Source organism: Phytophthora infestans, genomic scaffold, assembly GCF_000142945.1.
Source record: "Phytophthora infestans T30-4 supercont1.16 genomic scaffold, whole genome shotgun sequence".
In the NCBI taxonomy this organism is placed as follows: domain Eukaryota; phylum Oomycota; class Peronosporomycetes; order Peronosporales; family Peronosporaceae; genus Phytophthora; species Phytophthora infestans.
In genome coordinates, this window is record NW_003303743.1 from 1,619,446 (window position 1) to 1,670,820 (window position 51,375).

Here is a 51,375-nt window from a genome sequence, read left to right on the forward strand (position 1 = left end):
CTGGTTTCTTCAACCAACTCTAGAATGTGTCGTTGCTCATGTTCTTGTTTAAGCGTTTTCGCTGTTGTGATCCATATTTCTGAACGATTAGGTCGTAAATACACAACGCCAAACTGCTCTCTCCCAGCAGCAAAATGAATTGCATCGACTGTGCAACCCTCCGAGTGATTAAGACGACGCCATTAAACGACCTTTAGATGGCCATTACCTGCAGCATATTTCATGGCTCTGGTCGTTCAGCCCTCCTTGCGATTGGTGTGTAGCTCTTCTATAACCTCAAGATGCCCTTCATCAGCGGCCAAATCCATAACGTCCGTTGACCACTTAATACTATCTTGACAATGAAGCCATTGCAAAATTTCGAGATGGCTGTTGCGAGCTACCATGCTGGTAGTGACCAATGAGAAGCATGATTCCGTACAGTAAATCTGTAGCCACTTCACGATCTCAAGATGCCCCGTCGTGGCTGCCGACTCCAGAGCCCATTTTGGACTTGACGTCGAAGAACATATAGCATGCTTCCTGACCATCACTTCTCTCTTCATTCTTGGAAAAACTCTAGTACGCGCAAATGTCCGCGATTTGCTGCTCTGTCCATCGCTGTTCGTCTTGATGGTCGGACACCAGTAGTATAATGTGCCGGGAAAAGAACTCGTGAATCATTCTTCTCAAAAAGCCATTTAACTAGATGCAAGTGGCCATTTGAAACGACATCCATGATCATGGTCGAAGCTTCATCCACAATTCCAGCCACATAAAGGTATTAAACAATATCCACGTGACCTTGACGAATCGCGCAGCCTATTGCAAAATAAGGGTAATGGACGTCGCCACACCACAAAAGCCTCCGCACGATGCTCAAATGACCTTCACCACAAGCTGCTTGCACGGCCTCTCTAGCTATCTTTATGACCCCGTTCTTCGCAAGCCACTGTACCGTATCCAGTCGACCATTCTTCGCTGCCCCTTCGAGAGTGTTTTCAGAGCAGCAATCGTAACCTTGATCGTAATTCCATCTCTAGGTGGTGCCATTATTCAGCGACAGAGGCGGGAGCAATGGCTCTAAAACATACACAACATCAAAGCGCCACTGACCCAGCGATCTATCTCCATCCGGTACTGCATCGCATCACAGTATCCATGTTCCGTCGAGCACCAGGAGTATTTTCGTACACCCACTCTGCCACTTCTCCGCGCCATTCCGCTATAGCGTTAACCTTGTCGTTGCCACCCGAGATAAATAACATTCCAATTGCTCTCATCATGAGCTTCGCAACGACCATACTTTACCAGATACAGTAGTATCTTCGACCGACTATGACGATGCTGCTTCTTCCACCACCTTGTACACCTGCTGTACAGCATCGAAAATGGTAAAGAACCCGCTACACGATGCTCAAATCTCCGCGCCTCACCGCCACCAGGGGACATTTGCTGAACTGGAAATTATAGTAGGCCATGGAACTGACACAGCCACCAACTTGTGGCGCTTACCACATCTTGGTCACCGTTCTCCCAGATTCGCGGATCGACCCAATCGAACAACCTCGTCTTAGGGGATCATCATTGAGCCATCCAATTCGGAAGAAATTTAGCATTGTGACGTTCACTAGAGTTCCATCAGTAGGCAACGACTTCAAAGCGATGATGACAACTACGAACGGGGTAGACGGCATTGTGCATTGTTCACAATAATAAGCAAAGAGGAGTGTCGGTGTGAGTGTGTACGTGGAGTCCGAGAACAGCATGTGTTTATTCTACAATTTTTTGCTTTATGAGTCACGACTCAATGAGGCGGGCAACAGACTATATATTCAGACGGGAAAAAAAGTCGACACCATCAAACACCGTACTAATCGATAAAACACTTGAGGTTTTGGCGCATTAATTCATGTAACTGGATAAAGGCACCAAACAGGGCTAGGGTGTAAAATAGGGGTGATGCAGCCTCTATCTGTGATAGTGTTTTTAAGTGTAAGCGCTTCAGAGGCTGGCTTGAGCATGACCTAAGTAGCTATACTCAGAGCCGTGTTGGTGCTCCCTTGATCATGCAGAGCTCTACTTTGGTCACAATGTTGCCGCCGGTGCTGGTGGCTTTCAGAATTTGCGAGACATGACATCCATCCCTTGTCTCATTTTAAACACTGCGTATGGTAGTGGGTAATAAAAAAGTCTTTGTTTTGTGCCTTTAAGTTGTTTGGCGCCGTGCCTTTTAAGTCCCCAACATAGTTTACGAGTTATTATTTGGTGCATCTATTACTAATTCATTGAAATGGGTGGTATGTTTTTATAAAAAAGACTACATTGATAAGTATGGTCTTCTTATCCTACAATAGTACGGTACGCAATTTGGTGAGCATTTCTTGAATTAAGATGGCATTCAGGCAACGTTTATTGATCTGCTAGGGCGTGGGAAATCTCGTTACTGATTGTTTGGTATTTGTCGTAAAGATGTTTCTCCATCCATCGTGTAAACTTGAATGCTATGACAGTCATCCATACAAAACCGGCATGTTTTTTGTACTTGTACGAATATCGGCAGCTACAGCTTCGATTTCATTTAATGTGAAGCTCACCAAGTCAGCATCGCAGATATGTATTTAGCACAGGCCGCGCCTAGCTGTATGATATGGTAGGCGAGCTCGGCACGATCGGCTTCAGCTGGCGGTGCGTTGGCAGTTAAAAAAAAGCCGGCGAATCCATTATTTAAATTAAAACGGACGGATACAGCACACCACATAAGCCACCGATCGCACAAGAACTCTCGAATGCTCCAAAAGGTTGTCAAGTACCGCGAGCTACACCAGCACAGCACCGTGTTTAAAACGCTTCACTTTGATTTCTGCCTTGTAGCCTCCGGAACCGCAATGAAGAGCTTCCCGTTCCTGATAACAATTTTGCTGCTTTGCTACAGCGCTAAGGCCATGGAAGTGTGGCTGTACAGTCGAGGTAGCAACGCCAAGTTCACCATCGACACCGTTCAGCGATGCTATACGCTTGAAGATTTGTGGAACGACCGAGCTGTTCGAACGACGTGGAAGAAGCTACCCGAAGGAGCTCATCTCGTGTTTTACAAGCATGCTGGCTGTGTCGCTCCTAGTGTCAAGATGGACCGATATACATCAGGCAGCTTTTCATTTGAAAAGGAAGACAAATTCTACCTCACGGTGTCATCGTTCATGGTGCAAGAGTTGAGCGAATATCCAACCGAGAGACTTGTGGAGGTTGAGAGCGACGACCCTGGTTCGATCTTCGAGAATACCGCACCGAATATTTACACCGATAATATCTGGTACTGAAGCCCCATAGTAATCAGTCGTAAACCATAAGAACAACCACTTAGTTTAGTTGGCCGAACTTTATCCAAAACAAACAATTGATTTTGGCACCGCCACATGCACGCCTTAGCATACTGAACGCAAGCATTACGTATTATAATGATCGGGTTTTACATGAGCGTATCAATATTTTTGGGTATGCTAATGCCAATTAAACACATTGGCTGCGACTGCTGTTCTGCACCAAGGCATCTCCAAGGAACTGGCCGCTTCATTTGGTGTACACCGCACGACGCTGTGGCGCTGGGTGTGTGCCCAAAAAGCTATTTGGATGCGGCGAGTACTATACCTAGCAAAACGTTTGTTTCGCTTAGAGGAAAGCGGGGTGTTAAACCCCTATACCCGGAGATGGACAAATAGTAAATCACTCTATAATATAGAGTGATTTACTATTTGTTGAGACTGCGTCAAACAAAATGTTACTTACGAACCTTTGAGAGTTATCGAGATAATCGAGCTTAAAGTTGGCCATTGATTTTCGCACTTAATCGAAACAGTGACATTTATTGCAAACTTCCATCGAAAAAACTGTAAAACCACCCTTATTCAATTGCTTTTAACAAGAGCTTAAAAATAACACTTAAATCTCTAAAATTGAAAAACTATTGAGCTCACAACACTCCTAATTGTATCGTCATTTCGAGGGCCCATAAATGAAGATAATATTTTTGAGCGACCACAACTTCTTCAGTTTTAAGCATTCTGCAGCTTATAAGGGCTTAAAAGATATAGGACACGCCCCGCTTTCGTTTAGAGTGCTTAAATCGCGATTCGTACTTTGGTTCATAAGAAACATTTTGTTTGACGCAGTCTCATATTCGATCGGTATTTTCAAGCTACTTAAGTATCTCAATACTAGGCTGCTGAAATGGATACACGAGATGAGGAAAAACAAGTCGCGTTGTAAATGAATTACAATTTTATTATGTCTTACGCTTATGATTTTAACTGTTTGCTGTTGCAAAGAAGCCTGCCTTTTTATGGCAGGCAGCTTCGAACCGGAGTTTCAGTCCAGTAGGTCACGATTGGCTGCAGTGATGTATTTGCATCGGTTTAGGGGCCGTAATCGACTGTCCATGAGAAGGATCACTCACCGTGGGACCTAAAAACGTGGAGAAATGAAGATAAAATACCTTATAATACTTTTTACTTACAATTTTGGCATTATTTGTTTAGAAAATTGCTGATGAGTTTTCTAGAAGCATCCAGTATTACATCGAGGAAAGCGGTGCAGTCGCGCATATTAGGGCAGCAACAGGTTCTCATCCGTCTACAACATGGATCAGACAGCCATATATATTGACATGAATCCTACGATTAAATTTTTTGGTGGTTGACATGTCGATGTGGTGCAAGGTATGTCTTATTGTAATAGCTGTTGATTAAAAATACTAACATGTAAGTTTATTATTTTTATTCAACATATGTAGGTATGAGTGAAAACTCTTTCAGGGCTCCGGTTTTTCTGTGTGCCTCGGCAACCTACCTCGGATGATTGTATTCGCCGGTGTTGGAGGTGGCACGGTAGAAGCGGAGTTGCAAGCGCATTCTATTTTTTCAATATGGGCCGTTTTTGACAGTGCAGAAGAAGGCTTACTGCGACAGGTCCGCATGCTGCAGTGGATTGAAGAGGTAATATTATGGCTTAAAATATTTTAATATAGTACGCTACGCTTTATTTTGTATTTTTAGGTCTGGAGGCCTTCTATATCTGGAAGCAAGCTTCTTATTTTAGATAGCTTGAAGACTCACAAGATTGAGTTCGTCCGTGAAAAGCTGGAAAATGGATGCTGCACTGAGGTAGAATTTATTCCACTGGTAACAACAGGGATTACTCAACCCTTGGACGTGTCTGTTATGCGGGAATTTAAAAGGATTTGTCGGGACCTCTACCACAAAGATCACGACTTTGCTCCTTCGCCCGAGGCTTGTCGAGATCTCATCACACGTGTGGTAGTGCGTGTCTGGCAGCTGAACGACGCCGACGTCATCGTAAGAGGTTTCATCAGAGCTGGAGTGGTGCCGTACGGGCCTAGAAACAAGGACGCTAGATTTCACATTGCTAAACCGAAAAACATTTTTCATTATTTCTTCACTTGGATGGATGTTAGTTGTTTATGGGGTGAATTGCTAATGGTTTGGTCGTACTATGGACATTTTACGCTCGGTTGCAAAAAAAGCCGTAAATATCGGTACTGTCGTATATCGCCTAAGTACACCCGTTCAAATGCTGTTGTTGTTGTTGTAAAAACGACTTGAGTTTCTTGGTCTGATGCAGCGTAAAATGAAAAGTGAGAATCAAACTAAACTAGCTCTCTACATCCTTCCTGCACTGCCTACTGCAACACTCGAATTCTAGAAGATTGGAATGACTCCGAATGTTCGATGACACAGCAAGTTGCCTTTTTTGTGCACCACACAATCCTGTGACGTGGTGCAGACTTCAACACTCCCCCTCAACTTGCTCTTCTTGCACTTGGTTGTTCACAACTCCGCTCGATCTCACGAGAGCAATAAACTGAGGAGTCGGTAGGGGCTTCGTCATGTAGTCGGCCAGCTCGAGCTTGGATGGCACGTGCTCGAACTTAATTGTTTGCTTTTGAACGTGATCACGGACGAAGTGTACACGAAGATCAATGCGTTTGGCACGAGGAGTGTACCCGCTGTTGGTAGCCATGCTTATAGCAGCCTTGTTGTCAACTAGCACCGTCGTAGCGCTATGGATCTTGACTGTCATCTCTGTCAGTAGCTGCCGCGCCCATAACACCTCTTTAACCGTGACGGCGACTGCCATATACTCAGCCCCAGCTGATGACAGCGCGACTGTAGCTTGTTTCTTGGCCTTGAACAAAACTGGTCCACCACAAATTTGAACTAGCACTCCAGAAGTTGAACGGCGCGTAGCAAAATCACTGCCCCAGTCAGCATCGCTAAATGCGACCATTTTAAACTCAATAGCACGCATGTACTTGAATCCAGTATAAGAGGTCCCCTTGAGGTAACGCAGCACTTGCACCGCAGCTCTCCAGTGCATTTCGCACGGATTTTCAAGATGTTGAGAAAGAATACTGACAGCGATGCAAATATCGGGTCTAGTTGCATTTGCAACGTACAGTAACGACCCGACAAGCTCCCGATACGGGGTTTTTGAGTCCAAACAAGGGTGTTCGTCACTGGCACGTAAGTCTTGACCGACTACACTTGGGTTTCGAGCTGGGTATGCACTCGCTTGCCCAAAACGCTCAAGCATCCGCAAAATATAGTGCGACTGGCCCACGAACAGCTCCCCCTTCTTTAGGTCATAGTGAAGCTCCATCCCAAGGATGTATTTTGCATCTCCTAGTGACTTCAGCCGGAAATGCGTAATTAAATTCGCAGCAATACTTGACGCCTCCTCTGCTTTAGCACAACCAATAAGCAGATCGTCCACGAACAAAACGACAAACACCGGACCGTGTGAGCCAACACGAACAAAAAGACACGGCTCTGATCTGCACTACTTGAATTCCATTGCGAGAAACACTTGACGAATCGTCTTGTGCCAAACTGCTGCTGCCTGTTTTAAGCCGTAAAGGCTGCGACGTAAACGACATACCATGCCATCTTGAACTCGAATCCCTTCTGGTGGCACCATGTACACTACTTCTTCTAGATTGCCGTTTAAGAATGCTGTCTCCACATCGTATTGCTTATCCACGAAACCAAGCTGGCAACAAACGGCCAAAAATATGCGTACAGTGCTCAAACTCGCAACAGGCGAATAGGTCGACGTGTAATCCACACCAAACGTCTGAAAACAACCGAGAGCAACCAGTCTCGCCTTGTATCGGGTAATGTTGCCATGTTCATCTCTTTTGAGTGCAAACACCCACTTATGGCCAATGACTCGCGCACCTGGGGGGCGATACACCAAGTCCCAAGTGTGGTTTCTCGCATGAGCACGAATTTCAGCACGGCAAGCCTCCTTCCACTTGGCGGCATCAGGTGACTTCATCGCCTGCATAAACGAATTGGGAACTGACTTAACAGCAGAGAGGGCGATTTCGTATCCATCATCAATTCTTGGCCGTTTAGAGTCAGGTTCAGCAGTACTTTCATCCGACGAGTAGCCGTTTCCACGTTCATTGTCTCCATTTTCCAGTAGTAGCGACGCAGCATCATCTTGACTGTTCCGGGCTTGGCTCGGGGGTAACGCCGGATACCTGGACGGTGTTCTCGAGCTGGCTGACGGAGGTCCAGCCTCTAGAAGGCGGGGTTGGAACTGATTCGAAATACGAGCTTGGCGTGGTCTAGTCGGGCCAAATACCAGATTATCGCTCAACGAAGTATCCGGTCGACGCCATGCTTGAGATAGTGTTGGTACTACCGCCGTGGACTCTATCGATGACGGCTGCGCGAGTTGACGAGTAGAAACAACACTTGAACTTAAATGTGATGGTAGCATCGGTGCGTGTCTTTCATTTCCCCCTCTACGAGACAACTCGTGTCCGCCACGCTGCACTTGAAGTGACATATCCGGCGCGTCGTCAACCTCCATATCCACCGTAGCATTATTATTCTCCTCCATGTCAACATCAGTCTCACCATCAGTATTAGCAGGAGGTGAAGACTGTCGCTGCAACGCATTTGCATCATCGTCAATCACCATTGGAGCTTGTTGTGTCGTGTGAATCACAGTGTGATAGCTATCAACTGGGCGTTCATCCAGTGCAACCGTCCTCGTCGTCACTAGTCGCTCATCCTCACAGTCCCAGACTCGATACGCTTTTGATCCTGGCGCATATCCGAGGAAAATGCAGCGATGCGCTTTAGCGTCCCATTTGCTCCGACGTGACCTGTCAACGTGTACAAAACCTTTCGCTCCAAATACGCGGAGATGGCTGAGATCGGGCTTGACACCGGTGAAAACTTCAAGTGGAGTGCTCTGTGGCCGTGCGGTGTTAGGAACACGGTTCACAATGTATGCTTCCGTACATACCGCTTCGCCCCACCATCCTCGATCGAGACCGCGAAAATGAACCATTGACCGGGCCATTTCAACAAGAGTGCGATTCATTCTTTCTGCAAGTCCATTTTGCTGTGGGGTGTGCGGTGTCGATGTTTGATGGACGATACCGTAAGCCACAAAGAGTTCCTTAAAGCGCTTGTTCACGTATTCTCCACCATTATCGCTTCTCAGGCAGCGAATCTTGCAACCAGTCTGCGTCTCCACTAACTGCTTGTACTCTTGAAATCGCGAAAACACCTCCGACTTCGCCTTCATCAGGTAAATGTGCACGAACCTCGAATAGTCATCGACAAAAGTCACCACGTACTGGGCTCCCCCTTTCGAAAGAGGCTTCATGGGGCCCATGACATCCGAGTGAACAATGTCGAGTAAGCCTTGGGTCTTCACTGTGCTGCCAGATTGTCTTGAGAACGGATTCACAGTCATTTTTCCACACGAGCACCCAACGCATGGCTCTCCGCTAGTCACATCACTCACCGTAAAAGAAGGAATCCCGCTTGCAGCTCGCGACGCCAGAACGAGCTTCTTCTTGGATACATGGCCAAGTCGATCATGCCACAGTTCTTCAGTAGGCACCAACGCAGATGCAGCAATTTCCGCTGCTTCATCTTCGGGTTTAATCAATGTCACGCTCAACACAAATAACTTTCTACACTTTCTCACGTGTGCAACCACCTTGTCACCAAAACGAATGCTACAGCCATCTCCATCAAAACTAATCGCTGCTCCTTTTGCCACAAGAGATGGAATTGAGAGCAAGCGCCTGTCTAAATCAGGCACATAGAGAACTTCAGTCACCTTGATCACAGGTCCATTTCCAACAGTAAAACGAACCACTCCAGTCCCAACAGCACGCAATCGTTGGCCACTTGCGACCGCAATATCCGTCGGTTCTTGCAATGCATGGAACTCATCAATATCAGAACGATCATGCGTCATATGCGAACGAGCTCCACTATCCAAAATCCAGGCAGGTGAGGTTTCCGTCGACGCAGCAAATACAAATTCATCACGGTCATCATATTGGCGAGTCGCGGGCATTCACTACGCCTGTGTCCATACTGGTGACATTCAAAACACTGACCCGAGAAACCTGAGCCTCCGCGACCCCCACGTCCTCGTTGACTTCCGTCGCCACCACGACCACCAGCACGTCGACCACCGGCTCCCCCACTACCGGAGCCTCGACCACCGGAACCTCGACCACCGGAACCTCGACCACCGTAACCTCGACCACGACCCGGAATCCCTGACTGTGGCCACTTACTACGCCCATTGTTTCCTTGTCTGCCAACATGTGCATCTTGCGACACTGCATTAAACGCTTCCTCTTGCTTGTCACGCTTCCGCAGCGTCTCAAACTCGCGGCGCAACATCTCTTTCGCATCAATCAACGTTACCGACGAATGAGCCTCAATAATCTTCACCATCGCGTCATATTCACTCGACAAGCTCCCCAGGAGGATCACCAACTTCTCATCATCACTTAAATCGTCACCAACAGCAGATAGTCGTAAACAGAGGTCGTCAAACTTTAACAGGTGATCCAGCAAATCCGATCCTGGGGCCATTTGAAATTCATGCAGCAGCTTCCGAAGCATCACTCGGTTGTGCAAATTCTTCTTGACAAAAAATCACGTAGCGTCTTCCACGCTTCTTTAGCAGACGAACATTCTCGAATCATCGTCTGATAGACTGGGCTCAACAGCTTGGAGATCACAGCCAGCGCCTTAAAGTCGGCGGCTTTCCACTCAGCAGTCTCCCGCTTCGCTGCATCTGCTGGCTTCATCCCCGTAAGATCTTGTACATGCTCTAGCAGGTCCTTGCTCGCGAGCGTCATGCGGCAGTTGAATTCCCATAGGAAGTAGTTGTCCTCTCGCAAGATGTCGTTGGACTCCAACGGCGTTATTGGGCTCATAACCAAAAACGACTTGAGTTTCTTGTTACCGATGCAGCGTAAAATGAAAAGTAAGAATCAAACTAAACTAGCTCTCTACATCCTTCCTGCACTGCCTACTGCAACACTCGAATTCTAGAAGATTGGAATGACTCCGAATGTTCGATGACACAGCAAGTTGCCTTTTATGTGCACCACACAATCCTGTGACGTGGTGCAGACTTCAACAGTTGTCGGCCGCTGCAAACCAGACCCTAGGAATATATAAGCACTCTACGTGGCACCGTTCAATAGAGAATCACAAGCGCTACATCTTAACAGGTTTTTATAAGATTTCGTGTAGAATTGACATCCCGGGAAAAGATTTTCAAGTTGCACATCCCCACCACGAACCTTGCATTACGATAGCTTCGCGATCAGGTGGCAACTTTGGTGGTAATGTTGCCGCGGGTGCTGGTGAGCTCCAGCATTTGCGAGGCATGACATCCATCCCCAGTATCATTTTATACAGTGCGTAGTGGGTCATAAAAGTTCTTGGTTTAGTGCCTTTTAGTGTTTGGTGCCCCAATATTCTTGGTTTCGTGTCTTCTAGCCTCATCATAGAAAGTCTTACGAGTTCTCTTTTGGTGCATCATTTTAAATTGTCGTTTACTAATAACGACTCCTGTCGGAATAGATACGGATTTTTGGAATCGATTTGGACCGTATCAATTATTAAATTGATTTTTTCACGGTATTCTTCGAAGTATCTCAACCGTATTGCGGTGGAATTCGACCGAGAGTACCGGTATACATCTACCGGTACATGCCCGCGGCTAGGCCGACTATTACACAAATGTACACTAATCATTTTCCTCAAGACTCCAAACAATGCACACTTTCGTCTTGTTGCTCGCCGTGCTTGGTGTTCACTCGATAAGCTCAGCAGTCGCCGTCAATGCCACATGCGCTGGACCTAGCGCGCGCATCTCTCCTCCACCCGGTGCCATTGTTGTTGACGTGACGGGCGCGCATAAGGAAGCTTTCACACTCTAGCGGAGGGCGTGTCAAATCTTCCCAATACAACGGCAGAACAGACTATCTTTCTCTTTCCCGGCGTCTACCACGAGCAGGTTTTCATCACACCACTGGCGGGGCCTCTCGTGCTACAAGGTTACACTTGCAACACGGAGTCGTACGCTGACAACCAAGTGACAATCACCCAGGCGAAGGCGCAAAGAGACATCCCACTTAATACTACAGAAGTGATGAAAAGTTCTAGAGATGTCCGAAAAATAGTGTGCTTTCCGGTATTAATATCAGAAATCTTTTTTGTATGGTCCTGATCAGGTTAAGGAGGGGAGGAAATGAGGAGGTGAATTATCGTTTCTCAAGAGTCTCAAAAAGTGTACTTTTGACTCCTGTATTTTCAGGCCACCTCTACAGGCAGGTGTAATTAGGCTCAAGCCAAAGCCAGGCCAAAGCTTTCGTGACCTATCATGCATTCTTACGTGTAGTGGAGAATTTCGGGCACAGACTTCCCTGAGGCACTTGTAGTTTGTCGGCATGAAGGGAGGGCAGCACGTACTATATATACTACGTATTTTCGTTTTGATAATGCGTAATATTTATAAATATTGCTGTTGTTAATAGGGAGTCGAAAAAAATGGCCTTATAGTACATGTGCTCTGGCTCGAATCCCATCGTAAGTAAATCTAACTGATGGCTCGGTACTTGTATCGATCTACTATAAACGGCCATCCCATCGCATTAAGGCTTTTGGGGCTACCGATGACTCGGTACTTGTATCGACTTACTAGTAACGACCATCCCACTGTCAAGTTAGTGCTACTTATGGCTCGATATTTGTAGCGACTTACTAGCAGCGGCCACTGCAACAGCATTTGTACCAATACACCAGTGAGGGTGATATCACCGCTAATGGATCACGAATTAATTCTTGTTCTTGTTGGGCTGTCCCCTACAGCACTAAAGCGCTAGTATAATATCTAAAGGGGTCGTGTTTCTATTCTTCCTGCCAGTAAAAGTAGATGCGTGCGGGGACAAGATCGTTTTTCAGAAGAAGTTCGCTTTACGTTTCATTGGTACTTGGTGTCATGAAGATATTATATATGCTTATAGGCCGACCAACAACAGGTGGTCGCAAGACAAAGTGGGATGCATTTTGGGAATATTCTGTCCGGACATCGTGTGTTCTCTATGAGATTTCCTGCAGGAACATTTCTGGTATGCTCGCTGATAACGTGGAGATTGTCAACAGAACAAACAATCCAATGGAATCCTACAACCGAACACTCGCCGAAGCAATGGACAACAGTATGCTGCATTCTATTTAAGTTTTAAATGAAGAAGCAAGTCGATACCTTGCTCAACTTGCCGACGTCAGACACCGCCGCCAGAGCCCGCCTCCGCGTGCTACACCTCTCTTACCCCGATATACCTCGCCTTTAATATTATATAATTTCTTATTTTGCAAAAGTATCCACATATTTTATTACAAGTCGTGTCGAGGTTAACCTGATGTTTATCTAATGACACCTAACTTTTAGTAATCCGTGCATTAAATATTTTGGCCATGTTTGGGCACGCAATGGCCGACGTCTCAAAAAGCGTCTGCGCATCCTGGATTCACTTCGGCCTCTCAAAACGCGAGCAATAGCAGCTTCGTCTCCCAGCGAGCGGATGTCACATTAAGGGATGGAATATCATTCCGAGACCATGGGGAGAAACGTACCGTAGTTAGACGCGGAATAAAGCGCTACATTTTGATTTTTTTTTTCTGGGTGAATCATTTGGAGACAATCAGTACCTGCTGGCACTGAAGGACGATGCTAGTCATTTTTGTGAATTTGTAGTCTGTGAGCCACCAACCAGTGCCGTGGTCGCTGAGGCTATTCTACAGTGGCATTCTCGTTTCGGGGTGCCGCAACTATGGATAAGTGACTAAGGCACTTATCTCAAATGTGAAGTGGTTGACACCCTGAGGCCGGTTCCTAACGGGATCACGACGGAGCATGATCCAGTTAGGGTTAAGTGTACGTGCAGATCATGATTAATTCACTCTTAACGGGATCGTGACCCTTCGGGTCACGAAGCACAGACGTTTTGCTTCAGCAACACAAACCGGTGTGCTCGAGGTCTCTCGTTTAGCATGGAGTCCGCCGTCTCGACGGTCGCAGATGCCTCCACTAGTAGTGGAGCTTGTGTGAGCACACACTGGACTGCTGTACAGAAGGCAGGCAGCAAGCGCACAGTTCCTCCGCCCTCGTCGGACGACTACAGCACTTGGACGGTAGATCAACTAAAGTTAGAGTGTACCGCGCGTAAGCTTTCTGTGGCGAAGAATACTAACAAGGCCGATCGAGTTACTATCCTTCAGGGGTACGATGAGTCCCAGAATGCCATGGAGCTGCTACTGGACCGTCAGCGGCAGGCCAAACGTGGTAGGGGGCCTTCTGCAGAGACCACTCAACGCAGAAGCAAGCACTGTTTGTATCGCCTGCTCAACGTACTCTTCTCTGAAGATTTTTTCGAGAAATTTATCACATCTGGTGACGCACTTACACGGCGTGAGCTAGATGAGGGTGGTCGGGAGTTCTGGGAGCAGGTGGCCGAAGCTTTCAGTACATTCAACGATGACTTCGACCGTCTTGTGTCTCCAGACTCGTTGTTTGAGGGTATTGAACCGCAGTTAATTACGGCTCATTCCGGTGCAAAACTTAAGTCTATGTGGAAGGAATGTAATTCGCGTTTCGCCGCAGCCGAAGGAAGATGCAAATTATCAGGTTCACATGACGAATTTTGGCAATTTTGCCAAGGAGATAAAGTAGCCATGTACGTTCACCTGTGGTGTGAAGAACGCGGTTCAGGTCGGGAATTTTGTGCTACTTGTATTTACGAGGATAACGAAGATGACGAATCAAAAGAGCGGGGGCCAAGTGAAAAGAAGCAGAAAGTGAATAGGAAGCGGCAAAAACAAGATGATCAACGAAAGAGTCTCGATTCCGTTTCCATTCTCACTGAAGCAGTTAACAAACTCGTCGAGATTGAAGTATCGAGTGCAAAAGGAGCATTAATTGAGGAGAAAACCGCTGTTGCACGTCTTCAACGCGAGAAGATGGAGAGAGATGTATTGGTGGAGAAAATAGCCGCTGTGGATGGGAATTTTAGCTCGTCGCCGTCAAGCATTGCACGATCTCGACATACGCATCTATGAGAACGGACTTAAAGGGATGGACGTCGCTGATCTAGAGCGTGAACGTGAGTCTGTATTTAGGCGCGTTCAGACTGCGCAGGAGAAATCGGACGAGCTTCAAGATCACATAATGAGGGACTAACGGATCAATGAATATTTGTTTTTACCTTAATATCCCGATTGGTTTTTATTTACTTAAAGGCCTTGCTAAATTGTATCTCTGAATGTGCTCTAAAACCACTTTGCGAAAGATATGACCGTTTACAACCTGCATATTATCTTTACCCGTGTCGTCAGCTACTGTGGGCAAATAGCTGCAGTTTTCCATTGCGTTAAATTCTCTTGACGCGGCATTGCTTGGTCCTCCACTTTCCGGTTGAGAAATGCGCTCGTTAATGCAGTAGTTATGTAATTTCATACAAGTTTTGATAACGAGCCCTGCATGTACATAGTCCACTGCCAGTGGCCTCTTAAATATTTGCCACTTATTAACCAGGAGACCGAAGGACATTTCAATTCGAATGCGTAGTTGGGATACATAAAAATTGTAGTCGGAATAATCTCTGGTTTTGATCTCCGGTTTCGTAAAGGGCACCAGCACGGATGATGACAATGGGTACGCGTTGTCACCGATGACATAATACCCAAAGGGTAAATTGGAGATAGCAGTGTGCAATGGCCACTTTTTAAAAGCAACACTATCCGAAACCTTTCCTGGTGAGTTAAAACAATAACCGGTAAATCTGCACGCTGCGTCACACATGGCCTGCACATTTATACCGTAGCACAAGTAGTGACCCGAAAAGAAAGCTGATACGTCGGGGACTTCATTTGCACTTGGAGCTTTTATAGTGCACAACCACCCATCCACACAACCAACACAACCCGTAAGAATGTTGTATGTACTGATATCTGCAAATTGTGATGCTGCTCGAGTAATAGATTCCATGTCGTAAACAGGAGCCGTAATTTGATATCTAGGGTCATCACATATTGCATTCATCACTTCAATAACAGCAGAATAAAATTCAGAGGTGCTAACACCGGCCAGAGCTCGAATTGCATGATAAGAACCTCCAGCGAGCCATGATATAGTCATTTGTACCTTGTTTACTGGCGTTACAGGTCCGATACCAGTTCTGTTCCGTGACTTCAATTGATCGCGTTCTAAGACAGGCTTTAGAGATTCAACGAGCCGCTCGAATGCTATAACATTCATTCTATAGTAACGATCGAATTGTCCTTCTTGCACTAGTCGATCTCGATGCGGCTCCCACTCCAAACGTTTGCGTGAAACAACGTTCGATCTACGTCGACGACGTAATTCGCTCACAGCAACTACAACGGCGAGACAGACCACAACGCGAGATACTTTCATTGTCTTTCTCTTGAATGGTGCCCGTGACCCTGATCCCAAAGCGAGTGATGATCCCAATTTGGGATCATCGATTGTAACTAAAAATAAACATATGTATTTTTTAGCCAATCAGGTATCGAGTTTGTAGATCATGATCCGATGATGATCCCGTTAGGAACCGGCCTGAGGAGTAAGTTGAAGTGCGATCACGAGTTTTCGGTGGCATATTGTCCGTGGATAAAAATTACTGGATGTACAATTGAAGTAATGAAAAAAAAACGCTGTTTCTCAAATTCAGCGACTTTGTGCAGTACTTGACCAGGCAAAAACACACACGCTGTAATGATACCTTTAGAAAAAATCTCAGTTGAGCCAGCTTCTAAGTATCATTAAAAAATTGACAGCCAGCACAGTGCTCTTATCGATATCATATGCAAGTACACGATACCGGAACAGGTACCAGTATGTTTTTTCCTCCTCACGTCCTTACACGAAATTGGTGTCAACCCACCATTCGGATTCGTAGTTCTTGCCGAGAATGTCCGCAATTGCCACAGGCGCGTCCAGTTGCCCACTGAAGGGCGTACGTTTGCCGATAGCTGAACCGGGGCCGCTGTTGTTGAACTCCTTGAAGTAGACATTCGCAGTGCTGCTGGATTCGTCCCATGCCTCCCACCCCTCCGGGTTTACAATGTCCCCCAGCTCGCTGTTCTGCCACACAACACGAGCAAAGGGACGCCATGGCCGACCCAAGTAGGTCGATCCAGTGCCGAACAGACGGGCGTTGTTGAAGACATACTCGGATGCGATAGTCGCATTCTCGTTGCCGTTAGCAGTGATCCAGCCTTCACCGATGGACTCGATGTCGCAAGACTCGAACCACGCCATGGCTTTTTGACCAAAGACAAAGTCAACAGCACCGCTGATGTACGTCTTGGCGTAGAGCTCGCGGCCCTTGTGGGCGCACAACGTGTCTTGGTATCCAGTAAAGTTGCAAGCGTAGAATCCGTAGTCGGCTCCATCGGCATAAATAGCCACCGCCTGGCCATCTTTCTTGATTTTGCCGGCTGGATTTCCCACGTTGAAATTGTACACCTTCACGTTGCTTGCCTGCAGACCTAGCGTACTGGTGAGGTAGTTGCGGTTGTTCTTGATCTCAGGTGGGATGTCCTTCTGAGCCTTCGCGTGGGTAATGGTCACCTCGTTCGAAGCGTACGATGTCGTGTCACAGGTGTAACCCTGCATCACCAACGGACCAGCCAGCTTCGGAACGGACACTTGCTCGTTGTAGACACCCGGAAATACGAACAAAGTCTGCTCGGTGGTCGAGTTTGGCAGATTGGCAACACCCTCAGCGACGGTCTTGTAGCTCCCATCGAAGGCACCCGACGCATCGACGACGACAGCTTCTGCTGGAGGGTCGGTCCTCGCGTTAGGGCCATTACAGAGCCCTGAAAAGCCAATGGGGGAGCCGCCCTTCACCGGGGCTTCGATCCCAGTCTTCTGCTTACCAGAAAAGTCAGCAAACGTGGCCGTCACGATGCTGGCAAATACTACCAATGGTACGTGCATCCTCTGTAGTTCTGGTTTGAGTGGCGTGGAGAAAATTGCAAAGTGATATTTAATGTAAGTTGTTGCCTACCGGTGTTTTTAAAACCGTACATGTAGTTGTACATCCCCTAAGTCTTGGATTGGACCGTCAAATTGCTGTTCGATCGACCCACGGCCGGTGCCATGGGTCGATCGAACAGCAAACGTAGGCCAGGTACGTGCGTTACTAATGCGTAACCCAATACATGTAGCATGGCAGAAGATTAGCGTAGCCTCAAATTTGAAACCCTTTTATATCTGATCACTGAAATTGGCAGTACATTTGACAGATCTGTGTTGCCAAAATAACACCGGCAAAAGATGTTCTGCTTCGGGTTCTTACAGACAGCGATCTTGAGCTGACACGGGTTCGAATACCAGATGAATACAGAATTAGGTATGACAAAATTTGCAAAAATAGTTTTAACAAAGCTCATAAAAATAGTAAATAATACTTCGTATATAATACGCAATTAGGCAATGGTATCCTCCTTGCCATTAAATGAGCCGAAAGGGGCAGCATGCCTGTCGTAGCAGTGTAACTCAGCTTATTCGGGCTATTAATATTGAGTTCGGCGAAAACTGACGAGTAACTAGGGGTTTTCTTGAGGCTTTATCTATACTGCAGTTTAAAAACTACAATGTGAAACACGTGCTTTCACCATAAATTGAAGCCTGAGCACTTGTGCAGGTTAGATTCCTATTCTGCTATTTTATATTAACGAGAACTTCAGAATCGACATAAAGACGGAAGCTATGGCCTATACGTTGATTAAAAGATTTATTTTGTCCCCATCGGTAGAATATGTAGGATGGCGACCGTAGCCTACAGACATACCCTCCCAATTCTAATTACATCTAGTGAAAGAGGAGATATGATAGGCGTGGACACTGATTCTCGAGCTCGTTTACCCCTGCCTTATCTAGGAAGTGGCATGGTCAAGTTGACCGAGTAAGCAAAAACAACCTGCCGTTTGAAGGCCTCAGAACGGTATTAGATACAATAAGAATATCAAATCAATTATAAATCAGTGAAGAGCTTGTTCAAGCTAGTATATAGCAGTTTGAGTTTTGCCAAATTCGACGTGTACTCGACAAAACTTCTTCAAAGACTTCTTGGTCCTGTTTTTAAATACGCCTATGTCGCTTTTTACTAAATTCAATACTAGTTCTATAAAATCTAATCTTTGCACGCCTACAAGTAGAATAGCATCCATGCTTCTTGTAGGCTTTCAGCTTGGGGACAAAATATTAAGACCTATTTCAATCTTAAGCAGCGGTTCTTTTTCAGTTTTATTCTAAAAATGGTAATGGACGTAACCTATTTCGTTAACACTTGTTCGCGCTTACAGTACACTCGCTTTTATAAAGTTAGCGCATCTATATCACTAGACCATATCGTCCGTTGATAGTCTTCATGCTTTTAAGCACGTTACTACGCCACTAATAAATCAAATTGATATTTTCCCACATTAAAACAAATACACTTCAGATAGGAATGACCGTCGTTGTTAGTGATTACGACCATCACGCGCAGCAACATTTGACAAGCACACGACGATAACGTCTTATTTTCACGCAAACCTATGTTGCTGTTTAACTGCAATAGGTACCGGTACCGATACTGCAATCCGGAGTGAGCCAATAATAATTGATTTTGGTTTTTAAGCGTTAAATAATTTGAACCATTTACCCATCTTCAATACGTGTCGACCCACCACCACAATGATACATCATTATCTTGAGGTGTCCAAACGAATGTGAACATGTATCCACGGGGGCGTGGCTTCACCCACGCTGTCGTCGAAGGCTACGGCTATCGCGGTTATCTGAAATCCGAAGAGATTACACAATACAGTATGTAGCATATATGCGTTTCCGGGTTGTTCCATTGAACGCGCGCAAACTCTGATACTTCGTATATTCTTGCCTCGAGTGAGAGCCCACTTACGTACGCTATTGTGCGTCCTACTCAAAATTCCCGTGCGCGGCTCTTTGAATGAACGGGCACGGAATAGCGCAAATCTATTATTGATTGACTTGTCTTGAGGGAGAATCTACTTAAGTAGCTCCGATTGTGTTCGTAGACTGTGTCTATGGTGCCGAACGTGGACGATATGGTCAGATGACAATGTCCGGTACACACCAGAATGTAAAGGGTCCTTTAAGATAGTATCGTGTCGAGGGGCTGCGCAAATATTTACTGCTCGTTGCCTTGTACTACCGGTAATCAAATTTTTGCTATTATTCTGAGTAGGGCATATCAGCTTCGTTATCTACTTGTTGAGTCCATTAACGTGCTTTTTAATTTTTGTTAAGGTTGCCGCAGCGATAAAGCTTGACATTTTCTTTTTGGGAGTTAGCACTTTGTAAGACTTGACGATTTTGTAGCTGCACTCGATAATCCACCAAAGTGCACTTGAAAACCATTCCTACCCGTCAAGTTGACCTGCCTACTCGTATTGCGAAAATAATCCATCCGGTTTAGTGCTCTGTGTACTACAATCGAGCGAGCGGGCACTAATATCCAGTTTTATTTTAATTTTTTTATCAAAGAAGGGAAGAACCAACTCTGTACATGTATTACAAATTCGGTTCTGTAATCAAGACAGTAGCTTACACATACGGGCCGGTAATCAGCACGGTAGCTTCGGATGCGTAGAATGTCACTTTTCAATTTCCATCGCAACGTCCGGATAATGAACACGCCCATGTTGCTGTCCCTCCTTCTTTTTACGCTCGTCTCTCGCTCAGCAATCGCTGGTGGAAATCCGTGTAGTGGAGATAATGCTCGTACCACTCCTCCACCAGGTGCTATCGTAGTTGACTCAATGGGATCGCACAAGGGAAGTTTCCGGACGCTGGCTGAAGGGGTGGAACATTTAATCGACACGTCGAAGCAGCAGACCATCTTCCTGTTCCCGGGTGTTTATCACGAGCAGGTGTTCATCACACCACTCGCCGGACCCCTCGTGCTGCAGGGTTACACTTGTAACACGAAATCATATGCTGACAATCAAGTTACGATCACCCAGGCGAAAGCGCAAAGGGACGTCCCATTAAATGTGACCGGGGACCGCAATTGGGCAACGAGCACACTGGGTCTCGCAGCGAGCAGCATTAAAATCTTCAATCTCAACGTGGCCAATACAGCCGGTAAAATTGGGGGTAAGGTCGGCCAGGCGGTGGCGGTGTATGCCAATGGAACCGACTACGGCTTTTACGCCTGCAACTTCTCCAGCTACCGGGACACCTTGTGTGCGCACAACGGCCGTGAGCTCTATGCGCGAACGCTGATCCGGGGAGCTACCGACTTCATTTTCGGTATGAACGCTCAAGCGTGGTTCGAAAGCTGTGATATTGAGGTCGTTGGCAAAGGTTACGTCACAGCTAATGGACGTGACACTGAGTCGAATCCATCGTGGTACGTCTTTAATCACGCGCACGTGTACACGAACAACGCATCTTTAGTTGGAAAAACATATCTTGGTCGACCGTGGCGCCCCTATTCGCGAGTTGTTTTCCAGAACAGCCAACTTAGTGACGTCGTGCATCCGGAAGGCTGGAAGCGCTGGAACAACGACACCAACACAGATAGTATCTACTACAAAGAATTCAACAACAGCGGACCTGGCGCCGCTCTCGACCAACGTGTATCCTTCAGTGGACAGCTGAATAAAGCTGTGACCATATCGGACATCCTCGGCGAGAACTACGAGTCGGAGTGGTGGGTTGACACTAAGTATTTGTAAGGATACGACGTGCAAATTTCTCGAGGAAAGTTACCTCAACCAAGCGAAAAACTTCCCCAAATGACTTTCAACATGTATGCGTCAATACCGATAGTGTCTATCTTAGGTGTCATTCAGCTTCATCAGCGCTGAACACGATGATAAACCAGCAGGCTTCTTTGTTGATGTTCTCTGGAATTGGAAGCACGTTGGTGATGTGAGGGACACCCCAGAGCGGATTTACTTAGTGAGCGGTTATAGTGGAGTTCGCAGAAGTGCTAGTGCTTTCTATTGTGCACTAACTAACAGTTAGTGGTGTTTGCAAACAGGTTGAGAAGCGCTGGATTACAATACTGTACTGTGTGTAGAGCAGTTGCTTCACCATTGATTTTACATGGGTAAGGAGCTTACAGTAGTATACTCATAGTGCCAGAAAAAGGTACTTTTCAATTCGATCTGTACAAATTTTACAATAATACTACCTCCGTTCTGAAAATGATAACCATTTCAAATTATATTACAGCCTACCCAACAAAATACCCCCTCTATGCCGATCACTTTTTGGATTTCGAATCTCCCGCGCTTTCCCGACCGGACTCCCAGCTTTCATTTTGAAAGCTGGCACCTGGGGGATATCACAGACAGTGAGCGCGAGGCCGTCTGGGAGACCTTACTGCTTCGCAGCGTGGGAGGAGTGCTCAAACATGGAGAGATCGTTCGGGTTGCAGCGTACTTCCGTGTGGGCCGCCAAGTTGTCGAGCGAATTTGGAGGCGTGGAATCAATTCGATGGGAGATCGAGTAGCAGCCGTGGTCAAGTCAAGGAAGAGCGCGTGTGGTAGGAAAAAGGTGGATCGAGCTGAGCTGTGCGAGAGAATCGCTGTAGTTCCTGTCAATGAGCGCGAAACCCAGCGTCTGCTTCAGCGCGCGTCCAACATGAGCTGCTACCTGGTTCAGCAGCTGATCAAGGAAGGCTACATACGGCGTGCGCTCAGACAGACCCGTCCACCACCACGCACAAGCTGGCGCGCCTCCGGTTTGTGTGGACCACGTTCGACGGGGAAGTACGCGTTTGATCCAATGTTTGACGTCGTGCATATTGACGAGAAGTGGTTCTACATTTAGAAGATTGGGCAGAGTATTTACTTACTGAATGGGAAAGATGAAGTCCCGCTCGAGGATCCTCCTGTTCAGTTCGTGCAGAGCAAACGCTATATCATGAAGGTGATGTTTTTGTGTGCTGTTGCGCGACCCCAAAGAAAGTGGGATGGCAAAGTGGGTCTCTGGCCTGTTGTAGAGCGCTACATCACTTAAAAGGCAAGTGTGAATCGCCCTGCTGGCGTGGAAGAACTGCGACCTGTCTCAATAACAAGGGATATTTCACGTCAGATGCTGGTGAACGACGTAATCCCTGCTATCAAAGCAAAGTGGCCGCAAGAGCAGAAGGGTGTTGCCCTTCGCATCCAACAAGATAACGCGCGCCCCACGTCCTAGAGGATGATGACTACGTTAACGCGGCAGGGTCCTCGGATGGCTGGAACATCGCGCTGCGGAACCAGCCTGCACAAAGGCCTGATTTCTACTGCCTAGACCTGGGCTTTTTTGCCAGCATTCAATCGCTGCAGTCGCAGACAATACCACGAACAATCCAAGACCTCATCAGGGAAGTGGAGAAAGCTTTTGGAGAAACTACAGACACGCTTACCAAAACGTTCTTGACTCTGCAACACGTCATGGAGCAGGTTATAAATTGCAAAGGTGGTAATCATTACCGTCTCGGACACTTGCTCAAGGACAAGCAAGTACGAGCTGGCACTCTCCCTACGTCACTGCCTTGTGACGCTTTCTCACTTGCCAATGCTAACGCGTACATGCTGCTTCTTGCAGCGAGCAGCCCCCCACTGCCTACCGCTGAAGTTCCAGAAGCCCCACTGAGCGCCCCTTCAGAATGTGGCGATGTAGTTGCCGTCTTAGATCCGTTTTTGTATCTGTAGTTGCACGGCGGAGCATGAACGCCTGTGCCTTGCTTAGTTTCTCACTGTCAGCTCTCGGTCATAAAGCTAGCTAGCCAGCCTCTCACAAATTAATAAACGCTCAAATGAACGAGGCGAAGCGCTGCCCCAAAAAAAAACAAATGGTTATCTTTTTCCGAACGGAGGTAGTATTAGTTCCTTATTGCCGTACCCTACAGCGTAGAAAAATACTAGAGAAATTGTATAAATATTACGGGGAGAAATGTATATTGTACCGAAACCTTTCTTTTCCAATAATTCGTTATTCCGTCAATAGTATGCAACAATTATTATTTTATATTGATTTTTATGATCCCTGCTGTAAAGTACGGCAAAAAAGGAACGGATGGAAACTAATATTATTGTAAAATTTGTACAGATCGAATTGAAAAGTACCTTTTTCTGGCACTATGAGTATACTACTGTAAGCTCCTTACCCATGTAAAATCAATGGTGAAGCAACTGCTCTACACACAGTACAGTATTGTAATCCAGAGCTTCTCAACCTGTTTGCAAACACCACTAACTGTTAGTTAGTGCACAATAGAAAGCACTAGCACTTCTGCGAACTCCACTATAACCGCTCACTAAGTAAATCCGCTCTGGGGTGTCCCTCACATCACCAACGTGCAGAGAACATCAACAAAGAAGCCTGCTGGTTTATCATCGTGTTCAGCGCTAATGAAGCTGAATGACACCTAAGATAGACACTATCGGTATTGACACATACATGTTGAAAGTCATTTAGGGAAGTTTTTCGCTTGGTTGAGGTAACTTTCCTCGAGAAATTTGCGCGTCGTATCCTTACAAATACTTAGTGTCAACCCACCACTCCGACTCGTAGCTCTCGCCGAGGATGTCCGATATGGTCACAGCTTTATTCAGCTGTCCACTGAAGGATACACGTTGGTCGAGAGCGGCGCCAGGTCCGCTGTTGTTGAATTCTTTGTAGTAGATACTATCTGTGTTGGTGTCGTTGTTCCAGCGCTTCCAGCCTTCCGGATGCACGACGTCACTAAGTTGGCTGTTCTGGAAAACAACTCGCGAATAGGGGCGCCACGGTCGACCAAGATATGTTTTTCCAACTAAAGACGCGTTGTTCGTGTACACGTGCGCGTGATTAAAGACGTACCACGATGGATTCGACTCAGTGTCACGTCCATTAGCTGTGACGTAACCTTTGCCAACGACCTCAATATCACAGCTTTCGAACCACGCTTGAGCGTTCATACCGAAAATGAAGTCGGTAGCTCCCCGGATCAGCGTTCGCGCATAGAGCTCACGGCCGTTGTGCGCACACAAGGTGTCCCGGTAGCTGGAGAAGTTGCAGGCGTAAAAGCCGTAGTCGGTTTCATTGGCATACACCGCCACCGCCTGGCCGACCTTACCCCCAATTTTACCGGCTGTATTGGCCACGTTGAGATTGAAGATTTTTATGCTGCTCGCTGCAAGACCCAGTGTGCTCGTTGCCCAATTGCGGTCCCCGGTCACATTTAATGGGACGTCCCTTTGCGCTTTCGCCTGGGTGATCGTAACATGATTGTCAGCATATGATTTCGTGTTACAAGTGTAACCCTGCAGCACGAGGGGTCCGGCGAGTGGTGTGATGAACACCTGCTCGTGATAAACACCCGGGAACAGGAAGATGGTCTGCTGCTTCGACGTGTCGATTAAATGTTCCACCCCTTCAGCCAGCGTCCGGAAACTTCCCTTGTGCGATCCCATTGAGTCAACTACGATAGCACCTGGTGGAGGAGTGGTACGAGCATTATCTCCACTACACGGATTTCCACCAGCGATTGCTGAGCAAGAGACGAGCGTAAAAAGAAGGAGGGACAGCAACATGGGCGTGTTCATTATCCGGACGTTGCGATGGAAATTGAAAAGTGACATTCTACGCATTCGAAGCTACCGTGCTGATTACCGGCCCGTATGTGTAAGCTACTGTCTTGATTACAGAACCGAATTTGTAATACATGTACAGAGTTGGTTCTTCCCTTCTTTGATAAAAAAAATTAAAATAAAACTGGATATTAGTGCCCGCTCGCTCGATTGTAGTACACAGAGCACTAAACCGGATGGATTATTTTCGCAATACGAGTAGGCTGGTCAACTTGACGGGTAGGAATGGTTTTCAAGTGCACTTTGGTGGATTATCGAGTGCAGCTACAAAATCGTCAAGTCTTACAAAGTGCTAACTCCCAAAAAGAAAATGTCAAGCTTTATCGCTGCGGCAACCTTAACAAAAATTAAAAAGCACGTTAATGGACTCAACAAGTAGATAACGAAGCTGATATGCCCTACTCAGAATAATAGCAAAAATTTGATTACCGGTAGTACAAGGCAACGAGCAGTAAATATTTGCGCAGCCCCTCGACACGATACTATCTTAAAGGACCCTTTACATTCTGGTGTGTACCGGACATTGTCATCTGACCATATCGTCCACGTTCGGCACCATAGACACAGTCTACGAACACAATCGGAGCTACTTAAGTAGATTCTCCCTCAAGACAAGTCAATCAATAATAGATTTGCGCTATTCCGTGCCCGTTCATTCAAAGAGCCGCGCACGGGAATTTTGAGTAGGACGCACAATAGCGTACGTAAGTGGGCTCTCACTCGAGGCAAGAATATACGAAGTATCAGAGTTTGCGCGCGTTCAATGGAACAACCGGAAACGCATATATGCTACATACTGTATTGTGTAATCTCTTCGGATTTCAGATAACCGCGATAGCCGTAGCCTTCGACGACAGCGTGGGTGAAGCCACGCCCCCGTGGATACATGTTCACATTCGTTTGGACACCTCAAGATAATGATGTATCATTGTGGTGGTGGGTCGACACGTATTGAAGATGGGTAAATGGTTCAAATTATTTAACGCTTAAAAACCAAAATCAATTATTATTGGCTCACTCCGGATTGCAGTATCGGTACCGGTACCTATTGCAGTTAAGTGAAGACTACAATGACCGTCCTTTGTACTTCACTTACACTCCATGTGTTTGCGTACTGGTGTGAAATATCTTCTGATCAGCCACAGCGTGTTCTACCACAGCGTGCTATTACCCCGCTGTTATACATGAAGTGTTTCTTCTTGCAGTGTCGAGCTCGAAGTCGAAACAGCAACATAGGTTTGCGTGAAAATAAGACGTTATCGTCGTGTGCTTGTCAAATGTTGCTGCGCGTGATGGTCGTAATCACTAACAACGACGGCCTTTCCTGTATTTGTTTAAATGTGGGAAAATATCAATTTGATTTATCAGTATCGTAGTAACATGCTTAAAAGCATGAAAACTATCAACGGACGATATGGTCTAGTGATATAGATCCGCTAACTTTACAAAAGTCGAGTGTACTGTAAGCGCGAACAAGTGTTAACGAAATAGGTTACGTCCATTACCATTTTTAGAATAAAACTGAAAAAGAACCATTGCTTAAGATTGAAATAGGTCTTAATATTTTGTCCCCCAGCTGAAAGCCTACAAGTAGCATGGATACAATTCTACTTGTAGGCGTGCAAAGATTAGATTTTATAGAACTAGTATTGAATTTAGTAAAAAGCGACATAGGAGTATTTAAAAACAGGACCAAGAAGTCTTTGAAGAAGTTTTGTCGAGTACACGTCGAATTTGGCAAAACTCAAACTGCTATATACTAGCTTGAACAAGCTCTTCACTGATTTATAATTGATTTGATATTCTTATTGTATCTAATACCGTTCTGAGGCCTTCAAACGGCAGGTTGTTTTTGCTTACTCGGTCAACTTGACCATGCCACTTCCTAGATAAGACAGGGGTAAACGAGCTCGAGAATTAGTCTCCACACCTCTCATATCTCCTCTTTCACTAGATGTAATTAGAATTGGGAGGGTATGTCTGTAGGCTACGGTCGCCATCCTACATATTCTACCGATGGGGACAAAAGAAATCTTTTAATCAACGTATAGGCCATAGCTTCCGTCTTTATGTCGATTCTGAAGTTCTCGTTAATATAAAATAGCAGAATAGGAATCAAACCTCACAAGTGCTCAGGCTTCAATTTATGGTGAGGCACGTGTTTCACATTGTAGTTTTTAAACTGCAGTATAGATAAAGCCTCAAGAAAACCCCTAGTTACTCGTCAGTTTTCGCCGAACTCAATATTAATAGCCCGAATAAGCTGAGTTACACTGCTACGACAGGCATGCTGCCCCTTTCGGCTCATTTAATGGCAAGGAGGATGCCATTGCCTAATTGCGTATTATATACGAAGTATTATTTACTATTTTTATGAGCTTTGTTAAAACTATTTTTGCAAATTTTGTCATACCTAATTCTGTATTCATCTGGTATTCGAACCCGTGTCAGCTCAAGATCGCTGTCTGTAAGAACCCGAAGCAGAACATCTTTTGCCAGTGTTATTTTGGCAACACGTGAGGAGGAGAAAACATACTGGTACCTGTTCCGGTATAGTGTACTTGCATATGATACCGATAAGAGCACTGTTGTAGGCAAAGGGGACTGTTTCATTTTTAAATGATACTTAGAAGCTGGCTCAATGATATTTTATCTGAAAAAAAAAAGATATCATTACAGCGTGTGTGTTTTTGCCTGCTTAACTACTGAACAAAGTCGCTGAATTTAAGAAACAGCATTTTTTTCATTACTTCTATTGAACATCCAGTAATTTTTATCCACGGACAATATGCCACCGAAAATTCGTGATCGCACTTCAACTTATTGTCAACCACTTCACATTTGAAATAAGTGCCTTAGTCACTTATCAATATTTGCGGCACCCCGAAACGAGAATGCCACTGTAGAATAGCCTTAGCGACCACGGCACTGGTCGGTGGCTCACAGACTACAAATTCACAAAACTGACTAGCATCGTCCTTCAGTGCCAGCACGTACTGGCTGTCTCCAAATGATTCACCCAGAAAAAAAATCAAAATGTAGCGCTTTATTCCGCGTCTAACTACGGTACGTTTCTCCCCATGGTCTCGGAATGATTTTCCATCCCTCAATGTGACAACCGCTCGCTGGGAGACGAAGCTGCTATTGCTCGCGTTTTGAGAGCCCGAAGTGAATCCAGGATGCGCAGACGCTTTTTGAGACGTCGGCCATTGCGTGCCCAAACATGGCCAAAATATTTAATGCACGGATTACTAAAAGTTAGGTGTCATTAGATAAACATCAGGTTAACCTCGACACGACTTGTAGTAAAATATGTGGATACTTTTGCAAAATAAGAAATTATATAATGTTAAAGGCGAGGTATATCGGGGTAAGAGAGGTGTAGCACGCGGAGGCGGGCTCTGGCGGCGGTGTCTGACGTCGGCAAGTTGAGCAAGGTATCGACTTGCTTCTTCATTTAAAACTTAAATAGAATGCAGCATACTGTTGTCCATTGCTGTTCGGTTGTAGTTCCTGCGAAATCTCATAGAGAACACACGATGTCCGGACAGAATATTCCCAAAATGCATCCCACTTTGTCTTGCGACCACCTGTTGTTGGTCGGCCTATAAGCATATATAATATCTTCATGACACCAAGTACCAATGAAACGTAAAGCGAACTTCTTCTGAAAAACGATCTTGTCCCCGCACGCATCTACTTTTACTGGCAGGAAGAATAGAAACACGACCCCTTTAGATATTATACTAGCGCTTTAGTGCTGTAGGGGACAGCCCAACAAGAACAAGAATTAATTCGTGATCCATTAGCGGTGATATCACCCTCACTGGTGTATTGGTACAAATGCTGTTGCAGTGGCCGCTGCTAGTAAGTCGCTACAAATATCGAGCCATAAGTAGCACTAACTTGACAGTGGGATGGTCGTTACTAGTAAGTCGATACAAGTACCGAGTCATCGGTAGCCCCAAAAGCCTTAATGCGATGGGATGGCCGTTTATAGTAGATCGATACAAGTACCGAGCCATCAGTTAGATTTACTTGCGATGGGATTCGAGCCAGAGCACATGTACTATAAGGCCATTTTTTTTCGACTCCCTATTAACAGCAGCAATATTTATAAATATTACGCATTATCAAAACGAAAATACGTAGTATATATAGTACGTGCTGCCCTCCCTTCATCTACAAGTGCCTCAGGGAAGTCTGTGCCCGGAATTCTCCACTACACGTAAGAATGCATGATAGGTCACGAAAGCTTTGGCCTGGCTTTGGCTTGAGCCTAATTACACCTGCCTGTAGAGGTGGCCTGAAAATACAGGAGTCAAAAGTACACTTTTGAGGAACGATAATTCACCTCCTTATTTCCTCCCCTCCTTAACCTGATCAGGACCATACAAAAAATGATTTCTGATATAAATACCGGAAAGCACGGTAAGAGCCTATTTTTCGGACATCTCTACTCCAAGACCAAAATCACATCTAGTTACGTAGTAATTGTCATTTTCCCTTCGCCCTTACAGATATTTATTGTCAACCCACCACTCAGACGTGTAGTTCTCGCCGAAGATGTCGGAAATGGCCACAGCTTCATTCAGCTGGCCACTAAAGGGGACTCGCTGTTCGATTGCAGAGCCAGGCCCACTATTGTTAAACTCTTTGTAGTAGATATTATCAGTGTTGGTGTCATTGTTCCAACGCTTCCAGCCTTGCGGGTGGATAACGTCACCAAGTTCGCTGTTCTGGAAGACGACACGAGAGTATGGACGCCACGGACGACCGAGGTAGGTGGACCCATTCAAGGAAGCATTGGCGGTGAACACATGTGCGTGGTTAAAGACGTACCAGGACGGGTTGGTCTCGTTGTCGCGGCCATTAGCCGTGACGTAGCCTTTTCCAACGACCTCGATGTCACATTTCTCGAACCAGGCTTGAGCGAGTTTGCCGAAGATGAAGTCGGTTGCACCACGAATCAGCGTCCGGGCATAGAGCTCACGGCCGCTTTGAGCACACAACGTGTCCTGGTAGCCTGAGAAGTTACAGGCGTAGAAACCGTAGTCCGTTCCATTGGCATACACCGCCACCGCTTGACCGACCTTGCCGCCAATCTTACCGGCCGTGTTGGCCACGTTGAGGTTGTACATCTTGATGTTGCTCGCTGCCAGACCCAATGTGCTGGTGGCATAATTGCGGTCGCCTGTAGTATTAAGTGGGATATCTCTTTGCGCCTTCGCCTGGGTGATTGTCACTTGGTTGTCAGCGTACGACTCCGTGTTGCAAGTGTAGCCTTGTAGAACGAGAGGCCCCGCCAGTGGTGTGATGAAAACCTGCTCGTGGTAGACGCCGGGAAAGAGAAAGACAGTCTGTTCTGCCGTTGTATTGGGAAGATTTGACACGCCCTCCGCTAAAGTGTGAAAGCTTCCCTTATGCGCGCCCGTCGCGTCAACAACAATGGCGCCGGGTGGAGGAGAGGTGCGTGCGTTTGGCCCAGCGCATGTGGCATTGACGACGACTGCTGAGCTTATCGAGTGAACACTAAGCGCGGCAAGCAACAAGGCAAACGTGTTCATTGCTCGGGGTCTAGAGGAAAATGGAAAGTGAGGAATTTGTTTTCGGTGCTGGCACGGTGAACATCCGCCACATTGAATCATCGACAGTTGATTACCGACGCAGACATGTGTATGCTACGACCAAACTACATGTACACCGTATCTATTTGATATAATTCCAGTATTTGTTTTACTCGATTATGTAAAAATGATAAAGTCGCGTAAATCTTGTAAAATAATGATATAGAAATGACTAGCTATGCATAAACAGATCTGCTATTGTTTTGCGCGGGAATTGAGTTTCTCCCAAAATCAGTACCTATTGTACCACACGGACTACTGTTTGAGTCGGCGTAAATTTTTATATCGCCTATTGAGTTTGGAAGCGATCTTTAAGCATTTTTGGGCAAAGCAAAAACCTAGCACCATTAGCTGTCGAACCAGAAGGACAGCATTATATTTCTCAACATAGGACTGTAGACTGAAGAAACTTCAGAATAGCTTAATTCAGTACCTCCGTTTTTTTTTACAAGAACCATATTTTAAAGTGGCTTGCGTTTGCCTTGATCGCTTGGGAATGGCGAATACTTTCCTGCTAAAAAGAAGCAGCAGCATGGAGCTCAGGGCCAATCGTGTGCGATATATAATATGTTGCCTTTTTACTGTGTATGTATGTCACCATTCTTTGCTATTTCGCTTGTGATGTTAGTATACTAATCACCTGTTCCAGATCATTAACTAGGTTTGTAGAGACGTCACTTATGATAGTACATGTAGTGGCTTTTACGGTTGGCAGATAAGCAGGTTGTAGGTTTCACTACCCAATCAGATTCACGGAACGTTGAAATAATGCTAGCATACAATTACAGCTAGAAAACAAGCAGGTTGCAGGGTCAGTGCAGGTTTATTGGTAAAAAAAGATACAGGAATCTTATTGAATGGTGAAACATGCAAAAATTCAAATCGCGAGAGCCACTAGTATAACATCTTACAGGCTGCTGTACTAGTAAATGCTTTAACCTGGTTTAAATATAGAGATTGCAGGCTGATACTACAATGTGGACCTAAAGAAGCGAATGTAAGCTGTAGGTACGTGTTAGGTACAGCAACGCTAGCACTTTACTTTATCATACGGTGTGTCGTATCTGGACGTTCTTGCGCTTCCCCTTCTTCTTCATCATCTTGATGAGGTCGGAGGCTTTTGAAATAGCGCACTTCACGGTCAGTGGTACCCCACACTATACCGGTAGTTACAATCAACGTTTTGTAGCTAGCGATGACTGAAAATCAAAAACAATCATAGGTCGACCATTCTGCCCCCACAACGAAGGCGGAGCTCAGCATAACACGACAGCAAATGCGTTTTTTTATTATCAAAAATAGTACTTATTAGATTTTTTTTATTTTACTTTCATCATCGTTGGGCGTTTGTCATGAGGTCGTCAAGTTCGCGTGCCGCAAAACTAGCATTCCACTTGTAATAATAGGTCGTTCGGTTTTAATAAATTCACTTGTAGTTAAAAATGAAATGTATAACAATTACCAATGTGTTTACGCTACGTATTGCAGCGATTGCAATCCCATTGTTGTCATTAAGGAAATCATCATCGGCAACAACACGAACACACGAAGAACACGACTGGAAAAGGGTTTTCACGTAAGCTTGGATTGCGGTCCGCATGTTGCGAATCTGGAATAGATAGTCTCGGGAAGTCTCGTCTACTCGACATTATACTAGGTACTGATTGTCGGAGTACTTTCATAAACAAAGCGATGAAGATTGCGAACAAAGAGAGCTAGACTAGGTAAAAAGGAGGGCTTAGTACATGTGATTTTCACTTATTCAGTACCGAAATGATGGTTGTAGAAATGAGGATCTTTTATTAATTGACTAATTTTCACTCCCGATATCAGAAAAACATGTTAAGATAAAAGGTGGCAGAAGTACGTTCATGTCGACTCGGCCACCTAAATCCGTGACTAATACTTTGAAATATATGTAATCACGAAGGGTTTTGTCAAATTGAAAGCAGCATGTTGTACTGTACTGTACATCTACAGTCCTTTCCTCTAAAGGTTTTCCAAACGTGCATTTGTAATCCGCATCTTTGGGATACACGACCCAACCAGATGTGTACATGTCCCTTCAAGGAACTCCAATGTAGGTCATTTTGGTTTTTCCTTCTTGCTACTCAAGCAACACTAACATGCACTCTTTTGTGTTGCCACTCCTGGCGGTCGCCGGACTCGCATCAGCCACACTTGCTACGGCCGATACTACCTGCAATGGACCTAACGCTCGCACCATCCCTCCACCAGGAGCTATCGTCGTCGACGTCACTGGCACTTTCAATGGAAGCTACCAGACCATGGCGGAGGGTATGGCGTACCTGCCCAACACGACGGAGGAGCACACCATTTTCATTTTCCCCGGCCTCTACCAAGAACAAGTGCTGGTCCCAAACCTGGCTGGTCCATTGGTGCTCCAGGGATACACGTGCGACACGACGTCCTATGCGGAAAACAAGGTCACAATCACGCACACTATGGCGCAGCGAGATCTTCCTCCCGAGATCAAGAATAGCCGCAACGATTTGATCAGCACGATGCGCCTCAAATCGGGGAAAGGAGTAAGAATGTACAACCTCAACGTCGCCAACCCATCGGGTAAGATTGAAAAACTCGGCCAGGCAGTGGCTGTCTACGTCGACAACACAGACTACGGGTTCTACGGCTGCAACTTCACCGGGTACCAAGATACTTTGTGTGCACACAAGGGCCGTGAGCTCTACGCCCACTCGTACATTAGCGGAGCTGTCGACTTTGTGTTTGGCATGCAAGCAAAGGCCTGGTTCGAGTCATGCGATTTTGAGACCGTTGGAAAGGGCTGGATTACAGCCAATGGCAACACTAACAGCTCCAATCTCTCTGAGTACGTCTTCAACAACGCTCGTGTGTTCAACACCAACGCTTCCATGAACGGAACGACCTACCTTGGTCGCCCGTGGTACCCCTACGCTCGCGTCGTCTGGCAGAACAGTGAGCTTGGTGACGTTGTCAACCCGCTAGGATGGTCGACTTGGAACAAAAATAACAACAACACGGAAAACGTCTACTTCAAGGAGTTCAACAACAGTGGACCTGGCGCGGCTATCGACCAGCGGGTTGCGTTTAGCGGTCAGCTTAACGCTTCTGTAAAGATCACGGACCTTTTGGGAGAGGACTTTAAAACCGAGTGGTGGGTTGACACCAACTTTTTGTAAACTGTTGCTACTTAATCATGCTGCAGTCGGTCGAACCATTTAACGTTATCGGCTAATGTTACAAATTGGATCTGGTCTTGTTCGATCTTAAAATACTTGTGCATGTAATTACTCACTCAATCCGTGACCTAAGTCGTCAGAAATCTAACTTTATAGATAATGCTACGTCATAGGAGTGAACCATTTTTAGCAAGTTTGAGTTTTCAGGTCCCCTCTAAAGGAGATTGTAATTATGGCAAAATAACAGTTTCACACATGTTCGCGACGGTCTTCAGCGAATTATCCTAGTTCAGTAGTATTATAATCTCGAGAACCTGGTTCTTGTGCTTAAATTGCATCTGTAGTCCAATCGAGAGTAATCAGGACGGGCATTTGAGTTACTACATGAAGGGTCAAAAGCAGAGCTACTACATGTATTAGTTAGTATTTAAGTCCTGGTACAGTACTGCACCCCGTTTTCGCGGGGGTGGACCATATAGGATTTGCAAATAAATCAGATTTTAGCTGACAAACAGTACAGTCGTGCACCTCCAATTCGGCAGGCCAGGGCATAAGTGCACAACGTAAAGCAAAAAACAGACGCAAATCCAGTGCACTGATATTTGTTTTGTTAATTCAGTACTAAATTTACGTTTTTTTTTGAGACGATGCCTGTGTGGCACCAACAGTTTGTAATAGTCTTTGCAGATATGTTGTTCCAGCCTTCAGACAACCACTTCATGGCGGAATAAACGTCGACCGGCGTGTAAGGAACACCCTTATAGAACAGCTCCGCGGCTTGCTTCTTGTTCTGGTACTCATTCTTCAGGCACTTAATGATGCCCTGGTCCATGGGCTGCAGTTCGGCAGTTGTATTAGGCGGGAGCTTGCGAAAACCACAGCCATGTGCGCTGCTGGAAGTGGTACAGCCACCCTCGACTAGGTGCATTGCCTCCGGGTAGCTGTACTCCTTCACGCTGAGCAATCATTAGTACCGTAGAGCCCTGAATAGTTGCGTTTCCGTGCCAAGTCTTGAACTCGTCAATCTTCTTCATAATCTTGGCGTCAGACGCGCGAATCGCGGGCGCGCAACAGCGCTTCCGGTCGCGATAGGCATCCGGCTAGGCGGCAACGTCCGCCGACCGCTTAAGAATACTCTGGACGGTAGTGCGCTTTACAGCTTAAGGGGTCTTAACCCCTCTAATCCGAAGATTATTCCGGAGTATCCGTAATTCCTAATATATGAGTTAACGTATGCCGGAAAATCAGTACAATTTACCATGTTGTGAGCCGTTTCGCGTGACACGTGTCCAGATTATGGCATGTGATTGGCTAATTGTGAATGATGTGCAGAACAGAACCTGTCCATAAAACTTTCAATTGCGATCTCCCTGCAAAACCGTTACACCGTACAGCAACAACGAGACAACACTAGAAGGCCAGCACTCACACAACTGCTCATTCACTTACTCCTCGTCGACCTCGCTCTCAACTTCGGGCCTACGCTTCCTAACAAACCTGATATTGTGCTGCATCTCTGGGGGAAGGCCATGCCGTTCTTCCAGCTCTGGTGCCACACCTCATTGCATGTTAGAGCGCTGCCGTGCCCCAATCTGCGCGCCTTGTTACACAAGGTGACTCTCCCCTGCTTGACCGTTGAGCACGAAGCACAGAAGGAGCTGGTCTCGTAGCTCCGTACGCCGGGCCCAGCGTACGCTGAGCACACCTTGCACAACCACTGACGACGCTTCACGCCGTTCATTTCCTCGGTCTTCTCGAGTGTGTGAGGTTGACATGGGAGAGGCTCTGTAACTAGATCTGCTAAGTCGTCACCAGCAGCAAAATCCTCACTTGCATGATTCAGCAGATCGGTATGCAGTCGCTGCATGAATGCCGCATGGGTCGGCACCGGTTTCCCGCGGCTGCGCATCGCAATCTTGTGGACGATGAACGCGTTCACCATTGCAATATCAACGAGACCGAGAAATATCGTCTTGTAGTACTTCCGCATGCGAATCAAGCGTTTGACGGAGTATCGCTGCAGGCGTAGCTGGTCGTGAACGTCTACTCCCCCCATCGCCTCGTGGTAGTCGCGCCCAAGCTGGAGGCATGGCACGGCAGAAATGGAGCCATCGCGCTCTCTACGGGAGACTGGAGTGGTATGTGTTGAGCACCCCGTCGCCAGAAATCTAACAGGCTTATTATCTATCCACGTAAGCGCAACGAAGTCACGGCGCCTCTTCCACACAGCCAACTTGCACGTTCCGCGCGGCATACGCTTCGGTCGTCTCTTTTGCTTGAACTCAATGGCCGCACACCAGCCCTTGCGATCTTTCCTGATAGTTCCCACGTGGCGATGGCCCATGCTCAGCAGTTTGTCTGATAGCGGGATTGACGTGTAGAAGCTGTCAGTGCAAATGAGGCGTTGTGAAGGCTGCCCACGAAGGGCTTTGGTAATATTCTTGACCACAGATTGCTGCGCGACAGCCTCTTCGTCTTGATTTGCCTTGCCGCAATAGATATCCAATCTACACAGTACAACACAGTTCGGTTAGCGAGATATTACGGCTCATACAGAATACATTACGGACCAGACAGATTACAATTACTACGGATATCCGTCTTGTTAGACAGATATCCGTAGCAATCGTACTTCGTACCTGGAGCAGTAGGCGGTGTCTGCACAGCACGTCAGGTAAAATTTGGTGCCCCACTTGTTTGGCTTTGCCGGCATGTACTGGCGCATTGGGTTGCGGCGATGACGCATCGGCACCATCCCTTCATCCGTGCACCCATTCGGTATCCTCTGAAGAACGTCTTCTGCGACGCTTGAACCACGGGCCGAATTTTGAAGGCCCGATCCCCACTGTCGGACTGTCGTTCGTTATCGTTGAAGTGGAGATACCGCGCAATGTCTTGGAACCGGTCCCGACTCAAGAACTGGCCAAACATGCCGCGCGCCAGTGTACCCTCGACCTTCGTGACCCAGTGCCGACTTAGACTCTCTTGGCGTGGCTCCAGTGCTCGTGCGATAAGCAAACCGATGAACCGAATGATCTCGTGGAGCCAGATGGATGGCTTGCGCGCTAGTTCTGCCTTGTACTCATCAATGGTCAGCACTATTGTTGAGGGGACGAGTTCGCGCCGCTGACGTGCCCGTGCACGCATTTGCTGCGAAGTACTGTCGATGCTGTCCGTACGGTACTTGTTCGTCTCGGCTGCAATCTTTCGCCACAGCTCCTTCGGCAGGAAAAAGTAAAATATCGCGATAGGATTCTCCGCGTATGCCAGCGCAGCTCGGGTTGGACCAGATGGGCCGTCGTAGAGGGGTAATGCATCGTGTTGCACTTGGCCCGCGTGGCGTTCATCGAACACCTCCCACCCCTCTGCTTGAAGTCTGTCAAGCTCTGGACCAGTCACGTCAAACTCCACTGGCACTTCGTCACGCTCAGTTGCCACGTCGTCATCAACTTGGTCATCAAGAGCAACAGCAACTGCCTTGTCCTCTTCATCGTTTTCGTCCGCCAAAATGGACTCTTCGTCACCTTCCGCTTCGGAATCTAGAGGGAGCAACCAGTCGCCACCTCCAATGTTTATATCATCAGCATCAGTTGGCCCAAACAGCCGGTCCCGTCGCAGTGCTCCAAGAAGCTAATCGAATCGAAGTCATCTAGAGAAATTCCAGATTGCTCCGCGCTTGGAACTGCTGTCGGAGTGGGTACCGCCGTAATAGACGATTCAGGAGTTTCCTCAACCTCGACAGGGGTATTCGGAACAGGTTGCGGGGTATTATCCGTGGTACGTGAGGTCGTTTTCTGAACACCAGGAACTGCACAATCCGTAACAAGAAATTTAGTATATATTTCGCAACAGTCAACATCAGAAACTCAAACGTACCAGTACGGGGTCGTTTCGTAGACGTTTATGTACTCGATGCCTTGCGCTTGCCTTTCGGTCGAGGTTGCGGATCCGTTTCAATGTCGTGTGCCGAGCTAGTTGCCTTGCTTGCGGGTCGTGGTCTGCTAGAACCTCTGGCCTTGCCAGGTGCAGGTGGTACGCTTGAGATAGTCGACGCTCTCGCTGGGGCAGTGGCTTTGGCAGCAGCCCTCGGCCAAGGAATCGCAGTGTTCTTCGCAGCAGCTTCCTTCGGTGCGGCAACGGGTGCAGCTAATCCAGGCTCGGACGGCGCAGGCACCGCTTCGGAATCTCCTTCTGACCGCGCGGGTTTCTCTTCAGACAGTGCTGACGTAGTCTCGGACGGGCCAGGAGCATTTTTGGGTTGCTCGGGCTCGGCGATGGTCGGCGTCGAAGCTGGTGGAGTTGTCTCGAAGGCAAGCCATCCTTTACGGCGGCAGTAGCGAAGCAGACTCATCTCGCCTGACAAACGTACACGGTTAGTTGCAGATATAGCACATTCGCATCGGTAGTATTACCTTCAAAGTAGTCCACGCCTTCCGATCCCGCGAGGTTGCCACCGGGGGGAGGTAGCGGGGGGCGTTGCTGAGGCCAGAGGATTTTCGATACAGCCAGCCTTTCTTCTTCAATTCGCGCCATATCTGGTTGAACGATTTCTCGAAGGTGAACATCTTCAGGAGTGATGGTCTCTTCTCCGGCGCTGATTTCCAAATGGAGGGCTGGGAGAGTCTCTTGACTCCTTATATATGTAAACCTAACCGCTTTCTGACAATCCCGTGTCGCATGTGGTGTGCAGCTTACACTTAACCCGTTTAAATTTATCGCATACAAAATTCAATATGCCGAATTGTCGTTCCTCGAATGTTGTTGCGGACATCTCGGAACAATTTCACCTCTATAATTTAGATTCCGAATTATCCTTAATGTCGTAGTAGAAGGGTTAAAGTGCTCCGTTGCCCAACGAGCAAGTTCGGAGTGAGAGCATGTAGTTCATTTGGATTCAAGAGCATCACACCCGGAGGTTTATCAAAGGTCCAAGGGCGCGAAAACGGGGTGCAGTACATGTACTGTACTGTAGTCCTACGAGCACATAGTACGGACAGCCCATCAAGAAATTATTCGGGCCCACTTTGGTGTGTGCTCTATACTTTTTGTGCATACAAATTTCAAATGAATGGGTTTATAAAATCACCACTTCTTTCGAGCGTCGCCGTGCCTCAAGGCTGCCAGAGGGAGCCAAGAACCAAAATAAAAAATGGTGTCGATAGCAAAACTGCGAAATTCATTTCTACTAGTACGCTTAGCACCATTTGATTGACAAAAAAAATAAGAAAATTCTTTTTTTCTTGAATTTATTTTTATACAGCGAAAAACATTACGCGTTTAAAACAAATTCGCACACAATACGTTTTTTAGGAAACGCAACTACCAATCGATTTTGACCACCGAAGTAACACCTCTAGTTCCGTCTGGATCGCACTTTTAATATATGACCTGTCGAAAAAACAACAATCTTTAGTATAATATACAAATAAGTAATTGCGGTAGTGATATTTTTTATCGGAGGCCTAGTGCACGAACGCGGTTTTTTTTCAATCTGTGCTTTCAGTTTGGAATATGCTCTTCCTCAGTAAGGGCATACAGTAACTTACTGTACGTAAACTTTCGTTTTTTTGTTGGTGTTACTCCAGCAATAGTGCTGACATGGCGCCGGTGCATGCTTGCTGGGCATGTCACACATCAACGATCACCGAAGAGCATCGAAGAACAATATTGGTGGCTTTAGTGATGTCAAGGTATGAAGAAGCAATATGATTGGTCAATATAAATCTATGTCGGAAGCTATATCTGTCAATAGTGGAGATCAGAAGCTCTGCCGATGAAACCAAGTCAAAAACAAGCTGCCTCCCAACTCAATGTTTAGATACAAAGTGGGGGGGCAAGAGAACGGTGAAAGTTAGGCAGATCAGATTGACGGACTCAAATTGACTCACTTCGGCATTTGCCTTCTATTCCTCAAACCAAGTCCTACAGGCTAACAGCGGCACAAACCTCGCAAGCTCTACGCCTACCACAACAATGGCTGTCAAGAAAGCCGAAGTCAGCCTGGGAGGCGACAGCTACTTCCACTGGGAATTTGCCATGCGAGCGACACCGGCAAGGAAGGTTTTGATGTCACACGTGCAGGCGATCAAGCCTTAGGCGGAGATGACAGAGGAATGGGCGGTGAGCGACATGAAGGAGCTGGGTCTGCTTGCTCAAGGTGTTCCTCTCGAGCATCGGACGAAGATACGGTCTGCGACGACGGTCATTGAGACCTGAGGAGCCGCGCCGGAGTGTTACAACTGGACAACCCTTCATAGCCGGATGCCGATGACTCGACGCTTACACTAGTTCAAGATGGATCACGGCGCGACCATGGCGAAGCACTTGAACCGCTTCGACGAGCTGTGCTGGGGTTGCAGACGCTGGGTGAACCGCTTGACGATGCTCACCAGTTAGTAATTTTGCGGAGCAGCTTACCGGCGGAATACGAGTGGATCGCATCGATCATAGCGAACTCGAAGGACATCACCCTCATTGATGTAAATGAGAAACTGCGAAAGAAGTACGAGCGGTAGTACAAGAAGGACGGCACGGAGCGCGTTGAGGGCAACCTCGGATGGAGGTAGGAACAAGAGCGGAAGGTTCCAGGAGGGGGGGCGTAATCAATGGTCGTAGAAAAAGCGGCGCCAGGAAGAGCAGTGCCTTTTGAGGAAATTGCTTAAGGCGGGATCAGTTCTAACACATGAAGAGGGACCGCTCGAACAAGGATTACTGTTGGAGTAAGTCGGTCAGCAGGATGGCTGATCGACAGCGGTGTCATGTCGCACATGACACCTCACCGTGCGTATATCGCCGCGTACACGGTCATGTACACAAAGATCGATGTTACCATCGCAGATGGTAAAACGCTACCCGTGGCAGGAGCTGGGACGGTGCATCTGATGCACATTTAAAGTTAGCATATTCGGATGGTGGAAGTACTCCACATCCCAGAACCCGATCGACGGCTGTTGTCGGTGGGAAAGGTTAGCTGATGTGGACTCAATGTTGAGTTCCAACACACATCGTGCACAATCTGGGGCAAGACAAGTACTATTGCTTCAGGAAAGAAGATCAGCAAGGCCTACGCGCTGGACTACAAGCAGGAAATGGCTCTTTTCGTCGAGTACTCGAGGAAGTTGGAGCTGTGGTATACTCGAATGAATCATCCCAACGAAGATGCTATGGTGAGAACACAGCGAGTGACGATGAAGATGCCGGTGGCCAAGCAGGAAGTCAAGTTGTTTTGCGGTGGATGTCTGAAGGGCAAGCAGACGGCTGCACGGTTTCCGTCCCGATCGTTGAGCAAGACATCGCATGTACTAGAACTGGTGTATGCCGACGTGATGGTTCCAATGAGAACGAAGTCGAAGGGAGGGGCCACACGTTCGCGGACGACTACACAAAATACGTGGTTGCATACTTCTTGAAGAAGAAGCGCGAGATGGTGACTATGTTCAAGGCGTACAAGCTCTGTACGAGAGCCAGTGGGGGAAGTGCATTGAGTGCTTGGGCTTAGACAATGGCACTTAGTTTGTGAAGAAGATATTGAATGTGATCTGGCAGCTCAATGGGATCGTCCTTCACAAGCCAGTGCCGTATAGCTCGCAGCAGAACGGCGTGGTCAAAAAATTGAATCGCACCATCATGGAGAAGCCCATGAGCAAGTTGCACTACAAGGGCGTACCAGATGAGTGGTGGGCTGCCAGCTTCACTCGTATGGCAAATTCCCAGTGGAAGTAGCTGTCGCTTCCCAGGCTGACTTCGGCTTTCTTGACAGCCATTGTTGTGGTAGGCGTAGAGCTTGCGAGGTTTGTGCCGCTGTTAGCCTGTAGGACTTGGTTTGAGGAATAGAAGGCAAATGCCGAAGTGAGTCAATTTGAGTCCGTCAATCTGATCTGCCTAACTTTCACCGTTCTCCTGCCCCCCCCCTCTTTGTATCTAAACATTGAGTTGGGAGGCAGCTTGGTTTTGACTTGGTCTCATCATTGGCAGAGCTTCTGATCTCCACTATTGACAGATATAGCATCCGAGATAGATTTATATTGACCAATCATATTTCTTCTCCATATCTTGACTTCACTATAGCCATCAATACTCTTCTTCGATGTTCTTTGGTGATCGTTGATATGTGACATGTCCACTAAGCATGTACCGGCGTCATATTAACACTCCCACTCGCAGCTAATACTTTGCTGGCTTGGTACGTATGACACTGCCGTCGAGCAGGTACTGGAGGCTCGTGGTTCCTAGTGCCTGGGTCAACATGGCCTCATGCTGATCCACCGTCGACACGTAATCCACCACGATAATGGCTTGAGCCACGTTCTTCCGGATAAAATGGTGTCGGATGTCAACGTGCTTGGTTCAAGCTGTAGCCCGCATTTTTTGCTAGCGCAATAGCTTCCTGGATATCCTCGCACACTTGATTCGCTCTCACTTGCTCTTGTCTGAGCTCCTTGAGCATTGCGCGAGCCCAAAGCACTTCTTGAGTACAGGGACTCAGCGCCATGCACTCTGCCTCTACAGAACTAAGGTCTACCGTGCGTTAATACGTCGACTTAAAAACCGCCGGTGCACCGCCGATCATCACCATGATCTCTGACACCGAGCATCGATCGTCAATGTTGCGTCCCCAGTCGGAACGCCTTCACCTGCATCTTACCCGTGCTGCCGTTGTAGATGCCATCGTGCCCTCGTGCCGATTTAAGGTACCGCAGCAATCGGACGGAAGATACAAGTGTTGTTTTTCAGGGGGTTTCGAGGAATCGTGACAGTTGCGTCACAAAGTACGCGACGTCTGGGCGGGTACACGTTGGGATGTACCGTAGATATCCGATGCGTGATCGGTGCGGCTTAGCTGGCATGTCCTTTCGCTCCATCTCCGTAGTCGGTGACTGCATCTTCGACAACTTCAGACCTGACTCACACGAGTTCACCACTGTCTTTGCGTTCCGCTGATAAAACCTGATCACGACATCGCCAGAATAACGAATCTGCTTGATCATTGACGTACTGTTTTTGCGGTCATGGTCGATCTCCAGGATGAACGTGGCCTCGCCCAGCTGCTTCATCTTAATAAAAGGTTCTTGAGAGCCGTCTCTCCCTCTTGGATCTCATCGCTTGTCCTGGCCGAGATGATCATGTCGTCCGCGTAGAGACATACGTAGATGTACCTTCCTTTTGTTCCCTTGACATAGATGATTTGGTCTGCTCCGCAGCTCCTGAAGCCAATTCCTAAAAAAACGGCATGAATTGTCTTGTTCCATGCGCTTCTTGCCTGCTTGAGGCCGTAGATCACACTGCTCAATATATATTGCATGTTTGCTGCGCTCCTGGTTCTGTACGGCACTTCTATGTACACGCGCCTTCCAGTTTCTGCTTAGAAATGCCGTGTCGGCGTCCAACTGCTCTGTCACGTAAACCTTAGCTATCACAACTGACAGTACAACACGAATTCCGACTTCATGTTGACCACGGGTGAGCATGTCGCGAAGAAATCAACTCCAAACTTCTCCTCGAAATTCCGCGCAACCAGTCGGGCCTTGTAGCGCCCAACTTGCCCGTGACGTTGTGCTTCTTAAACCCCATCGGCAACCAATTGGACGGTCCGTCTTTTTTCCGTCGTACTAGCGTTCACGAACCATTCTCATGATGAGCCTTTAAGTCCGTGTTCATCGCCTTCACCCATTCCGAAGCTTTATCACGGATCATGGCCTGCTGATAGGTGGTTTAAGCGTCTTTCGCATCGCCCATATCAGCCGCATAAGCCGTAACCGCTTCTGCGACAAGCCCATCTTCGTCGCCTCAGGGCCGCTTGGGCGACGGAGGCCAGAAGGGATCATCGTTCTAAGGATCATCGTCGTCGTCCACTCGATATTCCTCGGCATCAGCTGATCCATCTCAAAGAAGTAGGACGGGTTCTCGTTCACGTTGTACACGTTCTGGCTCGAGGTGAAACACCATTGTTGGCTTTCCATCTGGACGGTTTGTTGCCAACTCATATCCCATTGACGTCGGCGACTCGCCTCCTGCATCCCAACGTCCTCGGTTGGATCCGCCTCCGTCTCCATCGGCTCCTCGACAGCAAGTTGAGGTTGGAGCTCCTGTGTTTGTATATCTCCTCGTTGTACCTCGTCGTCGACATTTTCCGTCACGTGAACAATCGGCGGCTGATACAACATCGCCATGTCGTAGATGCCATTTACTCCACGTCCATCTAGTCGCTGCGACCGCACCACCTTTACCTTGTTTGACTCCAAGTCATATATCCTGTAACCCTTGGTGTTCTCGGCGTAGCCAAGGAACATGCACTTAAAGCTCTTCGCTTCCAGCTTCGTACGCTTGACGTCGTTCATATGAGCGTATCCCTTGGGACCAAAAATGCGCAAGTGATCCACATGTGGCTTCGTCCTGACGCTCAGCTCGTATGGTTTCATGTCCGGGTGTGCACTACTCGTGGTTCTGTTGATCACGTACACTGGCGTGTTCAAAGCTTCTAGGAATCGTTTGCTGTCACCCGTTCAGGCGATCAAGCTTTAGGCAGAGATGACAGAATAATGGGTGGTGAACGACATGAAGGACCTGGTTCTGCTTGCTCAAGGTGTTCCTCTCGAGCATCGAACGGAGATACGGTCTGCGACGACGGTCATTGAGGCCTGGGGAGCCGCGCCGGAGTGTTACAACCGGACAACCCCTCAGCCGGATGCCGATGACTCGACGCTTACACGAGTTCAAGATGGATCCCGGCGCGACCATGGCGATGCACTTGGACGACTTCGACGAGCTGGTCGTGGGGTTGCAGACGCTGGGTGAACCGCTTGACGATGCTCACCAGTTAGTAATTTTGCGGAGCAGCTTACCGGCGGAACACGAGTGGATCGCATCGATCATAGCGAACTCGAAGGACATCACCCTCATTGAGGTATTAGGTCGTAAATACACAACGCCAAACTGCTCTCTCCCAGCAGCAAATCCATTGCATCGACTGTGCAACCCTCCGAGTGTAAGGTGACGCCATTGAACGACCTTTAGATGGCCATTACCTGCAGCATAGTTCATGGCTCTGGTCGTTCAGCCTTCCTTGCGATTGGTGTGTAGCCCTTTTATAACTTCAAGATGCCCTTTATTAGCTGCCAAATCCATGACCACTTGATACTATATTGACAATAAAGCCATTGCAGAATTTCGAGATGGCTGTTGCGAGCTACCATGCTGGTAGTGACCAATGAGACTCATGATTCCGTACAGTAAATCTGTAGCCGCTTCACGATCTCAAGATGCGTCGTGGCCGCCGATTCCAGAACCCATTTTGGACTTGACGTCGAAGAACATATAGCATGATTCCTGACCATCACTTTTCTCTCCATTCTTGGAGAAACGCTAGCACGTGCAAATGTCCGTGATTTGCTGCTCTGCCCATCGCTGTACGTGTTGATGGTCTGACGCTAGTAGCATGATGAGCCGGAAAAAGAACTCGCGCGTCATTCTTCTCAAAAAGCCATTTAACTAGATGCAGGTGGCCATTTGAAGCGGCGTCCATGATCATGTCGAAGCTTCATCCATAATTCCAGCCGCATGAAGGTATTAAACAATACCCACGTGACTTTGACGAATTGCGCAGCTCATTGCAAAATAAAGATAATGGACGTCGCCACACTCAAAAGCCAATGCATGATGCTCAAATGACCTACCCCACAAGCTGCTTGCCTTCAAGAGTGTTTCCAGAGCAGCCATCGTAACCTTGATCGTAATTCCATCTCCAGGTGGTGGCATCATTCAGCGACGAAGGCGGGACCAACGGCTCCAAAACATACACAACATCAAGAAGCCACTGACCCAGCGATCTACCTCCATGCGGTACTGCATATTGCATCACAGTATCCATGTTCCATCGAGCACCAGGAGTATTCGCGTACACGCACTCTGCCACTTCTCCGCGCCCTTCCACTATAGCGTTATCGTTGTCGCTGCCACCCGAATTAATAACATTCCGGTTGCCCTCACCATGAGCTTCGCAACGATCATACTTTACCAGATACAGTAGTATCTTCGACCGACCATGACCTGCTGCTTCCTCCACCACCTTCTACACCTGCTGTACAACATCAAAAATGGTAGAGAACCCACTGCACGATGCTCAAACCTCCACGCCTCACCACCAGGGGAATTTTGCTGAACTGGAACTTATAGTAGGGATGTTCGTCCGGTGGAACTGACACAACCACCCACTGGTGGCGTTTTTTTCATCTTGGTCAGCGTTCTCCCAAATTCGATCCAGCAGATGGATCGACCCGATCGAACAGGCCTCGTCTAAGAGGGTCATTATTGAGCCATCCATATCGGAAGAAATACCCATTGTGACGTGCTCTAGCGTATCAACAGTAGGGAACGACTTCAAAGCGATGATGACAACTACGAACGGGGTAGACGGCATTGTGCATTGTTCACAATAATAAGCAAAGAGGAGTGTCGGTGTGAGTGTGTGCGTGGGGTCCGAGAACAGCAAGTGTTTATTCTACATTTATGCTTAATGAGTCACGACTCAATGAGGCGGGCAACAGACTATATATTCAGACGGGATTAAGGCTCCAAAACAAAAAAGTCGACACTTTTTGGCATCATCAAACACCGTACTAATCGATAAACACTTGGAGTTTTGGCGCATAAATTCATGTAACTGGATAAAGGCACCAAACAGGGGTGATGCAGCCTCTCTCAGTTCATCCGAAACGTAGTATAATTAATCTGTCATAGTGTTTTTAAGTGTAAGCGCTTCAGAGGTTGGCTTAAGCATGACCTAACTAGCTATACTCAGAGCCGTGTTGGTGCCCCCTTGATCATGCAGAGCGCTACTTTGGTCATAATGTTGCCGCCGGTGCTGGTGGCTTTCAGGGTTTGCTATACATGACATCCATCCCTTGTTTCATTTTATACACTGTGTAATGGTAGTGGGTAATACAAAATTCTTTGTTTTGTGCCTTTAAGTTGTTTGGCGCCGTGTATTTTAAGCTGTCAGCATATAAAGTTTTACGAGTTATTGCTTGGTACATCTATTACCGTAATTCATTGAAATGGGTGTTATGTTTTTATAAAAAAAGGCTACATCGGTATTCTAGTAACGATTAGTATAGTCTTCTAATCCTATAATAGCAATTTGGTGAGCACTACTTGAATTAAGATGGCATTCTAACTTGGTCAGGCACCGTTTATTGATCTGCAAGGGCGTGGGAAATCTCGTTACTGATTGCTTGGTATTCGTAGTAAAGATGTTTCTCCATCCATCGTGTATACTTGAATGCTATGACAGTCAGCCATACAAAACCGGCATGTTTTTAGTACTTGTACGAATATCGGCAGCTACAGCTTCGATTTCATTTAATTTTTTTGCTCACCAAGTCAGCATCGCAGATATGTACTTAGCACAGGCCGCGCCAAGCCGTATGGTATGGTAGGCGAGCTCGGCACGATCGGCTTCAGCTGGCGGTGTAGTACAGCGTTGGCAGCTAAAAAAAAGCCGGCGAATCCATTATTAAAATTAAATTTAAGAGAAATCGGACGGATGCAGCACACCACATAAGCCACCGATCGCACAGGAACTCTCGAATGCTCCAAAACGTTGTCAAGTACCGCGAGCTACACCAGCACAGCACCGTGTTTAAAACGCTTCACTTCGACTTCTGCCTTGTAGCCTCCGGAACCGCAATGAAGAGCTTCCCGTTCCTGATAACAATCTTGCTGCTCTGCTACAGCGCTAAGGCCATGAAAGTGTGGCTGTACAGTCGAGGTAGCAACGCCAAGTTCACCGTCGACACCGTTCAGCGATGCTATACGGTCGAAGATTTGTGGAACGACCGAGGTGTTCGAACGACGTGGAAGAAGCTGCCCGAAGGAGCTCATCTCGTGTTTTACAAGCATGCTGGCTGCGTCGCTCCCAGTGTCAAGATGGACCGATATACTTCAGGCAGGTTTTCATTTGAAAAGGAAGACAAACTCTACCTCACGGTGCCATCGTTCATGGTGAAATAGTTGAGCGAATATCCAACCGAGGGACTTGTTGAGATTGAGAGCGACGACCCTGCAGCTTTCCTAAGAAGGAGGAAAGTAGTTTTCCGTCGAAGCCGACGGCACTTCATGCAAGATCTGCTTCAAATCGATCCTCGTATGAATTGCATAGGCAGGCCTGGACAAGCAACCACTGGTCACAACACATCGTAGGCGCTTTAGATAGAATAGTTAGGTGGTAGAGTTGCTCAGTTTTGTTTTACCCTCCACGCCACACCCCGCTGGAGGCGGTGACCACCTAATGAAATGCTCTGTCGTCCCCAAGTGTAGTAGGCGAAGGCGGAAATGGTTCGATCTTCGAGAATACCGCACCGAATATTTCCACCGATAATATCTGGTACTGAAGTCCCATAGTAATCAGTCGTAAGCCATAAGTACAACCTTAGTTTAGTTGGCCAAACTTTTTCCGATACAAATAATTGAATTTGGCACCGCCACATGCACGCCTTAGCATACTGAACGCAAGCATTTTGTATTATAATGATCGGGTTTTACATGAACGTATCAATATTTTTGGGTATGCTAATGTCAATTAAACACATAGGCTGCGACTGCTACTCTGCACCAAGGCATCTCCAAGGAACTGGCCGCTTCATTTGGTGTACACCGCACGACGCTGTGGCGCTGGGTGTGTGCCCAAAAAGCTATTTGGATGCGGCAAGTACTATACCTAGCAAAACGTTCGTTTCAAGAGGAAAGCGGGGTGTTAAACCCCGATACCCGGAGATGGACAAATGGTAAATCACTCTCTATTCGATCGTTATATGGGTATTTTCAAGCTGCTAAGTATCTTAATACTAGGCTGCTGGAATGGGTACACGAGATGAGAAAAACAAGTCGCGTTGTAAATGAATTACAATTTTATTGTGTTTTACGCTTATGATTTTAACTGTTTGCTGTTGCAAAGGAGCCTGCCTTATTATGGCAGGCAGCTTCGAACCGGAGTTTCTGTCCAGTAGGTCACGATTGGCTGCAGTGATGTATTTGCATCGGTTAAGGGGCCATAACCGACTGTCCATGAGAAGGATCACTCACCGTGGGACCTAAAAACGTGGAGAAATGAAGATAAAATATCTTATAATACTTTTTACTTACAATTTTGGCATTATTTGTTTAGAAAATTGCTGATGGGTTTTCTAAAAGCATCCAGTATTACATCGAGGAAAGCGGTGCAGTCGCGCATATTAGGGCAGCAACAAGTTCTCATCCGTCTACAACATGGATCAGACAGCCGTATATATTGACATGAATCCAAGCACCACGACTAAATTTTTTGGTGGTTGACATGTCGGTGGTGCAAGGTATGTCTTATTGTAATAGCTGTTGATTAAAAATACTAACATGTAAGTTTAATATTTTTATTCGACATATGTAGGTATGAGTGAAAACACTGTCAGGGCTCCGGTTTTTCTGTGTGCCTCGGCAACCTACCTCGGATGATTGTATTCGCCGGTGTTGGAGGTGGCACGGTAGAAGCGGAGTTGCAAGCGCATTCTATTTTTTCAATATGGGGCGTTTTTGACAGTGCAGAAGAAGGCTTACTGCGACGAGGTCCGCATGCTGCAGTGGATTGAAGAGGTAATATTATGGCTTAAAATATTTTAATATAGTACGTTACGCTTTATTTTGTATTTTTAGGTCTGGAGGCCTTCTATATCTGGAAGCAAGCTTCTTATGTTAGATAGCTTGAAGACTCACAAGATGGAGTTCGTCCGTGAAAAGCTGGAAAATGGATGCTGCACTGAGGTAGAATTTATTCCACCGGGAACAACAGGGATTGCTCAACCTATGGACGTGTCTGTTATGCAGGAATTTAAAAGGATTTGTCGGGACCTCTACGTCGGCTACCACAAAGATCACGACTTTGCTCCTTCACCCGAGGCTTGTCGAGATCTCATCACACGTGTGGTAGTGCGTGTCTGGCAGCTGAACGACGCCGACGTCATCGTAAGAGGTTTCATTAGAGCTGGAGTGGTGCCGTACGGGCCTAGAAACAAGGACGCTAGATTTCACATAAGTAAGTGCTACTGATGGCTCGGTACTTGTATCGATTTACTAGTAGCGATCCCACCGTTAAGTGCATGAGGGCTCGGTATTTGTAGTCTAGGTGTTCCATCCATCGTGTACACTTGGCGGTCATTCATACAAAACCGGTATGGTTTTAGTACTTGTATGAAAATCGGCAGCTACAGCTTCGATTTCATTTCATTTTTGATCACCAAATCAGCATCGCTGAGATGTATTCAGCACAGGCCGCGCCAAGCTGTATGGCACGGTAGGCAAGCTCGGGGTTAATTCTCTGGATTTTTAATCCAAACTGGCGGTACTCGACCTAAACATTTTTTTTTACTTAATATGTGATTCATTAACAAGAATTCGTTCTGGATAAAAATATTACTTGAGCCGTAGACCTGTTATTTCTAGTTTCGTTTCGTAAATCACATAAACATGGGGTGGTACTCTCTCTTTAAACATGTTCGTTTGTACTCGGTGGACATCAGAAAATCACAGAATAATGCTGCCTGTGGGCCACGCATTGGTCCCGAAAAGCTCTTAACGGAATTGGGTGAAATACATCTATAAAATAACGCAGTGGGTGAAGTAAAAATGGATGGGCGGAGCAAAAATGAATAGGCACTATAGTTACTTAACAAAGCTCAAAACAGTAATCCAGAATCCTCGATTCATTCTTCAATTTCTTATCCGACACCAACGCCTCTGTCTTCACCACGCTTAAGATGCCTTTCACGGCTTCTAACAAAGACGTAGTCCATGCGCTCTTCAAGCAACAGAAATGCACTCGTATGCAAGAGCACCAAGTTATTGACTATATCAGTGAAGACGCTGTTGTTGTACATGGGTTGCTTGTCGAGCGATGTCAGAGACACTATCATAGCGGTGCTGAAGGGTTGACCCGAAACACTTCGATCCTATTAAGAACATGTTTGACGCTGATGCAATAATTAAGCAGTTTGGCGAGGCCCTGGACAAATATGATAGAAGCCAACCATATTTTATTGTTGGGGACATCGCCGGCGTTAACGGCAGCATCGGACGCAAGATCAAATTACCTCTTATTCGCTCTGCCAGCCACAGACTAAATCTTGCAGTACAGTGTTATATTGCTCAGTATGATACGGAGGTGGAAAAAGTGACCGTGCTTATGCGGTATCTAGGAACCAAGCAGAAGGCAGTTTTGAGAAAGATCAAGTGGTTGATGCCTGTGATTAAGAATCCGACACGTTAGTCGAGTTCTTATCTCATGATCAATCGATACCTCCAGATGACGGACTTTTTCGACATGGACGAAAATTTAGCTGCATTTCTCCCAACACCTTGTGAAAAAAAAATACAATCGAGAAAAAAAGATCTGGGGAAGTTTCAATCAGTTAACATGGAAATAAGCATTCGATGGTGTTCTTCTAAGGGGTGTGCGGATTTTGTTTGATAGGCTGCTTAACGTCTGAGGAAGACTGGGCGTGCGCCAAGCATCCA

General features: G+C 46.8%; 3 protein-coding genes across 3 annotated transcripts; 1 reads left to right on the forward strand and 2 right to left on the reverse strand.

Annotated features, from left to right (window-relative positions):
- Positions 1-16,281: 16,281 nt before the first annotated feature.
- Positions 16,282-17,040, reverse strand: PITG_08910 (pectinesterase, putative; the record flags this gene model as incomplete). Its single annotated transcript, XM_002902910.1, has 2 exons — positions 16,282-16,836; positions 16,891-17,040. 2 exons carry the CDS (start codon positions 17,038-17,040, stop codon positions 16,282-16,284), a joined length of 705 nt encoding a protein of 234 aa, XP_002902956.1.
- A 12,502-nt stretch (positions 17,041-29,542) lies between these two features.
- Positions 29,543-30,169, reverse strand: PITG_08911 (pectinesterase, putative; the record flags this gene model as incomplete). The annotated part of the gene is made up of 2 exons (XM_002902911.1): positions 29,543-29,884; positions 29,930-30,169. The coding sequence occupies 2 exons, from the start codon at positions 30,167-30,169 to the stop codon at positions 29,543-29,545; spliced, it is 582 nt and encodes a 193-aa protein (XP_002902957.1).
- A 2,612-nt stretch (positions 30,170-32,781) lies between these two features.
- Positions 32,782-33,837, forward strand: PITG_08912 (pectinesterase, putative; the record flags this gene model as incomplete). The annotated part of the gene is made up of 1 exon (XM_002902912.1): positions 32,782-33,837. One exon carries the CDS (start codon positions 32,782-32,784, stop codon positions 33,835-33,837), a length of 1,056 nt encoding a protein of 351 aa, XP_002902958.1.
- Between the last annotated feature and the right edge of the window lie 17,538 nt (positions 33,838-51,375).